Below are 72,089 nucleotides of genomic sequence, written 5' to 3'. Positions count from 1 at the left end.
TTTGCTACCAGACCACTTATCATAAGGTTGGTGTCATGTTACAGCACAGTTTCGCTGAATTCTGGGGACATTTTAAGGATTTTTTTTGCAATTTTCCGAAAATGTTGGTCAGCAGGTTCGAGTCATAAACCAATCCAAAAAACTAGTCCAATACCTCTTGCCTATGTTCCGAGTTCACGGATTAATATTCCGTTCACACATATCCAAAAATTTTCGGTATCGAGAAAAAATGTCCAGTAAATTGTCTAAGTACCGATTGTAAGATATTTGAGTACAACGGAACCGTCCAAAAATTTGGGTATTGAGAAAAATTACCGGAGGCTAGCTTGCGGGAAAGTTTCTAGCATATATCACATAGTATATAAATTTAAAGCACGAATGGAGAGTTTTAAAATTTTTGGGAACGTCTTACAGTTTTTAATTGGAGATTGGCGACACCGGTTTCGGGTTATCAAACCATCGGCCAGACGCAGAGAAGTTGTTCCATGATTGCTTCTATCACTTCCACAAAACGTCTGTAGCTGGCCTGCGCTTGACAACTCAATCGACACCTGAATTTCTCGGTAGGCCTCTCTGTCAGCTTTCGGCTAGCAGCACACTTTCGGTCAATTTCGCACTGCCTGATGAGTTTTTGTCTAAATGTGCAGTCTGACAACTTTCGCATTTTTTAGGCTAGCCGGACACTCTGTTAAAAATTTCGACGTTTTTTCGGCCAATCACACAATTCGGCCTCGTGATCACTCTGACGATTTCGTCCAATGGCACAGTTCGGCAAAATAAACACTTTCGCCTAATTCGGCCAATTCAACACTCGGCCAACTGGACAACCGTTACTCGAGCAACTCGAACAACTTCGGCCAGCCAACAGCACTCGTGGCGACTTTCGGTCAAATCGGCTCTAGTCTGAGTCCACTGAAGGGATAGTCTTGGACCCCTGCACTATTGTCGGTCTAATGCACGGATTTTCCTGTGCACTCTCACTTTCGGCTAAATGAGCGTGACGTCGTGAAAAGATTTCTGAATATCCTTTCGGTCCCCGAAAGTAGTCGTGAAGAAAAAGACCTCGGTCTCTTGTGGGGCGCCAAAATATGCTCGCTCAATCTCCGTGAATTGGTAGAAAACTATGAAGTCGAATGCTTTGAATTATAAAGAGTCTTTATCGGCAAAAACTCTCGGAAACTCAATAATTTATCATATTTTTGGTCAAGCATAACATCATATAACTTCAATTCTCAACTTGTTTTGGTACAATTCGGCGCAAGCTAGCCACAAGAAGCGGTCGGTATTGTCCTTGAGACAAATTGCTTTTTTTGGCGGTCAGCCTTAATCAAGGCTGAACCGAATTAGAACCAAAAAACAGTAAAAAACTGTTAAGTGGGGCTAGAGCCCCTCGTGTGTACATGTTTTAAGGTCTGCATATGGGGGGACTCGAAACCGGTTGACCGGCGTGAGAGACTTGTCTCTAGGCCGCTCGGCCAACTATGCTTGTTTTATATGCACTTATACTCGTGTTATATATGCATCTATACTCTACATTTGCGTTGCAACAAGGGGCAGAGCCAGTATTGTCTCGAGGGGGCGGACTTTCAAAAATTTTTCGAAAAATGGGTCAACATTTTTTCCAAGTTGATTCTCTGAGCGCTCCCTGAACATTATAAAAACCCAATTTTGACAAAAAAAGATTTGATGCCGCAAGCAATTTTCCAAAAAAGAAATTAGGGGGCCTACAAAATTAGAGGTTAAGCTGAAAAACAATCCGAAGCTAAATGAAGTTAGACAAAAATTATACTGAATTCAGACGATACGACTGACATTTGGAATAAAATTATGCATGTCAAAAATTTACTCTGCTATTTCGAATTATTGTCTGATAATATATATTTATGTTTTTATCTTTTTATCGGTTCTGTGACAATATACTCTATTTTTCGTGTAATTTCACTCTAAACAAGAAATTTTGTAATTGCCATTCCAAAGGTCAGTCGTACCGTCTGATTTTAGTAATATTTTTGTCGAAGTTTATTTATATTTAGTTTGGGTTTATTTTGGGTTCATTTTTTGGGTTTAAGTTTATAGGCCATCGGATTTGTGTCTAGGAAAGTTTTTTGTTGATAGCTAATAATAACAATTTTCACGCATGATAACTGCTCATTCTTATCTAGATTCTCAATTTTTTAGTCGATCGCTTATTTTCGAATGCGAATCTGTGCGAATCGTTTATACTCTTTTTTTATCAACATCTTCTATTTCGTTTGTGTCTCTCCCTCAAAAATATAGATCTTGTTTGGGCTAATCGGGGTGGAGAAAGAATCGAAGTTCAAAATTGCAGCTTATCAGAATAAGGTTTGCCAAAGTGTTTTTTGAGTGTTACACACAAATCTTGAAGCATTTGTGATTTTAGTTTTTCCCATTTCAACATCCAAAAGAAATTTACTTGAGTTCAACCTCGATAATTTTTTTCGGATTTTGACCCATTGATGACAATTAGACGCAATCTTTTTGCACCATTTGAACGAAAACTAATTTTAAAAACAAAAAGTAGAAAAATTCACCCACAAGTTTTGTGACAGTTGTTTAATTGTGGTGAAGGACAAGGAGATGGGTTTGATCTAGTGATATAGGGACCAGTTTTGAGTTTATGTAAGTGCTATCAATTCTTCTAGATAGACACCAGTTTGAGTTTATGTAAGTGCTATCAATTCTTCTTTCTGTCTGGGGACCTGCTGTCTTGACCTTGCGATCTCTAATGTCCGATGGGATCTGAAATAAAAGAGTGCAGTAAGATTTTGATTTGATGCCTAACAGTTTGCCTATAATACAACTTATTAACAACCTTTTGAATTTCCAAACTTACGACTTTAACATGGCGCAGCCAGCAGAGAAAAAAGGAGGGGGAAAAATCCATTAAATATAGTAGCATTTTGGGAAACACGAACGCCGGAACCTCCAGTATATTGGGAGGAGTGGATAATTAAATTTCACTGGGGGATGATAGCAAAATACGACTTTGATCCCGATGATTTCTATTTTGCGAGTACTCTAAATGCGGCGGCTATCGCGGCGTTGCCTGAAGAAGTCAATGGAAAGAACCGTATCGATTCGGAAAAGAAGTTAAATTCTAACTTGTATCTTTGTATCGGAGATGAGGCGCAACGCATATTTAAAGCACGGAAACCGACGGTTAACATCAAAACGGAACGGTACCCACGGGTCCTGGATGAGATGCAAAATGTTTTCCAACGTGAGAGGAATGTAACTCATGAGCGGGGACTATTCTACGGACGAAAACAACGTGAGAACGAAACTTTCGAAAAATTTCATGCGGAGCTAAGTGCCCTAGCAGGAAGATGTGATTTTGCAAACGCGGCCGAAAATGTTCGTGATATTTTCATTATGAATATGCGGGAATCGGACTGCCAACGAGAATTGTCACGATCAACTAAGTTACCGGAGGAAGTTTACCGGATCGCCTTATCATATGAACGTGGTGAGCGCGTATACAAATCATATACGGGAAAACCAGCTTCATCAGCTCCGGCAATTTCAATAAAACAGGAACCAGTAAATAATATAAGAAGGGGACAAGGATTTTTTCGAGGCCGAGGACGTGCGGGACGTGAAGGATATACCCAAGGATCAATTAGTAGTGGGGGAAGCGGAAATAACCGTAGGTGCTACAATTGCGACGCGCCAAACTTTACCCTGGACCACATCGCGAGCTGTCCTGCAAAAGGAGCAACATGTAACTCATGCCGAAAACTGGGACATTTTGAACGAACATGCCGAGGAATTAGAAGGGGTACTAACCAATGGAGAGGACGTGGACGAGTTGGATTGGTCAGGGAGGAAAATGAGCATCATCAAAGTACGCAGAACGTAAACGAATTGAATGCAGACCCAGTATCGTGGGTGAATCAGCAGGGGTGTGGGGAAAACGAGTCCATGACATCGGGATCGGATGACTACATGGTAATGTCGATAAAAAGGAAGGAAAATGAGACTGAATTAAAGATCCCTGGGGCCCGCGTTCAAGTGGAGGTGTCAGGTAAGAAGATGTGATTGTGGATAGATAGTGGATCTCCAGTGACTATCTTCAGCATAAACGACCTAAAAACAACGTTAGGAAAAGCAAATATTCAACTACAACCGTCAAAGGAGGAATTTCTGGATTACAACAACAACCGAATAAACATACTAGGGAAGGTAACAGTGATGATGTCGCTAAATGGCTGGGCAGCACCAGCGCGGGAGTCAGTAATATCCGGAAATCATCAATCAATCCTTGGGCGCGACCTGATGGGCACCCTGGGTCTCGAGCTAGTTCAAAGGAAGAAAGTGATGGGAATCACAGGGGAAGGGACCAGTCAAGAGGAGGAGGAATACGACGAATTGCAAACATACTTCTGTAATTTGTACCCAAATTTATTTACTAGGATAGGGAAGATCCGGAATGCGAAAGTAAGAGCTGAATTTTTTGAAATTTTGAAGCCCATACAACAAAAAGGGCGTAGGGTGCCAATCAGTCTACAAGAAAAGGTGGATAAAGAGATTCATCGGCTGATAAATGAAGGACATATCATAAAATTACAAGAGTGCTCAGATAAGTATTTCGTCTCTCCTATCGGCATTACAGTAAAAAAGGACGGAAGCATAAAATTAGCACTAGAATCAAGAGAATTGAATAAACAGGTACACAAAAATAAGTACCAGATGCCGAATATTGACGAATTAATTGACGGAGTAAGTCAGATTATTGCGGAGAAAAAATCGGGGAATGTATACTTTACAACATTGGATTTCACATATGCGTACGGACAAGTCGCGTTAGAACAAAAAACAAGCGAGCAATGCAATTTCTCATTAGTCGGCAGAAAATCCACGGGGAGTTATCGTTTTAAAAACGGATTTTACGGACTTACTTCAATGCCGGCGGAATTCCAGAAGGTAATAGATAATTTACTGAAGGAGTTCCCCCAGGCTAACGCGTTTATTGATTATATCTTAATTGCCTCAAAAGGAACTAAAATCGAACACATTGCGTTAGTGGAAAAGATATTGAAAAAGCTGGACGTCTCCAATGTCGCGTTAAAATTGCGAAAATGCGAATTTGCGAAAACTGAGTGCGAATGGCTTGGATTTCGAATTGGGGAAAGTGGTATAACGCCGTTAGTAAGAAAAACACAAGCTATAGAAGACTTCAAAAACCCCAAAATCTCGAAAGCAGTTGAAATCCTTGATGGGTTCGTTACATAGCTTACACAAATTTTTACCCAAACTTGCCGAGTTAAGCGCACCGTTAAGGCCACTACTGAGCCAAAATAATGATTTTGTCTGTACACCCGTGTGCGAAAATGCGTTCCAACAATTAAAATCGCTTGTGAAAAATATCGTCGAATTACGACATTTCGACATTCACCGTGAAACTAGAATCATTTGTGACGCTAGCCACGATGGCCTAGGGGCCGTTTTAGAACAGTATGGCGCATCCGGATGGCATCAGATTTCGTTTGCATCTCGTTACCTTAATCCGGCTGAGAAAAAATACTCCACAGACGAATTGGAATTACTCGCGGTAGTGTGGGCCACGGAACATTTTCGGAATTATATATACGGTCGGTATTTCACAGTGATATCTGATCATAAAGCGCTAATTACATTGTTGAATTCGTCATCAAAAGGAAATAAAACATTTTTCAGTCGCTTAACTCGTTGGTATGATCGTCTGGTGCCATACGACTTTAAGGTTGAACATCGACAAGGGTCAAAAATGGGGATGGCTGACTATCTGTCTCGGTTTCCGTCCGCAGAGGCACCCGAGAGGAGCCATTACGATGAAAATTTCACAGTAGCAAAGATAAGAATGATAAACGCGGCGTTGAAGCCCAAGGATAAAATGAAGCCTAGGGGTCAAGAAGTGAACAACATTCAGCGAAAACCGACGGTAGGGGGCGTAAAGTCATGTTTCGACACAACGAAAGCAGTTTCATCCAATGAGAATGTAAGAAAAGACGATTATGCGAATATTCACCGTGAGCACAAACGCTCAATAGGGGGCGTGTTTACATGCAACCGACGGTTAACCAATCAGCGTCGAGATATTTGCATACCGGCGGAAATATGCAAATACCGAAGAACGAGATTCAAACTTTGTTCTCATTGCTTAAATTACAGTTGCCAACACAAAAAAAGTGATTCAATACCCTCGAAACCCTTCCATTTCAACAAATTACAAGTACAATCCTTCGGTGTCAAAAAATTATAAGTGCGAACCATCCATCTTACAAGATTGCAGTGAAAAGCCACCTACTTTGAAAATTTACACTAGTAAAGATTATAGTGAAAAGCCAGTTACTTTGAAAAAATACAGTAGCAAATCCGAGAGAAATAACATGAGTAAATCGCCAGAAAAGAATGATCCTCCAACTTCGGCAATAGTCAACACATCAACTAATTTGGGAAATGTTAATCTAAATGTTGTGTTAAACCGCCTAAGTCAACCTACCAGCGTTAGCTTGGATTCCGATATTGAAATGATACCACCTGAAAAACTTGATACCAAACAAACTAATTCTAAAAAACTGAATACAATTATATCTTTTCCACATCAGTTCCCCGGTTTATCGTACCCACTTGTACAAAATGAAAAATGGATCTATTCCATAGTGCCGTCGGATAGTAAAATCGTGAAGAAAATTGAACACCCGGAAGTTTTGAATATAAAATTAATCGAAGCAAACATTGAAAAAGACCCAATTATGAAGACCATCCGAGACAACATCAGAGACAGGAACCCACGAGCAAAGGAGATTATTACAAGATTAGGACAATACTACGCCCAACATTACAACGATTTCGCAGTAAGGGAGAAATGCCTGTGGATGGACGGCCGGTTAGCGATACCGAAGGACCTATCATCAGCAATTCTAAATCGTCTCCATTATAACCATCATGGGAGGGATAAGATGTTCGCGGCGGCAAAGGACGTGTGGATTCCCCTTATGCACCGAAATATCGCGGCCACAGCCAAATACTGCAAAAGTTGTTTAGAAGCAGGTAAAAACCTTAAACCAGACATTCCCAAAAATGACATGGGGGAAACGTATAATCCTAAGGAACCAAATGATTTGGTCCAATTAGACTTCTGGGGTCCAGTAAACTAAGTTAGGGGTCGAAAAAAATATGTACTTGTAGTAGTAGATACTTTCTCGCATTGGCCGTCGGCGTATGTTTGTTCAAGCAACAAATCCAAAAGTGTATTGAAATTCCTAAGGAAGTACATAAATACTCATGGACACCCAAGGAAATTGCACATGGACCAAGCCACGGGGTTTTTCTCTAACGAAATTCAAAATTTCTGTAACTATGAAGGTATTGAACTTATTAAATCTCCGGTTAGGGACCATCGCGCAACAGGAATGGTTGAACGGACTATTGGGTCGATAAAAAATTACGTGTTGACTTCAGGAAAATTTAATGTGTTGACTCCTTACTTTAATTACTCCAGGAAAATAAAAACTACAAGTTTGGGGAGATGATCTCCCGTGCGCTTAGTGCATTACGTTTCGTGCCACACTCTAAAACTAAACTAACGCCGTTCGAAGCATACCATGGTCGAGAAGCTAATACGGCACTGCGAAACTTAACGAAAAAGCCGTCATTAAAAAACCTAAATTGGAACAATGTCGTTAATCAAAAGTTATCTTGTTTAGACAAGGCGGGAAACCTCCCAGAAGTTGAACTTACCCTAGATTGGGAGAAGAGAAGTGACTTAGTGTTCGCCCCTCAAAATAGGAAAGCTCCAATCATGTTGGACGATGACGAGGTAGCGGATCCTAAGGCTCCGGAAGTTGTGGACCCCAAGGAACTAGGCCCACCCAAGACCCCAACATGGCCGAAAAGGCATAAAACAAGTTCAACGACGGTGTATCAGAGGACCGGGAAGACGGATCCAAAGGACCCAAGGAGGTATAAACGTTTGCCATTAAAAATTGACAAAATGACTAAACATACGGTGCAAATGAAAAAAGGGTCGTTACTAAGGCGGAGTGGTGTGTCTTTTAGATCGGCGGCTGAAGAAAGCCTAATTGGGAATAAAAGCGAGGAGTGCACCCCTGGACCGAGTAGAAACGTGACCAGTACACCGGCCTCAAGCGATTCGAACAAATATAAACGAAAAGCGGAGAAGGACCGAGCCGCAATGGAAAATGCAAGAAAACCAACAAAACAGCGAATAGTGGAATACTCGGCGGACGGGAGCGAAGACGACGACGACGAATACGATAGTGAGTGGGAAATCGGACGAAGGGAACCAACCCTAGGTGCGCCAAACGAAGGACAGGATGTACCGTCGGTTAGTGTGAAATCACCACGACCCGTCGGTGGAAAACGCAATAAAAATCAGCACGAAACGGCGACGCGAAAATCAACACGGCAGAGACGCGGAGTTGACAAAATGGGGGGGGGTTATGATCCACCGCATAGAACATAAATGATGGAATCGACAAGACGAGAAAAGGAGAAAAGTAACCTTAAGAGAGATTTGGCGGGTGAGAAAACTCAACAAAACTAAAAACTTAACTAGTACATTTATACAATACAATACAGAAACATAAAGTTGATAAATTTTATCTACGCTAAAATTTATTTGTGGTTGCCCGAATGATTTAGGGACCAGTTTTGAGTTTATGTAAGTGCTATCAATTCTTCTAGATAGACACCAGTTTGAGTTTATGTAAGTGCTATCAATTCTTCTTTCTGTCTGGGGACCTGCTGTCTTGACCTTGCGATCTCTAATGTCCGATGGGATCTGAAATAAAAGAGTGCAGTAAGATTTCGATTTGATGCCTAACAGTTTGCCTATAATAAAACTTATTAACAACCTTTTGAATTTCCAAACTTACGACTTTAACACTAGACAGTGAACTTAATCAAAAGTTATGAGAGACAGAAAGGCAAACAAAGCAATAGAAAGCCACCCAATTCGAAAAAATCATTGGCCAAATTTTAAATTACAGTTTGTTATAGCAGTAAGTCTTATTTTTGCTCGATTTGTGGGTATGCAATTTGTGAAACAGTTTTTTATTTGCCGCCAAAAAACCTTCATTTTGTTGATTTAGCTCGTTATTAAGTTCAATGTCTGGAACAGACCCGTCTCTTCGCCATTCACCTATAACTACTTGAAGCTTCAAAATTGATCAATTAAGCCGATTTATACGCAGTGTATTTTCAAGTTGCGTGGATGGCGCGCTTACTTTGACTAATGAGAATTTAAAATCAATTTAATTTAGACAAGCCAGCAACATTTACAAATAATTTTGCAACATTTTATTTTACCTAACATAATGAGTATATTTAAAAAAAAACGAAAAAAGTTTTTTTTTAATATTTCAAAATCAACACAACTTCAAATAATAAATCGAAAATAAATTTCTGCTTGATTTTTTCAATGGGACTCCTAAAATAATTTTTGTGGCTATTATATAGTAACGTAAAAACCCAGTGTATCATACCTCTTAAAACATTTTTGTGTTCAAATTGTTATATGTTTTTATACAACAACTGCGTTTGGAGACATATTGGCAAAAGCGCTTGACGGCTACCATCAAAAAAGTTGGGCAACTATGCTGCGTAAGCTGGTCTCAATGCAATAACACAATCAACCAAAGCTCTACTTTCAATACGGAACGAAATGTCTGTTCGATAAAACAGGTTAGCGAAAGGCATATCGTACTTTTCTTTCTGTAAGGCTGTAACTGTCTACCCACATATCCACTCTTTTTACGTTCACTAGCTCTTCATCCGTGGCTTGTATTTCTCCTTTCTTGGGGATTGGTGGTTCACTGGTAGACACCGAAATTACCGCCGAGCTCTTGAAGAAATCCATTTCTTCTGGTGGTTGCCCTCTGCAGCTTCATCCCCTATTATGACTCTCCTGCTTTTGTTTCGGCCAGAAAACTGATATTCCACATACTTTGCATTTTCCATATAGGTTGGATCCTTGATCTCGAAAATTAGTTTCAAGCCGGTAAGTCAAAGGTTCCATCTGGCCTGGTTCCAATAAAAGTGAACAGAAGGCGTTTATTTTTCCGCGTTATTAACGAATGCTTCAATAGCTTAACCAATGTTGAGCGAAAACTAGGTCAAAATTGAACCTCCTTGTTGGCAAGGTAATAGTAACTCCTAACTTGGGTACCGTATCGTACTAGTACATGTACTAGCACCAATTGTACTAGTACCGCTACCATGCCAACTCTATTTTTTGGAAATGGCAAAATTAGAACCCTAAAAATTACTTCTAAATCTTATATCGCTGTTTTGCCGGCTCAACAAAGAAACCACGGGAACCTTTATGGGAAAGATGGAAGCCACGGAAGCCAAGGAAGCAACAAAATTGCAGGAAACAAGTTTTGTATACCAGGAAAAATTCTTTTTCTCCTGCCTACAACACCGCATCATTTGTTTTGAAAATTGACTCAAGACCAAAAATGCAGAAACTCAAATGAAAAAACAAACAAGGCCTTGCCGTAGAGTACCGAGAAAGAGGCTTGCTGCAGCTCTTTCTTAGACAGAAAAAAAATCTAGAACCACCGCCCTCTAAAATTCAACAAAAAAATTCTACGTCTGTGAAATGCTGTGAAACTATCTGCTAATGACTAATGGATAAAATTATCTTAAAATTTTGAATTAGAATTAGTTACGAATGATTAGTTGCATTGAATAAAAGTTTAGAACTGTAATCTGTCAACAGTAACAAAAAGAGTTGTCTTTTTAGTTACTTCATGAATGGTGGTTGGCGGGAGACCTGTCCCGACCTTGACCTTTAGTGATATCAATTATACATACAATGGACGGCTCAATATGACCTTGACTGCTGTACCACATTTCCCCCTTCTAAAATTTGTAATACTTCGGTATGACAGACTAATTAATAGCACTAGTGGTATATTTAACAAAATAGTTTCAGGGTTCCAGTTTTTAGTTTCCTCAACCGTTTCTCGACTACTCTTTTTTTACGGATCTTTTAAAAACTCTCATAATCCTTTTCAGTTTTGGTGGAGAAGATGAAAGTTCCCCCCGCCCCCAGATATGTTTTCTACGTTGGGTGTAGTTTTGGGCGATGGGTCGATTGCTTGGTCCTGAGAGATCTCCTTCACCGCGTGTCTGACCGGGCTTCCATAAAACCGTGTTTGTTTCTTCGATCTTCCTGACAATCTCGAGGAATTTGAATTTGAATCGTCATCTACATCGTCTGTATCTGGGGAAGGTGTCTTTTTCTGATTTTTCTGTTTAGAAATTCTCATTTTACCGTGTTGAGGCTGAGGCTGTTGGTTAATTTGAGGGCTCTGGTCGTCACCCTCCGACAAAATCGGGATCCATTCTTGAGCATTTGGAAAAATCTGTTTCGGCTTTGAACGCGAAGGTTGCTTCTGCGGGTGATTTCGGCGTCAGGTTTTGCTTTTGCGGGACGGTTTCCCTCCCAATCTTTTTGGGCTGAGTTGTACTGGATCTTTTACCTCTTCTAAAATAAGTCGAGTTCCCGTCGTGGGTTGAATTTCTGTCGTAGGTTGATGAATTTTAGTCCCAACACCGGCTGTACCATCAGTGGTGTGGCGGTGGATAACATGGCGATTGGGGGTAAAGTTACCCTTCCCGAACTTGATGACGACAGGGTTAGGTCCACAATCGGATTAATCGGCTTCGGCTCTGCTCCTGAAAAGGTGGGTTGCTCTGTTGTGAATCTCCCCTCGGTCAAATTTGGGGCAATTTTCTTTAATCTGGCTTGCTGTTTTGAGGGTTGCTGTATAACAGATGTCTTTGCGGCCAGCGTTTTCGCTTAAGGTGACAGTGGGGCTAGATCACCCTCTGAGGTAGTTGTTGTGCTGTCCTGTATTGTGGGTCTCTTGGACCTATTTTGTCCGGCTTGTTTTGTTGAAATTTGTTTGCCTGAAAGATAACCATTTTTCAACCTAAAAGCTATATGATTTTTCCAGATAACTTCGCCCGATGCTGTCGTATAAGTGTTTTCCGAAAACTTTATAATGTGTTTATCGAAAAGTCTAAAAGCTCCTTGCCGGATCTCCTGTCCAGAATTTTACAAAATATCTCTACTTTAGACGGATCCAAAAGTAATAAATTATGAAGACTACTCTGCGATTTCGAATTTCTCAGTTTCGGAATGTCGGCTCTGAACCTCAACTTTCCCGATGTGAGATTTCTCCTGAGTGATGCGACCAATATATGATTCCTGTCCGTCAACGTCTTCAAGGCTTCTGCTCCCTGTTTTTGCGGCAATGATCTCCTCAGCGTCATCCATTCACATGCTGACTTAGCTGACTTTTCCAGTGCTTGATAATAAGGTGTCTCTGAGATTGACGTGGTGGGGCCTCCAAATCTAGGTGTGACATCTGGGCTACTAGACGCTTTCTTCACGATCTTCACAGTTCTCCCTTCTTTGTTCCGCGGTTAGCACGTCCCTTTCTAAGTTCCTGGAGTCTAAATTTAATTTGGATTTTTTTATTTTTTGGACATTAATGACCATTCGGAAGTAAGTTTTCTTCGGAACTGTACGACTGCTTTTTGCAAGCAGGAGGGGATGGCGATGCGGTCGTCAATGATGATGCAGCCGTCGACGATTGCTGCTGAATTCAAGAACGAATTGTTGTATGGGTCTGTTTTTGAAAATCCCTCATAGTCTCTGCTAAGTATCGCTTGTTTCATGAGGCGATAAGTTGGGTCCTCATCGACCAGCTCTGATAGAATGTCCGCGTCGGGAATGCCCGTTAAACCTGGGAGTGAATTCCTGTCGTCAGCCACAATCTTCTTTGGTTGAGCGGCATTTATCTTGTTCGTTTAATAGGTGTTCGAAGCTGTCGTTCGTTTGGACTTCTTTTGGTACATTAGACCACATATCTCAAAAAAGGATGAATTGGTTAGAACTCGGTCGGATCGATTTGATTGGCTGGTTTTTATTTGCTGTTGACGATGGCAGAGAATTGCCAGAAATGACGTGAGTTTTGGACGAGAATTTTGCTGAGTTAAAACTAGCTTTTTATTGGTCGAGAGAAATAGCGGGAAAAACGCATGTAATGTCGCCCAGTAGCGGTTGTGCATAAATTACATTGGAGTGATTTGATTGGTTGATAGAGTGATTATCCTCTAGTATTTGCATATTTACGTCTATTTTGTCGGTAAAGTACGTACATGGTCGGTTGCCTTTTACCGTTCGTGTATAAATTAATTTAGGGCAATCTGATTGGTTGATCAGGTCTAGCGAAATTTTGTCGCCCTCTTGTATTGTATTGGCAGTATTTTCAATGAGTTTGATAACCCAATCCTTCTTGATTTCTAAATCTATGGTTTTGTGGGTGAATAAGTCCTTATCTTCCTGGTTTATGTTGACAACTGGTCCAGCTTGTGGTTACCATAACGTTGGAGATGGTGAAGTACGCCCATATAGGATCTTAGTTGCTTAAAATTTCTTGGAGGTTTCAGTTCTTGAATGGCTTGGACCTTAGAGTGTTTAGGTCCATAGCCTAGGTGATCGATGTCGAAACCCCGCCAAGAGATTTTTTCACTGTAAACTCAAATTTTTGATAGCTTCAAGGCGAAACCTGCTTCATATAGTCTTTCAAATACGTTATTAGATTTTGGTCGGAAACTGACCCTTTTTTAACAATTAAGATATCGTCTAAAAAGCAAATGACACTGGGAATATTGCTGAGAGTATTGTCCATTGCCTTTTGAAACCCTTTAGGCATGTCTGAAAGCCCTAAAAAACCAGTCTTGAAGCGGTAACTCCATATACAACGTGACAATTACAGTAGTTAGTGATCAAATCACTTAGTTGGAGCTGACTAAAAGCATATTAAAGATCTAAAGAACAGAAAAAAGAACTTCACCCGGTAAGTTGAAAATGATTGTTTGGGCCGCTGCGTCCAGTTGTTCTAAAACATTTGGCATTTTATATTGGTTTTCAAAAATCTGAGCATTCATGGGTTTTGCTTCCATTGCTATTTTCTCTGAACCATCCTTCTTTGCCGTAATAACCACAAGTGCTACAAAAAAATCGCTAGTACACTTGTTCAAAGTGAGTTTATGGCCTTCTCTGATGAGATGTTTGATTTCTTCTCCAACTTTCTCATGAATGTGAATCGGGACTCTCCGATACTTTTCTTCAATTGGAGTTAGAGGTTGCTTAAAGACTGTGTGTACCCGGTGATTTTTTGATCTGCCAAGTCTTGTGAAGATGTCTTTGTATTTGTTTCAGTAAAAACTGTTCCGTTGGGTGGGTGTTTCCGCCATGTCATTTTCTTCGACCTCTAAATTTTCCTGAGGGCGTGATTGGGTTGTTTTGACCCCTGTCGCACCTTGCAATTCTGGGCCTAGTAGACATTTTGTCCTGTTTTCGGATCTAAGGAGTTTGGCTGATTTGACTTTCCAGCCTAATGATGATATGTCTGTTACTAGGTTTCCAAATAATTCGATCGGCTTGTGGTTATAATCCACATAAGATATGTCAATAGGCAATGATGATTTAGGGTACATTTTTACATTTTTACCTGTCCTTAATAGGAGGTCCGCTGTATTCTTATTTACAGACGAGACTGGACTGCCCGTATATACAGTGGCTTTGAAGAAGGAGTTATTTACCCTTAAAGTAACTTGGAGAGTTTTGATTTTTCCCGAAGGTCATTTCATTACATACATTTTTTTGATTGAGATTAATTTTGGAGCTGAAATAATGTGTTTCGCGATAGGTGAAACTTTTGAGATAGGGAGCTGGTGACTAATTTCTGAAATTTTCAGAACACCAAACTCTGATTCGCCGCCCGACGTAATGAAGTTGATATCTTCTTCTACGGTAGAATCTGACTCATTATCTACGTTATTTGCATTTTTGTTGGAATTACAACATCTGGCGATGTGTCCCCTTTTGTTGCATGATTTGAAGATTACGCCCCTAGCTGGGTATGATGATTTATGATCAGGAGAATAATCCTTGCCGCAGAAATAACATGCTTTCTGACTATTGGTTGGTTTCTTTGCTTTACCGAATGTGGAGTACTGATTTTTGGCACGGTTTAGTGTTTTGCAGGTTCTTTTTCTGAACTGATAGTGTAGGTTCCTGTTTGACCCTGAATTGGTTATTTGAGTTCTGGATTGTGTAATTTGAATTGGAGTTGTTTCACATTTGTTTTTGTAGAGTAACAGCTGTTGCGTAGCCTGTTTATTGTTGCAATGCGGATCTAGGCGTTTCCTCTGGGGAATTTACCGGGTGGATATAAAGTTATCTCTGGATATCTTTGAACTTCATCTTTGCAATAAATATATCTCGAACTAGCTTTTTCTCGATTGCGACTGACCACCCGCATAAAGCTTGTTGACCTGACTCAAGAATGATTCAAGACTTTCCCTGTCAGCTTGATTGGTGTAGTAGAGGTGCTTACATTCTACTTTGAAATTTGTCTCCTTTTAATTAAACCTTCACATTGGGCAAAAAATTCCTTGAAGTTAATATCGGAAATGGATAGTGTGAGGGAAGCTTTGAAGAAATTGTTTCTTCCCTTCATTTCCTAGTGCAAAAATAGGCGTGATTTGACTCGCTGATCAGCTTCGTGATAAAATATTGTTTTGTCCTTATTTGGAACCTTTCTTCCTCCTTTCGATATTTTTTTGGTTCACTTTTCTGATTTCCGCTTGGTCTCTTGCGACCCTGTTGTTTCTTTCTGTTTCTTTTTCCGACTCTGGAATTCTTTCCGGTCTAGGAGGGGTCGTCAAATACCTCGGCGGGATCGGCTAAAAGTTCTTAGGGATCACAATGTTCTCGAAGGTTGATTGCTAAAAAGAATTGACCAATCCAGATTTCCCATGAAAACGGTGGGTTTGGGGATGGCTTGGGACAAAATAAAGGTACCCCTAATAGTTCAGTCCGCTCCTCGTGGGTCAAAACTGCTGGCTGCGCCATGGGAAATGCCAAAGTATCTGCTAATGACTAATGGCTAAAACTATCTTAAAAGTTTGAGTTAGAATTAGTTACGAATGATTAGTTGCATTGAATAAAAGTTGAGAAATATTATCTGTCAACATTATCAAAAAGAGTCGTCGTTTTAGTTACTACATAAATGGTGGTTGGCGGGAGACTTGTCCAGACCTTAAACTTTAGTGATATCAAACATGCATATAATGGACGCCTCAATATGACCTTGACTTCCGTACCACATTTCTCCGCTTCTAAAATTTGTAATACTTCAGCATGACAGACTAACTAATAGCACTACTGGTTTGATCACAGTTTCAGTTTTTAGTTTTCTCAACCGTTTCATGACTACTCCTTTTTTACGAATCTTTTAAAAAGTCTCATAATCCTATTCGGTGTTGGTGGAGAAGATGAAAGTCCCCCCAGATATGTTTTCTACGTTAGGTGGAGTTTTGGGCGATGGGTCGATTGCTTGGTCCTAAAAGTTTTCCTTCACCGCGTGTCTGACCGGGCTTCCATAAAACCGTGTTTGTTTCTTCGGTCTTCCTGATAATCTCGAGGAATTTGAATTTGAATCTTCATCTACATCGTCTGTTTTCTGTTTGGAAGTTCTCATTTTACTGTGTTGAGGTTGAGGCTGTTGGTTTATTTGAGGGCTTTGGTCGTCACCCTCCGACAAAATCGGGATCGATTCTTGAGCATTTGGAAAAATCCGTTTCGGCTTTGAGCTCGAATGTGCTTCTGCGGGTGATTTCGGCGCCAGGTTTTGCTTTTGCGGGACGGTTGTTCCTCCCGATCTTTTTGGGCTGTGTTGTACTGGATCTTTTACTTCTTCTATAATAGGTCGAGTTCCAGTCGTGGGTTGAATTTTTGTCGTAGGTTGATGAATTTTAGTCCCAACACGGGCTGGTTGTCCCATCAGTGGTGTGGCGGGTGATAACATGGCGATTGGGGGTATAGTTACCCCTCCCGAACTCGATGACGACAGGATTAGGTCCACGATCGGGTTAATCGGCTTTGAGAAAAACTAAATTTTCAAGGCTTGTATTAAGCATAAATTAGCTAATGTAAGCCTGCTCACTTTAAATTTTTTCAATATAGAAAAACTCAAAAAGGTTCTTTATGACTGTCTTACCAATTTTCTTAACCAATTTTATAGATCAACATTCAAGGCTACGTCCTAAAACCAGATAGCACGTCGAGGAGTTCAGATAGCACGTCGTGGAAATCATTGTGTTACGTTGTTGTCAATTGTCGATTTCGAAAAGAAAAATTTCCATCGCAGATGGATTCGTCTGTAAGCACATGATTTGTATTATATATGATGGCAGCAAACTAGCCAGTAGTAAGTGAAAAATCAACATCAAAACCGACACCAATTATCAAAATTGATTATAACTTTTTTCTTGAATGTCGAATTATATACAAAAATTATTTCAATGTTGTACAATTTTTCCACAGTTTGTTCAATTTTCACATCAAGATAGTTCCAGCCCTTCTGATGAGGTATCAAGAGCAAACCAACTCAGAGTTTGATATCACTGGAAACGATACAATACTTAGGATTTTTTCTACAGCGCAGTTATTTAAAGCTTTACGGATAAATCAAAGCATTCAAACACATTCAGAATGGTACTAAATGAAGCCTCCGATACTGTGCCCAAATATAATTCGGAGAGGTTGAAAAGTTCTAATTATTTGAAAACTTAATGTTCGTGATTCCTATTCCAAAAAATAATTACCACAGAGGCGAAGCGGGGATTCGTACCACTTACGACACTATCTGAAACGAAAAAAAAAATTTAAATATCAAAACAAACATATCTACATTATTTATAACTTTTTCTCTAAATAATTTTCAAAATAGAAGGAACACGTCCAGCAACACAACCCCCAGCCTAAAAAAGTAATTGGAAACATTTATTAAGCAGCATTTCAGCCAAAAAATGGATAAACGCTTGTTAGGCCAAAAGCGAACAAAATGTTGCCATCAAAAGTTACAGAAATCCGAATTTCTAAATTTCGACTGTTTTTTTTTCTAAACTGTTTTTTTTAAACCGTTTTTTTTTGCTTTTTTCTTCCAAAACACGCAAAATTAGGCATCTATACCAATAAAAACATAAATGAAAACTGTTTAGGTAGTGTGGTACCGTGTAGTACTGTTGCCACAGTAACCTTGGATAAAGTGTTATTAATATTCTGTTATGTATTGTTAGTATTATTCAAGGCCATCCATGCAGGCCGAACGTAACAGTCATTTGGACTGTTGCGATCTTAGAAGACACATGAACGTGATCTCTAACAAAACCAAGTAAATCAAAGGTCTAAATTAAATTGTTTCAATTATTCTCTTTTGTTCTTACCTACTCATAGCATAGCAATTTCACATGGCGCAGCCAGCAGGATTTCTGTCCCAGGACAAAAGAACAGATATGGGGATCCCTGTATTTTGGACAACCGCGAATTCCGACCCTCCTTGGAATTTCAAGATATGGCTAGACCAATTTTTTTTTGGCAGTTACAGTAAAGGAGAGCGTGAATCCGGAACTATTGTTAGAAGAACCGAAAGAAGTTCTATTGGAACCGCTACCAAGACCAGAGACCCCACGAGAACATGAAAACGCTCAGGCGATTACAGAAAGGGAGGCTCGAGACCAACTAGCCCGGGACAAGGTCCTTCTGGAAAATGAAGAAAGAAAAACTAGAGGACCAAAGGTTGGACACAACGTATATTACAACGAGGTACAGAAAAGGGTAGCCTCTAGATTATTCCTGGCGTTGGGAACAGAAGGAAAGAAGAATTTTGTACAAAAGAACCCGCATGTAGAAATTTCAAAGTTAGAATTCCGACAGATGGTTGCCTTGGCTAAGACTTCATTTGACAAATCACAGAGTGTTACGTATGAACGCTACAAACTGTTTAATCGTTCACAGAAAACAGGGGAATCACTCGAGGCATTTCATGCCGCATTAACTGCTCAAGCAGCCAGAGCAGAATTAGGGACACTGGAGGACGAACTAGTGCGTGACCTATTCATATCGAAAATGAAAAATGTGTTACTACAAGACACATTAACATTTGAAACATTCTCACCAGAGGAAGTATTGAAAAGGGCGTTGAAATTTGAACAAAGTAAACAGACAACTCAGGCATTTCAGAAAACTAATGCAACGACTGCAAGTACAGCTCAGGCAAATGGAACAATGAAGATAAAACAAGAACCAATCATGAGTATTGGCAATAAAAATGCTAATGGAAGGAGACAACCGAACAACATGTACAAAAAGAAATCATCAGACAGAAAGGAGGGGAGAAACTTTACAGACCCGAAAACGTGTACTCGATGTGGTCGACTATTTTGGGGAAGGACATCTGAAGAAATGTCCGGCCATGGGCAAAACATGTAAAAATTGTTCTAAACCAAATCACTTTGCAAAAATGTGTAAGTCACAGCAAGTAAATGAGATTGCGGAAAAATCATCCAGCTCAGATGAAGAGTGCAATTTAATTCAGTCATTTGAATCGTGTGAGGAGTTAAAAATTATGGCTATTGAATCAGAATTGTCTTCGATGGAAGAAATAGATGGGTATATAAAACAGCAATCAAATAGAAACCAAGATATCAAGAAGAGTAGCAAGGACATACAGAAGGTTGATATTCGCAGAAATACCCGATCGAAACAAATAAGGTCATTAAAATCTTTGGTGAGAATAGATCAACAAATCATAAACATGACTATTGATACGGGTAGTCCAGTATCATTTTTGAACTGGGCGACTGCAAAGCAAATTCTAGAGTCTTCGAAAAATACGAGGTTCATTCCACGGGAGAATCTAAACTTGACTACAAAATTTGTAGACTTTAACAAACAGCCGATTAATATACTGGGTGCAATCACCACGACCATCCGTTCAGCAGGGTGGGAGGTGGTGGGAGCATCGTTCTTAATCACAGAACGACGCACGCGATGTATTTTGGGGCTGGACTTACAGAGCAAAGTCGGGATACACACAACACAGAAGTTGGCACCAAAAGAAAAAACGAGGTTTGACGTGTTACTGTGCGAACAGTCAGAAATGTGGAAAAACAAATTTTATAGTAAATTTAAAAACTTTTTTGATCGTCAAGGGTGTTCGAAAAATCCACGTTGTCAGCACAAAGTTCAAATACCCACTTTGTCCATTACAAGAAAAAGGGAGACGCATCCCAATACACATACAAGAGAATATGTATGATGAAATGAAAAAACTGTTAAAAGAGGGGCATATAAAACGTCTAGACAAATGTACTAGTGATTGTTTTATAGCACCTATTGTAATAACAGTAAAAAAAGATGATTCCATAAAATTGGCCTTAGATGCAAAACCCATAAATAGACAGTTGATCAAAAATAAATATCAAATGCCGAATGTGGATGAATTATTGGATGGGGTCAGCCAAATAAACACAGCAAATGACAGCGGTACACTGTATTTCTCAGTATTAGATCTGAAGTATGCCTAAAGTCAACTTAAGCTGACTGCAGAGACAGCTAAACAATGCAATTTTAACATCATAGGTGGGCAAGCTACTGGAACATACAGATTTTTGACCGGATTTTACGGTCTGGCAGATATGCCAGCGGAGTTTCAAAAAACTATGGACAGAACATTGAACCATGCGGAAAATACATTCTGTTTTCTTGACGACATACTAATTGTGTCTAAAGGCAATGAACAAGAACAGGAAATATTGATCATGAACGTGCTGGAAAAGTTAGACAAAGAAAACTTAGCACTAAAACTGTCGAAATGTGAATTCTTTTTAACAGGAGGTAAATTGGTTGGGACATAAGTTATCGTTGGAGGGTATTTCTCCAAAGATAACAAAAACGGAAGCGATTTTGAAGCTTAGTCCGCCAACCTCATTGAAACAACTTCAATCATTTCTGGGTAGTATAAATCATTTGGCCAAATTCATTCCAAACGCAGCTACCTTAACTAAAAAACTAAAAAGTGTGAAAATTCAAGTAAAAAAATTCGAATGGAAAGAAGAACAATCGGAGATATTCGAATCGATAAAAGCAGCGGTTGCGAATATAACAAAAATTCATTATTACGACCCTAAGTTGGCTACTAGGGTAAAATGTGACGCCAGCCATAGCGGGCTGGGGGCAACGTTGGAACAACAAAACGTGGAGGGGGAATGGATACCGATTGCATTCGCTTCGAGATATTTAAACACACAAGAAAAAAAATACTCCACAAATGAACTAGAACTGCTAGCAGTAGTATGGTCTGTTGACCAATTTTCACAATTCGGTTGACCTATTTGTTAGGAAAAGAATTCGTGATAGCCACAGATCATAAAGCACTGGTTTCTGCCTTGGATGAAAATAAGTCAAATAAAACCTACCAATCTAGGCTGACTAGATGGGTAGACAGGTTACTACCCTATCACTTTAAGGTTCTTCATTTACCAGGGAAAGATATGGGTATAGTAGATTACCTATCTAGAAACCCGAAGGGTGAACCATGGCCGGAGTCAGTATTGGATGAAAAATTTGTATTCACATCGATTGAAAGTTTTCATAAAGCTCTCGACTGTTAAAACAGTCGACTGAGTGATCACGATAGGCTCGACTGGAACGAAAACGTTCTAGAATATTCTAGAATTGATCAAAATGTATCAAATCAGAACACGTCATCTACCCGTTGCTATGGCAACCAAAACGGTTCAAAACGGACAAAGCACGACCGGAACGAAAGAAATGAAGATTCACGTTCGGTTCAACGAGAAAAGTTTGAAAACTCAAAAATCAGTTTATCTCAAAATCGTCTGCAAGTACAGTCGATCGAATCAGTTAGAAAAATCGGAAAGTTATCAAGTCGGGAATCAGAAAATATGCATTCAGGCGAAACAGCAAAAAGAGGAAAAGAAAAAAAGATGGTCAGAATTCAGGATTGAGGGAGGACACAGACACATTGAGGGAGGAAATAACAGAAACGACGTTCCAAAGAACCAGAATGATACAAAGGACCCCAAACAGATCAGAGTCAGACAGTTCGGACTTTGAACAAATACCACAGGCGAATTGGAACATGATGAACAGACAAATCAGAACAGACATGGGAAATAGCGGTCAGTCAACATCAACTACTACAACAGCCCAACCAATATTAGTTTCATTTTGGGAACTAATAGGATCAGAAAAAAGTAAAGAACCCCGATCAATGATGGAAATAGAAGCCGATTCGGTGATGCAGAGCCCGAAACCACCGGGACAAACCCAATCAGGAGATGAACCTGAGATTGGACAAATCATTGAAGTGGATTTAACGATGGACAGCATCGATGAACCGGACTACAGTTCAGGAACTGAGACTTGTATGGTCACACCGCAACAGACAACGAGAGGTGGACATAAATCGCGAAAAAGCAATTACCAACTGTCGGAGCAGTTAAATGAAACAAATGGCCCACTATCACTCGAGAAGTTATTCGACAAAAGTCTACTGGCGGAACTAGTATCAGAAGATACTTGGATGGATCGGCTCAGGCGAGTGGTGGAACGGAACGACAGACACGGATTTGAGCTAATGGGTCCATACACCAATCCTCTGTGGCACCATATGTCGGTAGTAGATGACTGCCTACTGGTGGACAATCGTTTAGCCGTACCAGAGAAGCTGAGACAAGCGGTGCTTCGACGACTTCATCAAGAACTTCATCAAGAAGCGATGTTGGAGGTTTCCAACTACTTATGGAGGCCAATCATGCACAAAGACATAGTCAATATGGCCGCAGAGTGTAGGAGTTGCACTCGTTATGGTAAGAATGCTAATTATATAATTCCAAAAAGTTCGGCCAAACCACTTCCACTGTTGACACAGCCTGGTCAAGAATTGCAATTAGACTATGCGGGTCTACTCGAAGACCATAAGGGGAAGAAGATATATTTGTTAGTTGCTATTGATAGATACTCAAAATTTCCGTCAGTTAAAGTAACGAAATTTACAGGGGGAAAATCAACAATACAGTTTCTACGTACCTACATTGACACACATGGAATACCAAAATCGATCCAAACGGATCGGTTTTCCGGGTTTAAAGGAAAATCAAGGAAAAAATTTTGCACCGAAAATAATATTACTCAAAAATTCTGTCCAGTCGGTGATCATCGAGGATGTGGACTAGTCGAACGAACGATACAAAGTATTAAACGAAGATTGGGAGTAATGCTACTCGAAGAAAAAATACAATCTATTAAACTGTGCTTGAGCACAATAATTAGGGACCTAAGATGGAATAAACAGAAAACAATAAAGTTGTCTCCGTTTGAAGCACATTTTGGTCGATTACTAAAAACTGAGTTTAAAGTTGTAAGGGATGAATTCCTGAAGGAATCTGATCGTTTAGATAAAGAACATTTGGAGAGATCGGCGTTAACAGCATCGCAGTTGAAAAGACGCATCGATCAATCCAGGGACAATGTAAAAATCATACGAAAAGGTCAGAATAGCCGGGACGTCAGCCCACTGTTTCTACGCAACACTGCGGCGGCAAAAGAAAGAGCTAGGGCAAAGGAACTAAAGCAGCTACTAGAGGCCAATGCGAGATGGAATGTCACCAGACGGGATATCTCAGATAGCGAGCTACAGCAAATTGTGGACAAAACGAGCACAATAAATCCCGAACTGAGAAAGGAACTCCTATACTCATGGGAAAGAGGATTTATCGAAGACAAACAGACTACATCGAATGATAGCTGGCCAGGAAGTTTCCTCCGCAAACATGAGCAAAGGACAAGTGGAAAGGCCCTAACAATACCGCTGAAAGGCAAAATAGTGGCAGAGACACCATCAACAGTCAAAACGGCTGCTGGTGCAGTATATCGAAAGAGTGATATAGCGAGATCAAAACTGCAAACACAGCCCAAAGCACAGAGTTCGGAGAAAAAGAGGAGCCCAACGGGGGAAGAATCTAGGAGCAAACAACAGAAGACAGTATCACATCATGAGGACGTAGACAGTGAGTCGGCTGAAGAACATGATGCGAAAGACCAGGGGCCAATCGATCAGGAAATAGAAGACGTAGTTACGTCGAAAGAAACAAAGACGGGCGGGGGTCTAAATCTAGGAAGAAAAAGGCTTAAGCCAAATAGAGCAGGACCACTAGTCCAAAGTGCAAGAGCTGCAAAGGCCAAGACGCAAGAGCCACGTACAACGAAAGCTGTCAAAACAGCAAAAGAATCAAAGAAGCGGGATACGAGCAATGAAGCCGTTTACATAGAGTCGTCTGCACCGAAAGAAGCCCCAGTGAGTAAAAGGATCACACGGCAAACTACCGAGAAGGAAATTCTGGACACATTCCAGAATAACAATATGACATCAAAAGAATGGGAAGAAATCACAAACCAGGTTTTGAACCGAGGGGTACAAAACGAAGCAGAAAAACTACTGACTCAACAAGCGGAATCAGTCGACAATAGCCCGGCAGTATTTGCGGACGAGTCGGATAAAGAAGAGGATAAAACGACAGTCAGACGAAGCAGTCGACAAACAAAGAACCAGGGACCAAAGAGATACGGCAGCCCCGTATCACACTCTGTAAAGTTGATTAGTTGTGAGGACGATATGACAGAGCTAAATTTGGCAGCACTTGAGGCCTACAGATTGAGATTGGCGAAGTTAAACATCAATAACAAAGAAACAACTTTGGAGAACAACACGTTTGACCTACTAGAGAGACATCTGTTCAAAAGTAAATTCGGAGCTACATCGTTGGATGAGTCGGGATCATGGAACGCTGCAAGAAACAAAGCAGAAGTGATGAAGAAAACAACCAAAAAAACTAAGCTAAAATGAAAGAAATTCAGTAAACTGAGACTTATATACTATTTATAAAATTTTATAAGGTATTATGTAAAATTTTGTTGTCCTCAGGGGAATGTGGTACCGTGTAGTACTGTTGCCACAGTAACCTTGGATAAAGTGTTATTAATATTCTGTTATGTATTGTTAGTATTATTCAAGGCCATCCATGCAGGCCGAACGTAACAGTCATTTGGACTGTTGCGATCTTAGAAGACACATGAACGTGATCTCTAACAAAACCAAGTAAATCAAAGGTCTAAATTAAATTGTTTCAATTATTCTCTTTTGTTCTTACCTACTCATAGCATAGCAATATCACAGGTAGAATAAAGCTTCAAGCCAAAAAACAAACGCAAAAACTATGCAAAGTCAAAGCTATACTCGTACACTTACAGAAATAAACCAAAAACGCTTTGAACTACAATTTAAAATTGTTTTCTGCCCAGGAAAATATACAATGGCCAACTAAGTCAGCAAATTATAAGTCAATTGAGATAATTAAAATTTAAAAAACGGGTCCTGGCCGGATATGAACCTCGGCTCTTAGCCATACCAGGCATAGTAGTTACCTCTAAGTCAAGAGCCCCGAGAAGTTAATAAATTTGAAATGTTCATAAATCAAGCTTTCAAATGATTCTAGTTATTTTGATGAAGGAGTTGTTAACAAAAAAATCTCCGATTTTATAACGTTTGCTAATTGCAAGCGTAAAATACGTCAATTTCCAGAAAAATTGGTAAGAAAACTTGGTATTCCAACTGAGGTTGACGAAATTTAATCAGAATTTGACCGCCCGACGTTTTACTTGTACTACAAACTCAATGTTATTTTAGCTATAATTATTTTTCAATTTTTAAGCTTTACTTATCCACTCTTAATTTAAAAAAAATTCATAGCCAAAAAAAGGAAGAAGAAAATTTTAGAACATTTTCACCACTTTTCAATTCTTTTCTAATCTTTTGATATTTTGTAGTGTGAACATTCCATACCTTTTGCACAGTAAGGGGTTCTTTTCGCTAAATATATTTTATGATTGCTGATAATGATAACTTATCCGTAAAATTTAAGATAAACATTACAAAAATATAGTGAGTTTTCTACTGCTCGAAGTTGCTAAGGTGGCACCTTTTCAAAAATCAAGTTGGCGAACGAAAACTTTTAACTTTTTAAACTAAATTTTCATTTCTTGGACTTTATTCACTTAATAAAAAACAATCTTGCAGCGTCGGATCTACTATTTTCTAGTAGATCGGATTTAGGAGGAGTGTGATATTGAAAAATTACATATTTTTCGGTTTGATTTCAAAAAAGTTTCCAAATGGTACCCCGTTGGGTACTATTTTAGAATAACCATTTTTGATCGACCCAATCTAAAACTTTTCTGAAGGCACCTTTTCTAATGATGACTATAACATCTTATTAAAGCAGGCTTTTGACCCTTCTTTAATCCGCCACTGGAGAGCGATGACTTGGCCGATCCAAAATTCGCCAATTCATCTTTATTGTATTTTGAAGATTAAGGATTCATTGACCGTTGAGCAGTTAAAAATTCATCGGCCTCCACTGTAGTAACAGCGTTAAACAACTTTCTTCATTTTTTCAGACAAACATGAATGTCAAAACTTTACCAAATTCCGTGTTTTTAGTTTTGGGTCATGAAAGTGGCGAAAAATTGAGTAAGAAGTTTATTGCTTTTCCCACATGTTGCGTAGTTTCAACTTTCTGTTCAATTTCGGCTTCTGGTCTTAAAGGTTGAACTGTCTCCCACTCGACTTTCTACTTGTCAAGATGAACTCTATTCGGTCTGAATAATAATGTTCGTTATTATCAACCCATGAATGCACCTTGCAATCTGATTTCGCCTAAAAGCAGCAGTTTGCTTTTTGATCCATGCTGTTTTCATTTCCGGTTGGATGGTTTACCCACCGAGTTGTTTATGTAGTTATATTACTAAAGCTGTATTTTATGACAAAAAATCAATTTTAGTCGAAATACATTGAAGTTAGCTCATATTTATTAATTTTATAACTGAAAGTCAAAAGTTGAACCAGATCAGGTATTTCTTAAATTAATAACCAAATTACAATTTTCAAGAAAAGGTTTCGTATTTTAGCTCGATAGCTGCATGACCAAAAGTTGAGAAATACAATCAATTGATTTAAAACTTCAGCAACTTTCGTAAACATTTTTCAAAATCATAGTTTTAAATTTAAGGTTCCGTAAAAAGTTGAAATCTAATCTATTTTGGACGTATTCAATTAATTCTTCAAAAGGTTACCATTATGATAAAAAATTCAAACCCCTAAAATGGGCACAAAAATGCAACAACAAAGTACTTCTTTATTTCTAGTTCGAAATTAAAAAAAAAACAGGGAAACATGCTTTTTCAAAAAATTTGAAGTACTGATATGAGAGAAGAATGAATATGTTCCAAAATTTTTGACCTTAGAATTATTTTTTTAAATTTTTTCTTTACGTAATCCATTTAGATGGTTTGTTCACAATGATTATCTTTTTTGTCTTTGTAGATAAGAGTTTTTCTTATTTAAGATTTTGAATGAAACTGAATTTCCTTCCTCGATCCCTTTCATTGCTAAGCTTTTAAATACACGTACTTTCAGACTAAAATGGCTTTTTCAAGTTCTGATCTTTAGCTTACAGCAAAAGATCTTTTAAAGTTTTCCATTGATAAGTTCTTCTAAATTGTATCTGAAAACTACTTATAAGGCACCGAATGTGCCACTACCTGACCTGATTCATTTGTCTGCTGCTGTTCGAGTAAACATCAACATTTAGATTGTAAGTAACCACATACATTTTATCGATATCTTCTGCTCTTTTAAGTAAGCATCAACGTTTCATCAAAAATTTAGCACACCTTACTGCCCGCATCGGAGCTCCATGATTAAAAATCGATTACATTCGAGTTTGATTGTCAATGTCTCTAGAAGTGAAAAAAAAGATATTATAATCAATCAATTTTTTTATATAAGGCAAAAAAATTATCCCAAGTCAATGATAACCCATCACTTTCACAGATAAGGACAATGAAACTCCATTAGAACCGATTAGTTTTCCGTTTTATTGAGATCCGTGTAACCATGCAAAATTCAACGCTCACAGAGTAATTTGCACGTTTCAAAACAGATTTGGTTACCTTCTGTTCAGTTTCAATTTTTCTCTGCCCAACTTTGATCTTGTTACTCATTTCATGCCACGCAATATTTTCGTATCAACTGTTTTCCTAATCCATTAAATAACTTTAGGGTGGTCGAAAACATGAGGTGCGTAACCAGTGGCGTGCGCGGAAGTTTTTCTGGGGGGGGGGGGGGGGGGGGTGTTTGTTTCGAAAAATTTTGAAATTTTTGTCGATCTTTTTTATTTTTAGGTCGACCAATTTGATTTTCCGAGCTCTCTTAAAATATTAAAAGGACCCTATTTTAGAAAAGCTTTCTGCGTAAATTTCCAAAATTCTGGCAAATTTTCAAAAAAACAGGGCCAAAAAACCCTCATTTTAAACCCTCATATATTTAGGAAAACAATTGCAGCTGGATTATTGATACTGAATTCACGGCATCAATTTAATTCAAGTAATAGTTCTCAAAACATTTGATCGAGTAAGATTTTGAAAGCAAATTATCGGGCAAAAATTTCTTAAAATAAATCAAACAAATCAAAAAAGAATAATTTGCTGTCTTCATAATAAAAAAAAGCTTCGTCTTCCCATCTTTCCGAATTTCAAAGTTTTCAAACAATCATGATTTTGCGAAAGACAAATGATATTTTGTGCTCAGCACATTAATATCTCTTCATTGGAAAATAAACTGAGGTCAAAATTGTTGAATGCGAAAATGTTTTGTCCGCTACAAAAGTGAATAATTGAGGACAAAAGTTCTCTTAGTTTCTTCAAAAATGAAAGCCAAAAAAACTTGGAATCAGACTGATAAGAAATCAAAACATCCAGAAAAAAATGTTGAATTTAATTACTGTAATGTTTATTATTACACTTAAATTGTTATGTTCAAATGTTACATTTAAACCATTACGAGGCCAAAATGGAGATTCTTTGCATTCTAAACGGATTCCGCAATAGGCCAAAATCAGATTTGTTGCGGAATCCGCAAGATTTGCTATTTTTTAAAAATCTTTTTTGCTCTTTTGGATTCCTCAAACAAATACCTTAAAGACTATACCACTCAAAATCGCTGCTAAAATAGGCGAATTTGCAGAATCCGCAATCGTATTTGCGGAATCCAGAACATATTGTGGAATGCACAAATGAGTATTAGGACATGTGTATATCCGCAGAATCCGCAACTCTAGGCGGAATCCGCACATTGTATATGGATTCCTCAAATTGTAAGTGGAACACTCATTTCGTTTGCGGATTCCGTTTACAAAAAGGTATATATGTAGTAGCGTTTACTGTCATATCTTTTGATTTTTGGGTGATCATCAGCAAGTTCAATCTCAATTACTAAATGTTCATCTACGTCTAATGTTCATCTGTTAGACTCAATTCTGTCAAACACGCAGCTTCTCAACTTCTGTCAAACACGCAGCTTCAGAAATCTAGGTTTGATGGAATCCCAATTACTGACCAGTATTTGGGATCGATAGAATCCCGAACACTGACCTATTTTGGCGATATCCCGCGCATTGTGTTTCTAAACACTCTCAACCAAATGACTCCAAATAATGAAATTATTCCATATTTTTTCCTTATCATTCCAATATTTAGGATTCCATCAAACCCAAATACCGACCAGTCTGTGGGATCGATAAAATCCCAAAAACTGACAAAAATTGGTGATATGTGCTGCGTTTGTGTTTCTAAACACACTCTCGACCCACTTACTCCCAATAATGAATTTATTCCACATTTATTCCAAAGTACTCCAGTTTATGGATTTCCATCAATCCCAAATACTGACCAATATTTGGGATCGATGGAATCTCAAATACTGACATAAATTGGCGATATGCTGTGCGTTGTGTTTCTAAATTTTCTCCCTCCATTGTCTCCAAATAATGAATTTATTCGGTGTTGTGTTTTCAAAAAAATGATCCCAAAAATTGTTTGCTGGGACATGTATCTCAACTGCTGAAAGATGAAATCCGCCAATTTAGTTAACCAATGTTTTAAGATTTGTTCGTGGTTTTCACTGAAAATCGTTAACTCCTTGCTTTTAAACTCATTGCTAAAGATAAGAATTCTAGCTCTAGCTTTTAACTGTTGATATGCAAGTTCAGTAATAAAAAAAGTTCGAAATCCACTTACAGTTGATGATTCCACTTTTATTTGCGGATTCCGCCTAGATTTTGCGGAATCCACTTAGTTGCGTTATCCAGAACTACTAATTATATTCGCTTGTTGCGGAACCGCAACACAACAAATGTGCCATCAAAATTTACGTTAGTTATTTGTACGCGGAATCCACGGAAATTTTGTTAGTGGAATCCACTTACAATTTGGAACCTATTTAAAGACTTGTCTCTGGAATCCAGGAAAATACAGAAGACACAAAGTTTTGCGCCTATCCGGTGCACAGTTTGGCCTCGTTCATTAAGTCCCAAGAAAAATTCTTTAAATCCTTCAAATTTCTTACTTATAACTGTTTGTTATATTTGTAAATTCAATGTTTTTTATGTTCCAACAAGTAAATATGGCAGTCACAACCATCAAAAGGTTCAGTTTTGTTCTCTTTTTGAGAAACTTTAAAGACAATTAACAATTTTTAGAAGTCAAGTGTGTACAAATGTAAGTCGGTTGTCTCCTATATTGTACAAGGTCTGGTAGCTTAAGAACTGTTTTGGTTTAGAGTAGCAATTTTTCCTATTTTTTCCTATCCAAAATCCAGTCAAACGTTTCGTAATAAAGCCGAGGTAAAGCCAGAACTCAACTTGTTTTGCTTTAATGACGCTCCTTATATTTAAACAAGAAAATGATCACAACTATTTTTTTGAGCGAAAACTTCTCGTAGTCTTCTGAAACTATAAACGGAAACTGTGCATTCAGTGCGTGGTCATAGTGAGGTGAAAAAGAGCCATGTCTGAGATTAGCTGAAGTTGGAACATTCAGACATCAGAACACCCAAACTTTTTGCCCCTGGAGCACTCAAAAAGAATTATTTAACTTTGCTTCAAACTATTTCGTACTGAGGCACGCTATAATTTAAAATAACTTTTTCTAAGATGTTACAAAAGTAACAACTGCCCAAAAACCGCATTTGTGGCTTCGAGAAATGAAGGGCGAAAATAATAACTTTGGATCAAAAATGACATTTGTTTGACCAATTTCCAGTTTCAGGCGTTAAAAAATTGAACAAAATTTGATCTCAGTTCCAGTTTTACTAAATTCAGAAAGAATTATAATCAATTAAAATAGATTTTGTGCAAAAAAAAATATTTTAGAAATCGACATCAAAATAATCGATTATAATCGATTGTATTTGAATCAAAAACTAGATGGACTAAGTTGTACTAAAGTTGATTTTTTTTGTTTCCAGAAAGAGAGATTATAATGAATTATTAATTTTGATTATAATCGATTCAATTATAACCAACTATAATCAATTATTTTGATCTCAGTTTCTAATTTATTTGTTATGCACAAAAAAAAATTATTATTGATAATCTGAAATGATAATAACAGAGTACAATGGCTTCTGTTTGCCCTTTTTGTCTTCGAGCTAAATTGCTTATATTTTCTGCTTTTTATAGACGTTGGCTTATGTGAAAAACGAGAAAATTGTTCTGAGATGTTTTTGAATCAATTCAAATTCATTTTGTTTTTGTTTTTTAGTTCTTCTCGATTAGATTTGTTTCATGATGCGTATTTAAACTTCTTTTACCGAGCAAAAAATCAGCATTTGTTTTAGTTTTATTACTTTTTGAAAGAAAAAATTTTTCAAATTTTTACAAGGCCCCCATTTTTGTTTGCTAATGGCGGAAAAATAAAGAACGATATAAAAACAGATATACTTTACGTGTGACAAATTCTTAGTAAAAAACAATTTCACAATTGATTATAATCGATTACAATCATTTTAATGAGTTTATCTGTATGAACTAAAATCAATAATAATTGATAATAAAAGATCAAAATATGTTGGAAAACATCACGATTATAATTGATTAAAAATCCTCGAAACATCTATTTTTGGGCATTAGAATCAACTATAATGGTCAAAAAACAGCGTAATAATCAGTGATAATCCAATATTTAAGCCTAAGGAGGTTGAATGCAAGAAATTTCATAGATAGAAAAAAAATGCCGGAGTTTACTATGCCAGCTCAGCTCAATTAAAATCGGAAAAGATGCAAAACTTTGATTTTAAAAGAACTGATTTGACAAAAAGTATTCACAAAAATTAAGTAAAATAGTTTTTTTTTACCGCCGATTTCAAATAATAGCTTAATCTTCTATCAGTTCCAAACAAAAGTTTAAGCTGATGGAAATTGAATAAGACTCTACAATTTATGCAATTTCGCTAAAATTCGTTAGCTCAGATAGCTAAAATTTTGTGTAACCATGGGGCTGAGGCAAGTTATTGTTTCAAATAAATTTTGAAACATTAAAAAAAGAACAAGAAAAACGTAGATCCAAGCAGTCTTGCATATTTACAGAATTTTTAAACCACACAATTTAATTTGACCCTTTTCAAACCCTTATATTTTAAGGTAAAAAATGGTTGAATTTTTGATTTTGAGCTGAGGGTATCAATTATTTCCAATAGTACAAAACGTTCTGTACTGTTACAGATGTGACAACTTGCATGGAGAAAAATTCACATTGAGCAAAACTATTTATACTTTACAAGAGAAAAAAAAAGAAGAGAAAAGAAGACGAAAAAAGTATCATCAAAAATAAGAAAGAGTTTCAACTTGCTATCAGGGAAAATAGATGCAAACTGAACATAAGGACAAAATTCATATCATATCTCAGATGTGTTACAACCTGCACCTAATTATCATCATAAAGTTTGCTTGATTGGTTCGCTTCATCTTCCTTTTTATCAGGAATTTTTCATCAACTTCTGCTTTTTTCCTAGATTAACAAATAAAACATCAATTGTTTTTTATTGACGCGGAACTTTGTAATGGTGGCGTTTTAACCCAATTAACCCCATTCTTTAGCATGTATTGAGTTTTGTTCGATTTTTTGCCAGTTGTTCTGTAATCCATTAAGCCAAAAAAACTTGTCTTGAAAGGCTAGATATTACCGGCACTAATGATTGTTTTTTGTCAAAACATTTGACTTGAACACAAAATCCTAGTCTTTCCAATTGTTATAGCCAGGTTAAATGGAGTGTTTCAGGATTTTTATGAACTATGGCGTTTCTTTTCTAAGAATAGTTTCTCTCTGTTTTTTTTTGATTGTCTATGGTGAGCAATTTTTTGGCAGCTTGTCTTTTTGTACTTACGTTCAATTTAGATTCCGCTGTTTTGTTTTTTTTTGTTTTCTCGAGAACCTCTCTAGGATGACTGCTTGATGGTCGCAATCCCACTCCATTGGAGAGATTTTTGTTACCCTGCAGTTCTTTTATGGTAAGAATTTGGTGTTTGCACTCATGTCTAAAAGGTCATAAAAAAACTGTTTCATTGTGCCTTACTTGCCATTGTTAAGTATAATTTTGTGATCATACCAAGTTCAAAAAAATCATGGTATTTAGTTAATTATACAAAAATAAGAAAAAAAAAGAAATCTCGAATCGTATTCGGATATGAACGTTGATTTTTTGTCATGAGGCGACCTTCAGTACCTCGCTTATAACTTGTCCTTTTGCAGCCATGCTGCGGATTATTATCTCTGCTTTATTCAAGGTCACAGATATGGCCTACACCGAGTCCCAGGCTGTGCGCGGTCACTCTGTTGTTTTGTTACATCGTTAGTTAGATGTCTACTTATCTCTTCCTCAATCTCTAATTTCTCTTGGTCAAAGTTTGACGAACATATACTAAATTGGAACTAAGTATCTAACGCTAACTTTTGCAACTAACTAAGCAACTAATCTATCAATTTACTTCTACTGAACAACTAAGTTTTGACTCGTTAATTTTCGGCAAATGTCATGGCGCAGCCAGCAGTTCCTGTGAATGAAGACAGGACTGACCTGTTAGTTATTCCTCCTTTTTGGGCAAAACCATCTGTTAATCTGCCGTTCCTGTGGGAATCTCGGATAGGTCAATTCTTCCTAGCAGTGGGTCTAAAGGACAATATCAACCTTCAGGACCTTTTAGTAGAGCCAACGGAAATCATCGATGAACCCCCTAAACCAGAGGCTGTTGGTCCTGGCGAAGATGCTGGGGAGGCGAATGCTCGAGTCCTCCGAGATCAAGCGGCGGTTCGTAGAGTAAGTGAGTTGAATGTTGAGCGCAGAAGAAAAGGTTCTCGAATCAGCCAAAACTGGTTTTATCACGAAGCTGAAGCGTGGTTGAAGTCACGTTTGTTCTTCGCTTTGGGTAACGAAGGAAAGAGACGTTTCGCGGACTCTTTTCCCCACACGGATTTTAGCGTTACACTTTTTCGAAAATTTCACAATGGATGTGAGGTTTTGTTCAAGTTGGAACGGTATTATACTGTAGAACGTATTAAGCTTTATAACCTTGTATTCATGCTGGGCAACGATGCTTTCTCTTCATTCTACGCTCAACTTAGCGCTCAAATTGCCCTGTGTAATTGGCCCAACGCTAAAGAAAGGAAAACTTTGAAAGACTTTTTTATCTGACGAATTCGTGACGTTGATGTACAGCAACAACTAATTAAGGCGAAGACGGATTTGGATTGTACCTTTAAACTCGCGCTGGAGTGTGAAAAAGGGGCTAGTACGTCCGCTCAGTTCCAAAAACGACTTCCACGCAATCAGTTTTCCAATAATTTAAAGGTTAAACAAGAACCCACGTTCTCAATTCAGTCGTCTCGAGGAAAACGGAATTTTCCTCAAAATCAAACTAATCGAAAAAATAGGGAACAAATCGTGTTACTTCTGTGGTAGTCACTTTAGTCCGGATCACAGAAAATCTTGCCCAGCTCGCGAAGTTACGTATAATCTCTCAATGAAACGTGGTCACTTTGCAAAGTGTTGAAATTCATCAAAACGACGAGTGAATTTGGTTCACAAAACGAGGAGGCATCGGGTTCTTCGATCGACTGCAATTTTATAGATGCTGAATACGATAGCAAGCCAGTATTCGGCATTCTGCAATTAGACAGTGCGGTCAGAATGAATAGTATCGAACTTCTCGAGTCAAACAGGGGGAAACCTAGAAGCCTTAGTATTCAGTTGCGTTCAAGTCATAGTTTCTTTTACTCAACCGTTGACACGGGAAGTCCGGTCTCGTTCCTCAATAAGAGCACTTGTGCTTTATTACTGCAACTTAACCCGTCTATCAAATTTCGTGACATCACACGATACTCTATAGATACTTTGTATGTCGATTACAATAAAAAATCCATTCATCTTCTTGGGTCAATTTGCATTCCGATCTCTTCTAGCGGCTGGAAAGTAGAGGAGGCTCATTTCCTCGTCTCGGAAAAAAAAACTTGAAATCTTTTGGGTCTAGACTTGCAGGATCAATTAGGCGTGATAACTACGCAATTGAGGGCAAAGTCTGTTCATCTGCTTGAGGATCAATCTCCGGACCTGATATCCGAATATTGAGGTTCGTTCTTTGGCAGTAAATATGCACACGTTTTTAGTCGATTAGGTAGATACAAGCATCACAAAGTCTATACAAACTTTAAAAACCCTCTTGTACCGCGTCAAGTCAAAGGAGGTAAAATTCCAATTCTTATCCAGGATAGAGTTGCTAACGAAATCAGGATGTTAGTGGAACAAAGTCATATAAAAAAACTGGATAAATGTATGACTGATTTTTTCATAGCGCCCATTGTGTTGACAGCAAAGAAGGACGGCTCAATCAAACTTGCTCTTAAAGCCCAGCAAATGAATGCCCAGATCTGGAAAAACAAGTACCATATGCCAAACTTTCATCAACTCATCGATTCAGTGGCTCAGATTATCACTAAGGATGTACCTGGCAAGGTTTGGTTCGGTTCACATCATTGGAGTTGAAGTACGCTTTCAGTCAGTTGCCGTTATCTTCTCTTACAGTAGTCATTGCAATTTCAACATCTTGTGCGGGGACGCTATGGGAAAGTACAGATTCAAAAATGGGTTTTACGGCTTAACAGATATGCCAACCGAGTTCCAGAAGGCAATGGACTGTACTTTACAAAGACTAGAGGGTGTTGTTGTTTGGACGATATTTTAGTAGTCACAAAGGGTGATATTCAAGAACATAACAATTTGGTAGAGAAGGTGATGCAGAGACTCGATACGGAAGGCTGGGCACTGAAACTTAGCAAGTGTGAATTTTCCGTTAACCAATTAACTTGGTTAGGATATGACCTTAATGAGGACGGTTATTCTCCTAAATTTTCAAAAGTTGATGCCATCCAACCACTCAAGCCTCTCAGAACTTTGAAACAGCTCCGTTCATTTATGAGAACGTTAAATCATTTACAACGGTTTATACCCGATTTGCTCTTTCAAACAGTTCATTTTCGGCAATCTTTAAAGACATGTAATAAACAGTCGTTTCTGTGGGGAAAGGAACAGAATAATGCCTTCAAAAGTATAATCAATCTGGTACCTAAAACTCCTAGTCTATTTCATTACGATTCTTCAAAAAATTCCCGGGTAAAATGTGACGCTAGTCATAATGGGCTAGGAGCTTGACTCGAACAGGAAATGGAACAGGGAGTTTGGGACTCAACTGCGTTTGCATCGCGTTTTCTTAATAATACAGAGGCGAAGTATAGTACAAATCAATTGGAATTGTTGGCGATTGTTTGGGCTTGTGAACATTTTCGAACTTATTTGTTGGGTAATCGTTTTCAACTTTTGACGGATCATAAAGCCTTTATTTCGGCATTGAGTGAAAATTATATTAATAAGTCGTATCAATCTCGTCTTTCTAGATGAGCAGATCGTTTATTACCCTTTGATTTCGAGGTTATTATTGTCCCTGGGGTTACTTTGCGTATTGTGGATTATTTATCTCGCTACATCATCTTTTCGGCTCCTGCTCCTTCTAATTACGATGAACTTTTTTGTTAAGTCCATTAAGGCTTTTAATAAAGCCCTAACATTCATCAATTCATAGAGCCCCCATAATTCGAGGGATTGGTTTAATTTAATGGGATGGGTTTAATGGCAAGAAAGCGTTAAATTTTTTCACATCGGTTTTCTTTCTCGCCTTCTTCCAAGCATTCTCCGGTAAGGGGCGACAGAAAATTAACTCGGTCTGCTAACCAATTAAATCACGTTTTGCAAATTTGTCCTTCAAATTTCTCACCGATAGTGGGCGTCGAGTTATGCTCACAGAATTTAAGCCAATCAAAAACGAGTATGCTAATTGAAAATTGTAGACCGGTTTCTCTCACTCGAAAATATTGTCTCCGACTTGAAACTTTCCGAAACAGTCAATCATCTATTCTCTCTCAATCTAAATTTTCTTTTTGTATACTAAAATCGATCATGAATATACCGAACTGGAATCTACCACCTGATACTACTCAACTGCTCACTGAAAACGATCTAAACTCTACTTTAACTCACCCTATCGACTCTCAGACAAAGCTAAATCCGACGGCAGAGCAAACTGACCACCTCACTTTTGGGGAAAACTTTCCATTGAATTCTCCGAATTTTGGGTCGAATCTGTCGCATGGATCAAATCCGACAACTTAATCGAACCCGTGAACGAGCTGCCAAAACTCGTTTTGTTGCCGCGAGTACTAGTTCAAGAAAAGAGGGTCATAATCAGCTGTTGGAGGCTATGAGACGGTGCCGTCTAACTCGACCTGGGAAAGCCAACACAGCCGCCAAGATCGGGGTCTTTGCTGTTATTGGGGGCAAGCCGATCCTCTCGAAGTCCAAGAAGGGCATTTTGGGACTGCCAGGCCTGTTTGATGCTGATCTCTTAGCTGAACTCACGGAGGAGGACCACTTTCTGGGGCCTATGAAGCGTGCCATTGTCAATAAAGATGTCACTACCTTCAATAAGCTCGGGGCAAATATGGCTCAATTCTGGCCCAATGCAGCGGTGGTCAATAACTGCGTGATCATTGACAATAAATTGGCAATTCCCGAACCTCTCAGACAAGCTGTTCTTGCTCGCCCTCATCGCTCTCACCCAGGACAAGAGACTATGATGTCAGCCTCCGTGTACATCTGGTGGCCGTTCCTCAACCAAAAGATTGTTGATACTTGTGAGAAGCACCGCGAATGCACGTTGTATGGTAAGAATCTTAAGCGCGCTAAGAATTTTCATACCGCACAAACATTACCTACTCTCTCTGGGCTAAATCAGGAGTTACAATTAGGTTTCGCCGGTCCTATATTAGATGATAAGGGTCCGAAGATTTTCCTCTTTGTAGCTATAGATCGTTTCTCTAAATTTCCTTCAGTTCTTATTACTAAAACTGCTGGGGCTAAGAAGGTTACAAAATTCCTCGCATCTTATATTCGTATTAATAGTATTCCTCAATCTATCAGGAGTGATCAAGGCTCTGGGTTTAAAAATGATGTAGTGCAACATTTTTGTTCTAGTAAGGGTATTAAACCTATTCTTTCACCGGTTGGTGATCATAGAGGGAGTTGCTTAGTCGAACGTTCAATTCAGATTGTAAAGCGATAACTGCGCACTGCTAGACTTCATCCTAATTTTGGAAATTTTAAGGAAACGCTTCATCAGATCGTCGAGAACATTCGCAAGAATAATCAGTCTGTGATTAAAAAATCGCCTTTCGAGTTACGTTTTGGTTGTAAGCCAAATACTGAATGGTCTCAAGCTTATCATAATGTTGTTCACTCTGATACTTCAGCCCAAAGACTTGATTGCCAGTCAGGACTACAGCAGGGAACGCGCTAAGGTGGTGCCCAGAGGAAGTGCCAGCCCTCCGATTGCTCCCCGATTCAGACCGATGTTTTCCCTGGAGAGTAATGTGGCTGAGAGTGAACCTTACAAGGCACTGGCCGAACTCGCTCGGGCGGCAAATAAGTGGAGGCAGTACAAACGAAACCTCCAGCCGGATGGGGGAAAGCGGGTCCTGAAAGAGTTGTCAAGCCGTCATTCGGACCTTGTCCATTCTCTAAAGACAGGTCTTACTGGGAACACGCTTTGTTTTTCGGTGTGTGGGTCTGGTTCTACGCCCCCAGGGGCCAGACTAGTTCCCGTAGGTTACCAGCTCTACAACCTTGTCGTCCGACTGAGTTAAGTAAATTGGAAAACCTTCTCTTATCCGATCCTAGTCGCGTTAGAGTCTTTAGGAAAATTATAGATCGTCAGTCCGGAAAACCTCTTTATAAGATTGCTAAATTCAAGATTACTCAGATTACCGATCACCCTTATGATACTGATAAAGAGAAAATTTATCGAAAGAATCATGTTTATCTAAAGCCTTAATTTCGTTATAACTTTTCAGTTGGCCAAAACACGTTAGGTGATCGTCTCCAAGCCTCAGGATCGACTTCTCGCAGTGCGGGCAAAAAGTCAGCTTCTCGCTCTCAGCCCACGATATTGGAGAAACGGCCTGACGACCCCAGTGTGTCTAAACCGATGTTGGTGGACCTTACTGCTGATTCGTCTAGCGAGGGCTCGTTGGGTTACAACCCTTTGCAAGTGGTTGGGGAATCTACCCGGTGGAGTTACGACCCAAATTACAGGATGATTTGCCGCCTGTTACGTTTGCAAACACTATAATTACTTCCCAGCAGCCTAACATGGACAATGTTACTCTCTCGCCACTGGCTACCCAGCTTACTAGTTCTGGCCTCGCAGATCATCAGGCAGAGTTCCCATCTTCGGTTGGTGAGTCTCCGGAGGGCTTCGCTCCACCCTCACAAAACGCGCTTTCAGAACTGCATTCTTTGTACCCTTCGTTATCCCTTCCCGCTCAGCCGGTCGCGGACGATTCGGAGGCGGTCAGGACCTCCTTGCGTAGTAAGAAGCCTACGAAGTTTTTTGGCGACACTTTACGTCATTCTATCAAAACTAGTTGAGGCGGAGTTTAAAGAGTCACCCTCTGGAAACGTCTTGCCGTTCTCGCCTTCGCCACGTAAACCCCTTATTCGTGACCGACCTCAGTTAGACCTCAAGGGGGCGTCCTCTTCCTCCTCTGCCAAAATCAATAAAACTCTACAGGGCGGTTGACTAGTATTTGCATATCAAACTCTATAAAAACTATCTAAAATTATCTATGCTATGTATTCTGTTTCAGCAATAAGGGTGCTATCAATCTTATGTTCACCTGGTTGCAGTTTATTTTTCTTTTACAAAATTTTGGATAGATTTCCAAAAAATTTTACTCCCGCGGGGAATGTCATGAGGCGACCTTCGGTACCTCGCTTAAAACTTGTCCCTTTGCAGCCATGCTGCAGATTATTATCTCTGCTTGTTTCAAGGTCACAGATATGGCATATACGAGTGCCACGCTGTGCGTGGTCACTCTGTTGTTTTGTTATATCGTTTGTTAGATGTCTATTTATCTCTTCCTCAATCTCTAATTTCTCTTGGTCAAAGTTTGACTAATATATACTAAATTGGAATTAAGTATCTAACACTAACTTTTGCAACTAACTAATCAACTAATCTATCAATTTACTTCTACTGAACAACTAAGTTTTGACTCGTTATTTCTCGGCAATTATCATTTATAGAAAGAGAAGAGAAAAAAATGAAAATTGGTCATTAGTTAGGTTGAACCACTGGCAGATCAAGGATAACTTTATAGGAAAAATTTCGCTGAGGATATTGTATTACACAAGCCATTTCATAAATATAAAGGGTAACAAATTTTTGAAGTATCTCGAAATCTTTGTGCCTTTTTAATCGTAGCGAAATAAAATTTAACAGAAATTAAAAGAAAACAAAGAGGTGAATAGGATTTTCGAAGGTCTCAACGACTCATCAGTTTTGATAAGGGAGAAGTTTGACTGAAATTTGAAAATTTGACTGAATACAGTGAAAGAAAAACAAATGAGTTCGCTTACATGGTGTGGCAAAAGATAAAAATCACATATTTTTTGCTAAGTAGCTCAAGTTTAAAAAAATACAAAAACTGAGTGTAATGCCAAAAAGTGACCACTTTTCTGAAGTGAATCGGAGGCATGATTTGCATCGAATTACTTTCGAGTGAGTTTCCATTATTTGATAAGAATTTTGTGAAAGATTTCATTTTTTTTTGTTAACACATCTGACAGCGGAAAACTGGGATATCGATAGGGCATAAGCAGGAGTTTGGCACAAAGAACACAAATCTTTTGTGTATTGGGGGAAAACTAAATATAACACTGCTAATTGCAGCAGACGCAGATAAAATGGAGAAAACAATAAAGTTGTTTTGCAGAAGATGAAATTGAGATGATAACAAGGTCATGTGTTGTTTTCTGAGATCGGTTTTTTCTTAGTAACCGTTAGAGCATTTTTGAGTTGATTATAAATTTTGCGCCTGGTGAGAATAAGGCAATGGTAAGTTTTTCAAAGTTTTTTCGATTTGTAAAAATAACCAAGATTTATATGTTTTGGGAGAGAAAGTAAAATTAGGAAATCAATTTTTTGTCAACAGGAAAAAAGGACATTCGCAAGAGTAATCTTTCTGCTTAAAAAATCGCCTTTCGAGTTACATTTTGGTCGTAAGCCAAATAATGAATGGTCTCAGGCTTATCATAATGTTGTCCAAAGACTTGAACGAAACCTTCTAACGCCGGACCAGGTTGCCAGTCAGGACTATAGCAGGGATCGCCCTAACGTGGTGCCCAGAGAAAGTGCCAATCCTCCGATTGCTCCCCGATTCAAACCGATGTTTTCCCTGGAGGGTAATGTGGCTGAGAGTGAACCTTACAAGGCACTGGCCGATCTTGCTCGGGCGGCAAACAAGTGGACGCAGTACAAACGAAACCTCCAGCCGGATGGGGGAAAGCGGGTCCTGAAAGAGTTGTCAAGCCGTCATTCGGACCTTGCCCATTCTCTAAAGACGGGTCTTACTCGGAACACGCTTCGTTTTTTGGAGTGTGCGTCTGGTTCTACACCCCTAGGCGCCCAGACTAGTTCCCGTAGGTTACCAGCTCTGCAACCTCGTCGTCCGACTAAAACAAGTAAATTGGAAAACTTTCTCTTATCCGATCCTAGTCGCGTTAGAGTCTTTAGGAAAATCATAGATTGACAGTCCGGAGAACCTCTTTATAAAATTGCTAAATTCAAGATTACCGATCACGCTTATTGTTTTGACAAAGGGAAAGTTTTTTGTAAGAACCATGTTTGTCATAGGCCTAACTTTCGTTATAACACTTTAGTTGGCCAAAACACGTTAAGTGATCGTCTCCAAGCCTCAGGATCGACTTCTCGCAGTGCGGGCAAAAGGTCAGCTACTCGCTCTCAGCCCACGAAATTGGAGAAACGGCTTGACGAGACCCCAGTGTGTGTAACCCGATGGTGGTGGACCTTACTGCTGATTCGTCTTGCGAGGGTTCGTCGGGTTCCAACCATTTGCAAGTGGTTGGGGAATCTACCCCGGTGGAGACAAGACCCAAATTACAGGATGATTTGCCGCCTGTTACGTTTGCGAATACTACAATTACTTCCCAGCAGCCTAACATGGATAGTGCTACTCTCTCGCCACCGGCTACCCAGCTTACTAGTTCTGGCCTCGCAGATCCTCGGACTGAGTTCCCATCTTCGGTTGGTGTGTCCGGAGGACTTCGCTCCACCCTCACAAAACGCGCTCTCAGAGCCGAATTCTTCGTACTCTTTGTTGTAATCTATCAATTTACTTCTACTGAACAACTAAGTTTTGACTCGTTATTTTTGGGCAAATGTCATTTATAGAAAGATAAGAAAATAAAAAATGAAAATTGATCATTAGTTAGTTTGAACCACTGGCAGACCAAGGATAACTTTAAAGGAAAATTTTGGCGGAGGATTGTGTATTACACAAGCCATTTCAAACATATAAAAGGTAACAAATTTTTGAAGTATCTCGAAATCTTTGTGCTTTTTTAATTGTAGCGAAAAAAAAATAAACTCAAGTGAATTGGGTAAATCGGAGGCATGGTTTGCATCGAATTACTTTCGGGTGAGTTTCCATTATTTGATAAGAATTTTGTGAAAGATTTTTTTTTCTTTTGTTAACACATCTGACAGGGGGAAAACTGGGATATCGATAGGGCATAAGCAGGAGTTTGGCACAAAGAACACAAATCTTTTGTGTATTGGGGGAAAACTTAATATAACACTGCTCATTGCAGCAGACGCAGATAAAATGGAGAAAACAATAAAGTTGCTGTGCAGAAGATGAAATTGAGATGATAACAAGGTCATATGTTGTTTTCTGAAATCGGTTTTTTCTTAGTAACCGTTAGAGCAATTTTGAGTTGATTATAAATTTTGCGCCTGGTGAGAATGAGGCAATGGTAAAATTTTTTTATTTTAAAAAAAAAAACCAAGATTTATATATTTTGGGAGAGAAAGTAAAAATAGGGAAATCAATTTTTTGTCAACAGGAAAATGAAAGTTTATCTAATTTTCCGAGGATTAAAGATGGTGAATGATTTATTTTTGATGGTGAGTTTTTGCTCTGCCTGAAAACCAGAAGCATAACGTTGGCGAAAGATTTCGAGCTTTGTCTGATCAGAGTGGATGTGTAAGCGCCCTTTGGTTTGTTAATTGATGTAAAAAGTGTTGTTTCAAAATAAATGACCTCAAAAGTTTCAAAATAAATTACCAAAATTGGCACAAACTTGAAAATGTTAGCCATCATAAAAGAACGTTTAAAACCCGTACCTTGTCTTTGTGTAAAATTGAAAAATAAAGAATTTTCAATAGAGAAATACATCTGCAAATAAGATGTTTGTTGGATAGCATGGAGGTTGATCTCTTTTAAATAAAAACCAATAAATATATTAAATTCAGGTAAAGGCATAGTTCTTCAAATGAAAAGAAATGGATATGTTTTACCTTTAACTTAACATATAAACTTGTAGTTGTGGTTGCATTTTAGGGTTTTTTTTAATCAATGACCATGGCCGGTTGATTATCTTAATTGAAAATCGTTTTATATGGTTTGCAAAATTTCAACTGCACATTTTTGTTTCTTGCAAGTTTTTGTATTTGTTGTTCAAATTCATGTCAAAACATCGAACAAAAACGAATCTTGTTGTGTCCTACACACCATTGCAGAATTTTAACTTGTGTTCTTAACCAAATCCACCACGGTGAAAAAAAAGAAGAAAGTAAATCATGGTATTCAGTTAATCAAACAATTATCAGAAAACCATATTGAAATTCCGAGTCGCATCCGGCATGAATAACAAGTTGTAATAAGAAAGAAAAAAATCAAAATTAAGCCCTAAACTTAGTTAGATGTCCACCTGGAGTCATGCACAGGCTCAGTAACCTTTTACGACATCCTTTTGTAAGGGAAAGGGATGAGACAAAACCGGCGGGGAGTGTTTTTCACCGAACCCGAAAATAACGTAATTATACTAATAAAAATAAAGTGCTGCAGAATTGCTGTGCTTACTCTACATGTTTTGTAGAAAAAAAAACTGATAACAAAATTAAAAAATACATATGTGAACACTTTTTATGATGCCCTATCTGGTTTTTCTTACCTATATCTGTTCACTGCGGAGCGAATTGTAAGAATAGGGGCAAACAGAGGAAAAGAATTGAAGTACGTAAATTTTTTAATTGTGTAGATTTTGCTGAAATTACAAAGCATTAGTAGGCAGTCCATGGGTGAAAAACGGCAGGGAAATGGAGTTTTCTTATGTAGAAGGGAGGCATGCAGTGCAATATTTTATATTTGGATGACCACTCAGTAAGTGGTGGTTACTAGTTAAGGAATAACTTTTTTCATGTGTTCAGTTATAATAATTGGGTAAATTACCTGAGGAGAGTAGTACACCAATTGTTAGTAAGGGTAGTTTTAAGGGTTGAGTCAAAGGAGTTCCATGCAGTTGGGCATCAGTTGAGTAAGTACATGAAAAATAATACAATAGTAAATCAGGGATAAAACTAAGGTAAATATAATATCATAAATAGGGATATTATATTACATGGTACGGGGAATACTAAAAGGCGAACGTTAGAAAAAGGGGAACTGTTAATAAGGGGGTTATTCAGAAAAGTTGATATTAATCCCGAGTTTTCGTATAAATTGAAACATTATTTTACCTGAAAGTTTGTCATTTCCTTGTAAGTCATGCTGTTTTTGAAAAGTTGAGAGAAACGAGTGAGTCAGCTTGGCTGTAATGTCAAAAGTCAAGTTGAGAGAAAGGTGACCTTAATTGTTTACAATTAACATCAGTTGAATAAAGATTGGGTAAAAGTGGGTGTTTGGCATGAAAAACACAGAATTCTGGCGTATTGGCGAAAATTTAATATCGTATTTGCGCATTGCAGTCGAAGCAATTGATATGAGGAGGAGGATAAGGTTCATTTCTGTATTGTTTTGCTTGATAATTTTAGGAGCATTCTTGTATTGTTGGTTAAAAAATTGGCATCTGGCTAGAGTAAAAAGGACAAGATGTTTTTTAACGTAATTTTCGCTCTTCTCTTTTGTTTTTTTTGTAATAGTCAACGCAATTTAAGTGTGGCGGTTGAGTTGGTTAGTTTATGGAAGAATTTTAACCAGGCATACCTAAGAATTTGTTAGATTTTTAGTCATGTGTAAAATTAACTGCGAGTATCTCTTATTCGAATTGATAATAGATGTGTAAGTTGTTCGAATTTCTGATATTTCAAAACAAAATGACAAAAACTGGTATAAATTTAGTGTGCTCAGCCATTTAAAATGAGATGTGAAATCCAGTAATTGAAAATATTGAAACTTTGTAAAACAAACTCATTTTAACCTAGACTCAAAGCAGCATATTCAAGTTTTGTAGGACAGGATGAAGAATAGTTCATTGTAAATAAAAATAGCCATGATATGGATTTTAAGTAAACGCACAATTGTTCACATGACTTGGACTGGAAATATTCTACCAGAATTGCCTTAGAAACCTGTAGTGGGGTGTATTTCAACTGTTTTTGTTTTTATCAAGGACCCTGACAGGTTCAATATTTAAAGTGAATACAGTTAGTTCAGTATTCCAAAAGAAGAGGATTTAGAGAAATTGAGCATTAACATCAAACGCCAAAAATAACAGAATTCAATAAATATGGAAGAAATTTTTATATGGTAATAAGGTTCAATAAATTGGAGTTGCTCTTGTCTACATGTAAGACAACGACCGTGTCAGAGTAATTTTCGACTCCAATTTTTCATAGATAAACATTAAGACCGCTCGAAAAAGGTTACGACCTAATGAAGTAATCATCAAATTTGAAATAGCTTATAAACTTTTGTGAAATGAGATGAAAAAAAATTGATAAAATTAGGAAAAATTCTAACAATATTTTCTGATAAAACTAATATTACTTCTAATTAACAAAAAAGTTGCTTAGATTTCTAAAACTGTTGGACGATAGAGGCTTAAAAGATTTCCATCTTCTTATAAGATGGATGAGTGTGGTCGGGTGAGTGTGGTGAGTGCGGTCGGGTTTGCGCTGCACCTGAATAAGTGACCCGTTGTGTGGGTTTTTGAGTTGCACAGTGGGCATGCTTTTGAGAGGTTGTTTCGTCTAGTCTGTGGAGATAACTTTGTAGGAATGGAGAGTAACCGCCAACTGGGCAAGGGTCCGTCTGGTACTTCTCGATAGTCGTAATTCGTCCTTGCTGAGTTTAGGGGATGGTTCGTCTAGCACTTTGTTGTTGTCCCGGTTGTCTAGGGCGTCTTGGACCTCGTTTGTATGCACTTTTTTGAGGAGCCCTCTGTTTTCTCCTTCGGTTTTGTGTGTTGATGGCCCTATGTCATCGTCGTCGTCTGCTTCTTCCGAATCAGATGTTTCCAGGAGTAGAGTGACGTACCTCCCGTACCTACTGAAGAGCGTTTCCTTCATGTCTCTGGGCGGTTCCGGTCGGTCTAGCAGCCTGTTGCCAGGGTGTCCTTCGAGATGATGAGCCAACTGGTGCTGGGCTGCTTTCATACGGATGTGCCGCCTGATGGGTAGGGTTTTTGTCTCGTCGTGTAGGTGCTTTCTGCAGCGTTTCTACGTTTCTACGTGGGTCTGTGCAGCGATAGGAGTCCAGACTGGTGATGCGTACTCTAAGACGGGCTTGATGAAGGCTTGGCAGGCTACTATGAGGGTTTCCTTGCTCTGTCTCCATGTGGCTCCAGCCAGAGCTTTCAAGATATTCACTCTGCTCCTTCCTCTAGCTGCGGCTAGTCTGCAGTATGGGCCGAATTTCAGGGCTGTGACGAAGGTAACTCCCAGGATTTTCGATGTTTTCGCCAGAATGAGAGCATTATCGTCGATCTTCACGTCTGGTGTGACTTTGCGCTCTTTGGTGCTAGGCATGAAGAGCGTGACGGAACATTTCGGTGTTGATACTTCCAAGCCTCGAGAAACCAGAAATTTGCAGAGCGTCGTCAGGTAGCTGTTGATGTCTTTGCTTAATGTCTCTACGTCGGTCCCAAAGGCAAAAACTATGAAGTCGTCGGCATAGGATACTAAGAAAAATGTCCGTGGGGGCGATGGAGCATCTGCCACATAGAAATTGAACAGCGTAGGAGCCACAACCGATCCTTGTGGAACTCCAAATCTGACCAAACGGCTGCTTGACAGCGTCTCCCTGAACAATGTGTAGGCCTGTCTACCGTGCAGGTACGTGGCTAACCAGCGTGCAAGGGCTCCTGGAAGCGTGTACTCGTTAAATCAGCTTCAGGAGGGTAACGTGGCACACAGAATTGAAAGTTTTCGAGAGGTCTAATGCAACGAGAACAGTACGGGCCGCGGGTTTTTGTTGATTGAAGCCGTCTGCGATTGCAGTTGATAGTTCGTTGAGCGCTGTGACTGTAGAGTGTCGCGGTCTGAAGCCGTATTGATGTTTTGCCGTCTTGAGGTGTTCCTGGAGTATCGGGAGAAGGCACTTCTCGAGTATCTTGACTGCGGGGCAAAAAAGTGATATCGGCCGGTACGACGCACTCTTGTTGGTGGGTTTTACTGGCTTCAGTAGTGGAATGATGATGGAAGTCTTCCAGATGGCGGGTATTTGACTTCTTGAAAGTGACAGGTTGAACGTGCTCGTCACATGTTCGTTGGCTTTGGGTCCCAAGTGTTTGAGATGGATCATTGTGATGCCATCTGGGCCTGTGGCTTTCGAGTTTCTGACCTTCTTCAATGCCTTGATCACCTGGGCTGTGGTGAGCGTTGGGTGATCTGCAAGGGATCTGTTTTGGATGCTCTTGGTGATGGTCCTGTAGGCTTGTGATGTCCTGTGGGCCCTCGGAATGGTGAACTGCTTGTTAAATCTGTGTGCCAGGTCCTTCGCGGAGGTAAACGTCTTCTTCATTTTTTCCCTTTGAATTTGTTAGGCTGGTTTCTCCGCTGTTTGCTTGTCTTGTTGCCTATTGCTTTTACTGTTCTCCAAAGTTTTGCTGTGTCAGTACGGTGGTCGAAACTGCTGAAGATCTCTTTCCATTTGGCTGTTTTGTTCTGCCGGATGGCTATCTGGATGCGGTTGTTAAGAGTCTCGACCTCCGGTGAAGTCGGGTTATGAGAACGGATGTTGTCTCGTTCGATGATCCATCTGGAAGCTGACTCCAGAAGTAGGGGTATAACATCCTTGCGGCGGCCTGAGGGGATGTGATGCTTTAATGCTGTATAGATGGCGTCTCTCAGTAGGTGTTCGCCAGAGTACACATCGGGATCTGGCGATCTCCCAATCCCAACCCAAACCTTCTGGCAGCGTGTACAAGGGTCTTACTTCGGCTGAGAAAACTTCCCAGTCGGCCTTGGCGAGATTGATGTAGATTTTCTTGACTGATCTGACTGGTGTCGTCGCGGAGCTCATTGCCAGTTTGATGGTGATTGGCAGGTGGTCAGAGCTGAGGGATGTCTCAATGCTCCATTCTGTTGAGGTTAGCAGAGACATTGAGGCTAAAGAAATGTCCAGTGAGGTCGGCTGGTTGTTAGATGGGAGTCTAGTGGGAGTATTTTTTATTGAGAACTCCGTAATCAGAAAACTCGATTTCCCCTGCTAGCTTGTTGCCTCGAGTGTCTACTAAAGGCAAGTGCCAAAGGGGGTCGTGTGCTTTGGCATCTCCTAGTGCGAGGGTATTGTCAGTTTTCAGAAGCGGGCGCTGTACCCTTCGGGGCATGAGTTGGTTGGGGGGGGATGTGGTAATGTATGACCCTGAACGAGGTGTTATTGTTGTCTACTTTGATACCCATGCACTCCATAGTACCATCTTGTGGTAGTTGCAATGGGGTGTACACAATGTCTTCATGGACGAGGAAGGCCAAGCCAACTCGTTTTCTGTTGGCTGGTCTGTCTTGACGAAGTAACGTGTACGAACCAAAGTTGGGGTCTCTGCTTTAAGCAAATAGTTTGAATTCCTGTATAGCAGCGAGTTCAATATCGATTGCGTTGAGGTATGCTGCAATTTCAGGTGTTTTCCCCCCAATGCCGTTGCAGTTCAGTTGTAGGATGTTTAGGGCAGGGGGTGTCGTTGTTGTCACGTGGGTGTTGGCATTCACCGGAGGTGCATGAGGTTCTGATGTGCAGGGGATGCATGTCCAGTTGAATACCACATCGGAACTCTCTGCGCGTGCTTCCGACAAGATAAGCATTTGACGCTTCCTTTCTTGTTGAGGGGCTTGGCGCAGTTGCATCACTTTTATCTTTTAGGCGGTCCCGGGTTGCTTTCAATGCCAGCTCGGGTGAGAAAAATGCGGAGCAGGGTTGCTGGCCTGTTCTGCTCCGTCCACAAAAACACGGACTAGGGATGGGCCTCTCTTCGTGCACGTAGGAGGTTTTTTTGTCCCGCGGGTTTTGAAGTCCGCTGAACGGCCATTTGTACCAACTGACAGCTGGTGTTGGTTTCACCACGGAAATAGTTTTCGAAATTGAAGCAAATTACTACTGGCTTGTTTTTGTTGAATTCTAAAAAGCAAAAGATAAAAGTTGTAATATGAAGTTGTGATGGTTATGGCATCAAAGACACTAAATTGAGTCTAGTTCAGGGCAACTAGCAAAAATAAAAATCCTTCAAAATTGTTTTGTATGACCGCTAATTCTTCGTTTTGATTCAAAAGGTAAAAGTATTTGTATTTCGAAGTAGAGCGCTCAACTACTATTTTGTACAAAACTTTTTGAGAGTAGAAAAAACAAATTCAACTGCATGCAATTATTTGCCTCTTTGTCTACAGTTAGAATTCTTGTAAGTTAGCTGTTTTGCTAAGCGGCAAATTGAAAAAAAAGTAGAAAATCAGTAAGGCTTGTTTTGTCCCTTTTTCTAAAAAAAAAGTAAAACACGGGAGTCATAGTTTAACTCAATTTGGTTCGTTTTATTTCAAGGTGTATTTCAATACTTTCGTCGGCAACTGTTTGTTCCTTTGACTTGATCAGTCAGAATTGGGAAAAGTCCAGAATTAATTGTTATTTTCTGTTGGAGTCAAGGTGCTGTAAGAGGAAGGCATTCCATCAGCTTTATTGTCAGACTACCGTTTTGAAAAGATGATTGCGCGACTTTGTTGAAAATGACTTGAATGTTTTTGTTTTGGTCAGCTTGGTGGAGACTTTTCCTGCTTATAATTTTTACAGAGTGAAGTAAAGACAGATAGAACAGAAAATTATCACGTGTATCTAATTTAATTTTTCAAAACTTACAAGATGATATGTCAAATAAATTGCTTTTAATGTTTTTAACAGTATTTAGCATTTCGATTAACAATTTTGTAAAAAAAAAGCACGCAAAAAATAAAATCCCACTTTCTAAAAAAGAGCGACCCGATGAAACTGTTTACTAAAATCTGGTGACAGCAAAGACTCTAAGTATTGTATATATTTTTTTTTGATTTCAACCCATGACAATTGTTAGGGCCTCAGAAGTCAAATAATCTATAATTCCACTTTGAAGAACAGTTCTTGTAACTTTCTTAGGCTGATGTTGATGCGGTATTTAAAAAGAAAAAAATCAGCTGTTATGGATGGGGTATACATGCCTGAACATTGCAAATTGTATAATGGACACTAATTCTTGAAAAGAAAAGGCGCCTGCGTTAATCATCTGAAAGCTGTTTATCGTGAGATTTGTTTAGCGTTAGATTTGTTTAGGTTGATACAGGGCGCGAAATAATAATAATAATAATAATAAATTGTTTCCAAACAGTATCTAGTTACAAAGTTATTTATAAAAATTTATAAATACAAATTAGAATTGTTTGGGAGAACACCATTAAGCCAACAAGGCCCGTTTTCAGGTGTCTCATTAAGCAGAGAACAAAAAAAGTACTTAAATTCATTAATCCAATGCAATGGATTTTCTACCGGTAACCAATTTTTAAACGTAAAACCTCTTTATTCGCACCTTTAAACCATTCTCTATAAAAAAAATTAATTTAGTTTTCTCAGTTAGTCTTTTCTACCCATAACTCAGAAACCAACAGAAACAAGTTCTACTTATTGATCAATAAAAAGTCTCAAAGCATGCCCAGTAAAATCGTATTTCCTAGAATGTAATTATCCAAAAATTTATGATTAAAACTATTTAATTGAAACCGAGAAGCCCCTTTCAAGAAATTGACCCAGGTGGGGAAAAGTTTATTACGAAGTTGAACATTTTTCTAATTTTAGGTGTAATCGTCCCTCTGTTGAGTTTATTTCTGTTTATAGCTAACTTTTTATTTGTTTTTCGCTTGGAAAATATCACTTTCAATTCTGGTTCTGTAATAGAATATCTCAAGGTTTCAATTTGGCACTCTTTTCGAATAATTTTTCCGGTTAATTTCAGAACTTCGTAAGCAAAAAATTCTCTTACGGTATATATTTTATTATCATGCATTATTTCAGTGATTGAATCCATCATGTGTTTATAAAAAATTATTCTGATTAGCCTTCTGATTTTCATTTCCAGTTCTAACAGTTTGGTTTTGTCGGTATTTGCATTAACTAAAACTCCATATTGGATGATTGGTTCCACGTAACTTTTATACGCAAATATTAATTGCTGTCCAGTTAGAAACTTTCTCAATTGAAAAAACACTCCACAGAATTGCAAAATTTTGTTCTTTACCTTATCAATATGCTGATGAAATTTCAATTTACAGTCAAGGAGAATTCCAAGATATTTAAAACATTCAACATCTTCTATTTGGGTGTCATTTAAAAAATAATTTACTGGTCGTTCTTCAGTTTTCGTGCTCCGACAGTATCTCATGGTCTTGGTCTTTTTGACATTCAGTGTCAATTTGTTCTTGTCTAACCAATCATTTACTTCAAGCAAAGCTGATCCATGTGCAAAAGCAATATAGTCTTTGTTGTTTGTGGACTTCAGAACAGTGTCATCAGCATACAAAAGTACCCCTGTGTTTTTTGTGGCTATTTGTAGATCGTTTATGTATAATATGAACAAAAGTGGGCCAAGGATAGATCCTTGAGGTACACCAAAAGATACCAGTTTAAGTTCGGTCTTAAAAGAGTTAGTTTCAATGTACTGATAGCGATTGTCAAGGTAAGATTCCAATAGATTTAAGACAGGCCCTCTGAATCCCATTTGTTTCAATTTTATTAACAGATTAGAGTGATCAACTGTGTCAAAAGCCTTTGTTAGGTCTAAAAACGTATTCTGAACAGTTGGTTTTTTGCTCGATAGCGATGTTGAAACTTCTTCCAACAATGTAAGGATGGCGTCAACAGTGCTTCTATTTGATCTGAAGCCAAACTGAGTGTTTCGAATGATATTAAATTTGTCTACATATGATTGGGCTCGTTTAAAAATTATACGCTCAAAAATTTTGCCCTGAACTGGAAGAAGCGAAATTGGTCTATAGTCTGAGGGGTCATTGATGTCTCCCTCCTTGAAAATTGGAACAAGTTTTGCAATTTTTAAACAATTTGGATAGATTCCTGAGGTCGTCATTCAAAATTTCAGTCAAAGGGCCTGCTAGTATAGTTCTTAAATGCTTGACGAGAACAGTGTTGATACTATAGCAATCTGTACTATATTTATTTTCTAAACTTTCGATGACCTCAATGACTTCAATTAAATCAATTTTTTTTTCAAAAACAACGATTGCTGCTGACGTATAACATTATTTTCCATGCAGTTTGGTTTGCTCTGTGTAAGTCTGGCGCCAATATTTGCGAAGTATTCGTTAAAAGGCTCAGCGTCCCCGTTAGATAGATTTAAAGATTTAGAAATTTTCCTTTTACCACTCATTTCCTTGAAAGTTTCGAAAAAAGTTTTCGTTTTACAATTAGACTCAAGCATTAGTTTATTTTGATAGTATTTTCGTTTTTTACGTATGATTAGGTTTTTGACAATTTTATTTTGGGAACTATACTTATTCCGGGCATCCGTTGTTTTAATATTCAAAAACTCTTGTCGTAACCGTCGCTTTTTTGCTGCTGCATTTTTTACTTCATTGTCAATCTATGGATGTCTTTCTGATTGTACTAGTAAACGCTTTGGAAAAAAAGTATCAACTGCCTTCATAAGGATCGAATTTTTTTTCTAAAATCCTAGAAGACATTTTCGCCAGAATGAGAGTGTTATCGTCGATCTTCACGTCTGGTGTGACTTTGCGCTCTTTGGTGCTAGGCATGAAGAGCGTGACGGAACATTTCGGTGTTGATACTTCCAAGCCTCGAGAAACCAGAAATTTGCAGAGCGTCGTCAGGTAGCTGTTGATGTCTTTGCTTAATGTCTCTACGTCGGTCCCAAAGGCAAAAACTATGAAGTCGTCGGCATAGGATACTAAGAAAAATGTCCGTGGGGGCAATGGAGCATCTGCCACATAGAAATTGAACAGCGTAGGAGCCACAACCGATCCTTGTGGAACTCCAAATCTGACTAAACGGCTGCTTGACAGCGTCTCCCTGAACAATGTGTAGGCCTGTCTACCGTGCAGGTACGTGGCTAACCAGCGTGCAAGGGCTCCTGGAAGCGTGTACTCGTTAAATCAGCTTCAGGAGGGTAACGTGGCACACAGAATTGAAAGTTTTCGAGAGGTCTAATGCAACGAGAACAGTACGGGCCGCGGGTTTTTGTTGATTGAAGCCGTCTGCGATTGCAGTTGATAGTTCGTTGAGCGCTGTGACTGTAGAGTGTCGCGGTCTGAAGCCGTATTGATGTTTTGCCGTCTTGAGGTGTTCCTGGAGTATCGGGAGAAGGCACTTCTCGAGTATCTTGACTGCGGGGCAAAAAAGTGATATCGGCCGGTACGACGCACTCTCGTTGGTGGGTTTTACTGGCTTCAGTAGTGGAATGATGATGGAAGTCTTCCAGATGGCGGGTATTTGACTTCTTGAAAGTGACAGGTTGAACGTGCTCGTCACATGTTCGTTGGCTTTGGGTCCCAAGTTTTTGAGATGGATCATTGTGATGCCATCTGGGCCTGTGGCTTTCGAGTTTCTGACCTTCTTCAATGCCTTGATCACCTGGGCTGTGGTGAGCGTTGGGTGATCTGCAAGGGATCTGTTTTGGATGCTCTTGGTGATGGTCCTGTAGGCTTGTGATGTCCTGTGGGCCCTCGGAATGGTGAACTGCTTGTTAAATCTGTGTGCCAGGTCCTTCGCGGAGGTAAACGTCTTCTTCATTTTTTTCCCTTTGAATTTGTTAGGCTGGTTTCTCCGCTGTTTGCTTGTCTTGTTGCCTATTGCTTTTACTGTTCTCCAAAGTTTTGCTGTGTCAGTACGGTGGTCGAAACTGCTGAAGATATCTTTCCATTTGGCTGTTTTGTTCTGCCGGATGGCTATCTGGATGCGGTTGTTAAGAGTCTCGACCTCCGGTGAAGTCGGGTTATGAGAACGGATGTTGTCTCGTTCGATGATCCATCTGGAAGCTGGCTCCAGAAGTAGGGGTATCACATCCTTGCGGCGGCCTGAGGGGATGTGATGCTTTAATGCTGTATAGATGGCGTCTCTCAGTAGGTGTTCGCCAGAGTACACATCGGGATCTGGCGATCTCCCAATCCCAACCCAAACCTTCTGGCAGCGGGTTTTGCAGTCCGCTGAACGGCCATTTGCACCAACTGACAGCTGGTGTTGGTTCCACCAAGGAAATAGTTTTCGAAATTGAAGCAAATTACTACTGGCTTGTTTTTGTTGAATTCTAAAACGCAAAAGATAAAAGTTGTAATATGAAGTTGTAATGGTTATGGCATCAAAGACACTAAATTGAGTCTAGTTCAGGGCAACTAGCAAAAATAAAAACCCTTCAAAACTGTTTTTTATGACCGCTAATTCTTCGTTTTGATTCAAAAGGTAAAAGCATTTGTATTTCGAAGTAGAGCGCTCAACTACTATTTGGTACAAAACTTTTTGAGAGTAGAAAAAACAAATTCAACTGCATGTAATTATTTGCCTCTTTGTCTACTGCTAGAATTCTTGTAAGTTAGCTGTTTTGCTAAGCGGCAAATTGAAAAGAAAGTAGAAAATCAGTAAGACTTGTTTTGTCCCTTTTTCTAAAAAAAAGTAAAACACGGGAGTCATAGTTTAATTCAATTTGGTTCGTTTTATTTCAAGGTGTACTTCAAGACTTTCGTCTGCAACTGTTTGTTTCTTTGACTTGATCAGTCAGAATTGGGAAAAGTCCAGAATAAATTGTTATATTCTTGTTGGAGTCAAGGTGCTGTAAGAGGAAGTCATTCCATCAGGTTTATTGTCAGACTACCTTTTTGAAAAGATGATCGCGCGACTTTGTTGAAAATGAGTTAAATGTTTTTGTTTTGGTCAGCTTGGTGGAGACTTTTCCTGCATATAATTTTTACAGAGTGAAGTAAAGCCAGATAGAACAGAAAATTACCACGTGTATCTAACTTAATTTTTCAAAACTTATAGAATGATATTTCAAATAAATTGCTTTTAATGTTTTTAACAGTATTTAGAATTTCGATTAACAATTTTGTAAAAGAAAGCACGCAAAAAAATAAAATCCGATTTTCTAAAAAGAGCGACCCGATGAAACTGTTTACTAAAATCTGGTGACAGCAAAGACTCTAAGTATAGATATATTTTTTTGATTTCAACCCATGACAATTGTTAGGGCCTCAGAAGTCAAATAATCTTTAATTCAACTATGAAGAATAGTTCTTGTAACTTTCTTAATGTTGAAGCTGTATTTTGAAAAAAAAAACGTTCAGTTGTTATGGATGGGGTATACATGCCTGAACATTGCAAATTGTATAATGGACACTTATTCTTGAAAAGAAAAGAGGCCTGCAGTAATCATCTGAGAGCTGTTTATCGCGAGATTTATTTAGCGTTAGATTTGTTTACCGGTAGGTTGATACAGGGGACGCAGTACAACAGTGCCGAAGTCCAGCAGTGCTGAAAATGAAAACTTTGTTCAACAGTGCCGAAAATGAAAACTTTGTTCAACAAATATGAACAATATGAACAAATTTCCACATATTAAGTGCGGCAATCAAAAATTAAACGGCGACAAACGTTTACAATCTGAAGTGGCACTTAAAGATTTTGGGAGAGAAAATTTGCAATTTAGACGTTTTGGCGCCAAAATAATTGTTAAACTTGCAGTTGCAGACATTTTTGGCGCCGAAATTGGAGTGATTTTCTTTGATAATTAGCGTCAGTAATTTCTCGCTCTTTAGAAAATGCGTTGAAATTATTCTGAAATTTTCCTGCCTTTTTCGGCACTGTTGTACTTCGGCACTGTTGAACGCCCCCATACAGGGCGCAAAAGACAATCTGGTAGGTTTTTGTTTTACTCATTATAAGATGTTGAAAAAATGTGAATATTTTTGCACAATCAAGTGGATACTGCAAGGGTTTCATCCTATTTGGTTCTTTTCACTGGTTCTCAATAGATAAACAAAATAAAATCTTTCAAATTTTAAACTTAAAACCATTGAGACCCGAACCTTCTCTTAGCACATGATTTGGAAAAGATGTCAAACTTATCATTAGCGTACTTGACCATTGTCCAACAAATTTCTGACTACGCAATTTTTCGGCATGTCTTTTTTTGTGTTTGCATTAGGTTCTATCGATCTTTAATCATAACCGCTTACGAGTGAAGTGCATCAGGGTTCTTTAAAACCATCGAAAGTTTAGGTTTGCTTGGTGTTCAGGCTAAACTTAATTTTTACCTTTTGCGTGTGTGGTTCAAGGAAGTAGTGTTGAGTCTTTCCTTTTTTTTCACTCAATTGGACAGTCGCTATCTAATTTTGTTCCTTCATTCATGTCTTGCAGAATACTCTCATAAAAATTGTATGACTAGCATTTTTGGTCAACCTGGGATTGCACAATATATTCGTGCTTTTAACGCTTAAGCGTAGATTTAACCCGTCTTAGAAATCGTATCAAATTGAATTGCGATATGCTATTTGGTCGATTTAACACTTTAGCATTTTGCTAAATGCTAAAACTATAATTTTGTTCTTAACATAGCGTGTGGGGATAATTTTCAAAAGTAAAATCTTAGAAAAAAAATTTGAAGTTTTAATTTTTTTAAATATGATGATCAATTCATTAAAGCGAGCACTACTCCATAAACTTTAAAAGGCAGTCGGAACATTCAGGACTTTGCCCTTATACGAGCAGTTTTTTTTCCGCTTTTGAATACCAATATCATTTTTGAAAAACTGAAATAGTGATTTTTGTTTAGGTTAGCAGCTCTGCATCGCATATCTATTTCAACGTCAGCGATGCAATACAACTACACAACGAGCAAAACGATGGTTAAGCTTTGCTTACTATTGTCAATATATGAATCTCTGGGATTATATCCGAACCCAGCTTTCCAACCGCGTCATTTCGAAAGGAATTACCTCAATCAAGATTGGGAGAAATACATAATTATGTTTGAACCGCTGAATGTGCTTCGCAAACAGAAACACTTTTCGCAAATATCCAATGAGAGGGACGCAATCAACAGCCATTATCTATATGTGAAGTACAACCCAAAACTAAACTCCATGAAAAAAAGGCCATCAGCTTTCAACTGGGGTTAGAAGATCACAAGACAGGAGTATCGGATCCTTTTCTCTCAAAAAGTTGAATCATTTTAGAAGAGAACAAAGGTTTAAGCATCCGCAAAATCAGATACAGTGGCCGGTTTTTAGCGTGTGTGTCGATTAGCATGCCCATGGAAAATGTGCCATTGATTCATTCGCTGCTTCAAGGTTATATACTCAAAAAACTGCCATTTTGAATTGCGCGCACTTCACTGAGTAATTGATCTTTCTCTAACAAATCAAATGATTTTCATATTTACTTGGCAAGGTAGGATAATTGTTTTTTTTTGTTTTAATGAACACATCATTGAAGCAATTATCGCATGCTAATAGGCACACATGTTCTTATCGCTACGCTCCGATCACATACAGCAATTTCATCGACATCAGCCATGCAGCGACAAATTCTACTTGTGATGAAAGTAATTATCTTCATGTTGCTTTTGAAAAGAGATATTGAGTTGATGTTTTTCTACATAATTGCATGCTTTCAGTTTAGCGAATTATCAAAGAATCCAAAAGAGCAACGAAAATAGCATTTGTTCGATCTACTAAGATAGTTATCATAGATCCACTTATTGAACAAATAGGCCTAGGAACCCTTTTGGCGATTCGTTCATGTCAGAAAGACCAAATGCCTATCTACTATATTTTAGCAGTTAACTGAGATCTGGTCACTGTAAAACCTTGATTTTCTGCTACAGACCACGAAAATTGTACAACTGGCGTTTCTTTTTCCGAAAATAATAATTGCTTCTACAGCCACAAAAAGGTTTGATGTTGAATATTAGTACTTTCACAGTTGAGACACAATATGTAATGGTATGAAAACTGTTTTTGTATGTCCACACCTTCTAGTTACCTTGAAAAAAAACCTGAAACAGGAGCGGATTTTTTCTCTTCGCCCTCAAATGATTCATCAATTTTTCTCGTTTGACGACATCCATTTTTGCTTACCCAACACAAGTGTTTCTGAAAAGAGTCCGGTACCAGTGTGCACTAAAACTGACAAAGAGCGGACGGGTGCGCGCATAAAAAACATGATTTTCTTGATAGACAATTTTTTCAGAAAAGTTTTTCTGCAACCTAGTCTTTAAAGTGGTTTCAGAATTCAAGTTTTTATTAATCATCAATCCGTGGCAAAACTTGTGTTTAACAACTGGTTGAAACCATATTTTACTTCATCAATTTTTGCTCAAACAATACCCTAATATCTCCTAAAGAGCCTTCGGTATCAGTATGTACTGAAACTGACGGAGAGCAGACAGGTGCGCGCTAAGAAAATGATTTTTTGGTTGACTTGTTACCTAGAGTTTTTTTCGATAAAGGGTCGTCAAAGTGTTTTCGGAAATCAAGTTTTTAAGAATCTGATTTTCTTGTCATCAAATTTTTCTTGTTTAGTTATTGGTTCCAACCCTCAAAAGAATTGAAACACTCCCGGTCATCGGTCGAAAGAATAACAAGAGTGCCTTGATCAATAAGTAACTTTCAAGATTTCGGTATGGTTTTAAATTCAATTCAAAAGTTTTACATAAACAACCGAGGCGTTTTTGAAATCTGATATACAAGATACACTTAAAAAACTAAAGTTTTTAGGCATGTGCAGGACTGGTTTCTGTATGTCCAGACCTTTTAGGGCCTATCAAAAGCAAATCTGAAGCAAGAGCTGGTTAATTCCCCTCTCCATCAAAAAACGCATCCCTACTTTCTCATTTTGCGACATCCATTTTTGCTTAGCCAAAACCTAATTTTTTCTTTTAAAAATTTTCGGTACCAGTATGCCTTAAATCTGATGGCGAAAGGACAAGACGGGTGCACGCTGAAAAAAACATGATTTCTAAGACTATTTTTCCACAAACCTCTTTCTGCAACAGAGTCTGAATTTTTTGTTTAATATTTGGCTAAAACCATATTTTACGTTCTCAATTTTTGCTCAGTCAACACCCTAATAGTTCGTAAAGAGCCTTCGGTACCAGTATGCATCAAAGTTGTCCGCAAACAGACTGGTGCCCGCTAAAAAATGTGATTTTTTGATCGACTAACTTTCCAGAAAACTTTTTTTTGATACAGGTTCTTCAAAGTTTTTTCGGAAATCAAGTATCTACAAATCTGATTTTTCTGTCACCAAAACCCTTGTATTTGGCTATTAGTGGCAACCGTCAAAAAAATTGAAGCACACCCGAAAACAAAGTTCATCCCATTTTCAGTGGTCGGAACAATAACAAGAGTACCTTTATCAATGGGTAGTTTCGAAGATAATGATATGTATTCGCATTCAATTCAAAAGTGTCGCATGAACCATTAAGGCGTTTTGGAAATCTGATGTACAAGAGGAAGTGAAGAAATTTAATAATATATTCAAACAAACACTCCAGTAGACAGAGCCTAAGCGGAGCTGCGCAAAACTTGTCGTACAACAATAGCTTTGCATGGCAAGCTACTGGACAAAAATTCGACAAAAAAATCAAAAAAGGTAATGCGTTTTTCCTCGATTCAATTAAAACAAAAGTTTTCAACTCATTAACCTTCCGTCTCAATTTTTTCATTAAATTTGATGATTCAACACAAAAGTAACTGATTACTATTTTTTAATCAGTAATTAAAATGATTTCGTCGGTTACACAATATAGGGAAACAAATGGAAACAATTTATGTTTGCCGTTGAGGCCCTTTCATACCCTAAAGTTCAAAAAAGTTTAAGCTAGATCTATATTAAATAGATGTTAAACAAAAAAAGTGTCGACAAAAAATTGTTGGTGACATTGCAAGCGTAGTGAAAAGTTCATTTTAAAGCTTGAAGAACCCCGATTATTGCCACCATAATTAAAATCAGATTTTGGACTATTTACCCGATTTTTTTCTTCATAATTCAACAGCAGAAATTTCTCCTTCAACGAGCAAGAGAGAAAATGAAGCTTCCTCTCAGAAATACAAAGTTACAAATTAGACCCTATCGATTTCGAGTAAACTTACTTTTAATAAAATTCCAAGAGCTTTTAGGTATGCGCAGGACCTGTTTTTGTATTTTCTGGGTGCCTAGAATTTCTGGGTGCTTAGAATCTAACAAAAGTGTGAAAATTTTGGAAACACTGTTTCAAAAAAATAAGAGTTTTTTACTTAAAGAGAATTTAGACTGACTTGCGCAGGACCGGATTTTGTACGCCCAGACAAGTGCAAAACTCGGACCTGAAAAAAGAACGGATAATATTCCCCCACCCCCAAAAAAAAAGATTCACTCCTTGTTATCATATTTTAAGACATCAATTTTTGCTCAACCAACACCCCAATAGTTCCTAAAGGGCCTTCGGTACCAGTATGCTTTAAAAAGGATGGCGAGCAGACGGGTGTCCGCTAAAAAAGTGATTTTTTGGGTGATTAACTTTCAATAAAGCTTTTTTCGATTCAGGGTCTTCAAGGTGTTTTCGGCAATTAGGTCTTTAAAAAGAAAAGCTTTTATTATCATCAAAACTTTCGTGTTTAAGTATTGGTGGAAAAAGAATTGAAACACTCCCTAATACGACATTTCTCCCCCGGTCGGAACCATAACAAGAATGCCTTTATCCGTGAGTAATATTCAAGATTACTGTAAATTTACAAAAACAACTAATAAAGCTTGCAAAAAATATTGAAACGGTTTTGAAATCTGATATGCAAAAGAAAACAAGGAAAGCCTTATAAACAGATTGAAACACAAAATTTAGCAGACAGAGTCAAAACGGCACAAAGTTTTCGATACAACATTAGCAAAGCATGGCAAGCAATTGGATAAAATAGACAAAAGAATCGGAAAAAAGTAGTGCGTTTTTTTTCTGATTCACTGAAACCGAATGTTATTAATTCATAACTTTTTGACTAATATTTTTCTCATTTGCTGCTTTTGTTCTAATTTATTTTTCAACAAAAAAGTAATTGAATCATCAATTTTCTATCAATAGTTAATTTTTTTATTTAAAAAAGGGGAAGGAGTGGAAACAGTTTATGTTTGCTTTTGCGGCCCTTTCAGGCCCTATAGTTGAAATCACATATATAGAGATAAATTAAAAAGCAAAAAAAATTGCCGACAGAAAGTTGTTCACTTTAAGACTTGAACAACCCTTATCCCCACCATAGTTCAAAATCAGCCATTTTATTCAATTTTGGACTATTTAGGCGACATCCATTGTTCAATATTTTAAGAAGCAAACATTTCTCCTAAAACTAGTAATAGATATAAAATAACATCGTTTCTGGTAAATAATGTTACAAATTATATCCAATTAATTTTGCGTAAGCTTTGTTTTAGTCATGCGCAGGACCAGTTTTTCTACGCTCAGACATTGTGGGTACCTAGAAACTGTCAAAAGGGTTACCAGTTTTGAAATGATTGGCTAAAAAAATTTGAAAAGTTTTAAGAAACCTAAAGAGTATTTTGCATGTGCAGGAGGACCGGTTTTTGTTCGTCCAGACTTTTTAAGTACCTAAAAAAATCAAACTTGAAAAAAGAATGGATTAATACCTCTTTCCAGTAATTATTTTTTGATTAGAAATGAGAGGGGAAGGCCTGGGAACAGCTTATATTTGCGTTTCAGGCCCTTCCAGGCGATATAGTTTGAAACAATTTAAGCTAGAATAGATTGAAAATTTGGATAGATTGAAACAAATTGTCGACAAAAACTTGTTTGTGAAAACGCAAGCGTAAGGAATTGTTCAATTTAAAACTTGGATAAATCTAATTAATACCACCATAGGTCAAAATCAGCCATTTCAAAGCAAAGTTTTTGTCCATTTTGTATTATTTAGACAATACCCATTTTTCTATAGTCTAAGAAGCAGACTATTTTCGCTAAACGATTAATAGAGATATTAAAGCTTCTTTTCTGGTCTACAATGTTACAAAATAGACCGGAGTATTTTTGTATACATTTTGTTTTTGTATTAAAAAAGACAACCTTTAAATTTGGACTTGTGTTTCGCTATTACAGAAGTGGTGTTGCGAATCTCAGAAGAGCTATCATTTTTTGTGACTCCAGGCCGTTTTTCCTCTAGAATTTTTGCGTGGTACCACTATTGAAGTCGAGGCTGTGGTAGAATTGAATTGAAACTAGAGGTCAAGTAAGAGCTCGTCCTTGCACTTTGTGTTTGCCATGGATAGAGATCTCGAACTAAATAACTAGAAAAAAATATCAAAAAGATTTAAAATAAGTACCAAAAATTTCGAATTTTTTGACAACAAGAAATTTCAAACATCTATTGATATAATTTTTGTCAAAATCTGCATTAGTTGAAACGCGTTACCAATTCATTCAGAACAAATCAGAATAAAAATATGATCGGCAAATAGACAAAAAATTTAAAAACAAGGAATTTTAATCGGTTTGAAGGAAAAATTAATTTTACTGCTGAGGCTGTTCAAGCAATTAAACTGTTCAAGCGATGAAACTGCTAAGCGATCAAGCTTTTAAATTATTTCTTAGCATGAATCAGTTCCCAGAAACTTGCAGTTTTTCTATTTCTTTAGCAAACTAATTTAGCCAAAACTTCAAAGACCATTTCATTTTATACTATAGCTCTAGGTAAATTTATTTGCTCAGAAAATTACCTTTAGTTAACAAAAAGTGTCCAATTGATGTGATTTTGAAAAAAAATTATAACGTGAATTGGAAGACAAAAAAAAAACATTTTTACATTGGCATTTCAAGGAGCAAAAGCAAAAAAACCTAGCTTGTTCATAAATGCAAAATTAATTCATAGCGTGTAACGGCTGGCCAAAACATTAAGTTTTCAAGCAAAACGGTCAAGCGATGGAGCTTTGAAAACTTCCAGCTTCTTATCATAACTTGAATCGTTTATAGAAACGCTTTTTTTCCTACAAAAACTATTCAAGCATGAAAATTTATTTCAATTTGATTAGTAGCGTGAATTTGAATCGGTTGGCAAAGAATTAACAAACAAACTAATCAGGCGATGAAACTTTGAAACTTAGAATGATTTTTTTTCACACCGTGAGTTAGCTGTTATTGAACAGCGTGAATGCAAAAATACGCAGAAGTGAAAAACAAAACTCTTAAAAAATTTTATGCGGACTAATGAAGCGACAAAAGACTGAAAATGTTAAGTTCGGATGCGTGGCTTCCAAAATTGTTTTTCAATTGTTTCAATTGTTTTGCAGAAATAAAATTTTCAGGAAAACTGTTCACGCAATGACACTTCAAAAGATTTCAATTTGTTTTCATAGCTGAAATTGACTTCACAGAAAAACGTTGTTTTAAGCTATTTATGTTGCAAAATTTGAATTTTATGAAGTTAGTTTACAGTGTGAAAAAATTACTAACTATAATTTTCTATGCAGGCTGTTCAAAGAACAAAATAGTGTTGAAATTTAAGTTATTTGGTAAAAAGAAAAACTTTTAAAGCATTTATCAGATTACAACTTTTTCACGCAAACTGTTCCTGCAAAAAAAAAGGTTTTCGTACCATTTCAATTAGTTTGCATAGTTTGAATTAGCTACAGAACGTTTATGAATTTTATAGCAAACTGTTCAAGCGTTGAAAGTTCAAAATAACCATTTGGTTTTATAGCGTGAATCAATTTTATAAAAGTCCAATATCTCCTATACTTGAAAAAGTGTTTCACCTCTTTACTAGTGGAAATCAATAAAAAGTAGTTTGGAAAACTTAGCCGAAAATAAAAAGAAATAGTGAGCCTCTAACTAGATCAGGGAGTGTTTTCGAATAAAACAAGGGCAAAGCCGAGCAGAACGAGTTAGGAGAACTTATAACAGATTGAACGATTTCGTGACAAAATTGGTATTTGTTTTACATTTTGTGAGCAATCGCAATCAACTGACCAACAATTATATAGTTTGCAAAAAGCTCACTTGAAAAATTAATTTACGCAAAATCATGTTCAAAAATTCTGCAAACTAATTAGGAAATCAATTTTCTATATCATAAGATCTAAGCCTATGCTATGCTCAGTGGCCTCTCTACAATTGCGCAACATTTTTAGATCAAAATTTTGATTAAATCAGAACAATCAGAACTTACTAAAAATAAAATATGGCAAAACAAAATTATGTTTGTTTGCATATGCTCTTTGGAAATAAACACAGAGATAACCTCAATTCAAATGCACCATTTGTATGCTAGGTACTTCAGGGTATAGAAAAAAAAGCCGACATAACTTGAAGCCAAAATCCAAACTTTATTACTCTTTCAAAAACTTCAAAATTATCATTTTTTTGTATATTCGGCATTAGCAAACCAAATAAAACCATTAAAACATTTTCTTAAGCAAGATATAATTTGTTTTCGAATACTCGTTCAGTTTTTCAACTGTTTTAAACAAGTCGGTGGAAAAAATATCTCAGCCAACTCCAAGATTGCACCAATAAGCTATTTGTTCTAGAAAATTTTTCACACGATATTTTTTAACGGGTCGTTTTTCAGTGATTGATAAAGTCTGGCAAGAACCATAAGTTTAAAAAATTCTTTCGAAGCGAAAATTTTCACTTATCATAAAAACTTAATGAAAAACATTCAGCAAAAATGATCCCTCCCTCCCCCCACATCAACTAAGTGAGCTTTCGCCTCCCCAATCAAATAAAAGACGAGTTTTTTATTAGCAGTTTTTGATTGACTTTTTTTAGATCACTCGAAAAATATTGTTATTCAGAGCACAAAGTTGAAAAGATATTTTACCTGTGACTATTTTGGGTTAAATTACGGCTTTAGCCAATTTAAAAAATTTAACACGCAAGGTATTTCGCGCTACACAGTGATTTAATGCGCGCGCAAGCGCAAAATAATTGCGTCAAGATTTTCTCAAATTGCGTCAAGATTTCACTAAATTGCGTCAAGCTTAGACAAAATATGAAGAGAACAAAAATTGCCTCGAATTTACGAGAACTTATATAGTGTAGGTTGTTTTTCGAAATCTGTAGCTAACATTTTCCCTCACAAACTAGTCATTTTGGCCTTTTTTTAGTTAATAAAGAATTAGGCTGAAACTACCGAGTTAATTGATAAAAAAATCAAGAGAAAAAGATGAAAAAAATTTAAAAATGAGAAAGTTATAGCAAAAACAACCTTTCACAATAGCCCAACAAAATTTTAGAAAAAAAAACTTCCGAAAAAAATGCGCAAAATGTTTGACATCTGTTTTTAAGCAAAATCTTTGATTTTTCCGTAGTACTTCAAAACGACAGTTTTTGGCTATTAATCAAAAATATATTCTTTTTTAGAGATTTTTGATTGTTTTTTACTTCTAGAACTGTTTCGGGCTGTGCAGCAGGTTTCTGTTGATATAACTTGTTCAACAATTAACTCGTTTTTCTCAGCATGAGCTTTGATTAACTAAAAAAAGCTAAGATGACGATGACGCAGTTGTAATAGAAAATTTTGGCTGCACAATTCAAATAAAAATTGCGCCAAAATTAATTCTGGTGACTTTCCAATCAACTTTTGTTCACTTCTTTTTTTGTCAAATCTTGACCCAATTTGGGAAAAAGCCTTCAAAATTTCAAATATTGTTTGTTGTGTCCTGTTATTTAAGCCAACACTGTATAGGCAGTCAAAAAATTACTCAGCTTAATATTTCTTTGGTTTTTTTGCTTTTTCACAACTTTTTGAGAGACTTTTCAACCAAGTGAATTTCAACCCCCCTGAATCAACTTAAGGGGGATTGATCGCATTTTTTTCGAAATCTTCCAAAGATGTGGCAAAACTAAATCAACAATGTCAATCAAAAAGCTTAGGTTTTTGTGAAAAATTCATTTTTTGGCTAATATACTTTGCAAAAAGATGCACCGTAAAAAATATAGATGCACTTCTTTCTCTTCAATTTCTATCTTATGGAAATCCAGGTTCAGAAAAAAACAGCACTAAAACTTTTTTTAATTTTTTTTTGTCTAGACAGTTTGAACCAGCATATCATTCATGTTTCTAGCAATTTTTCTTTATCTTTTTTCAACTCAACTGTCACATCGCATTTAAAAAATTTGAGACAACTGCAACGTACATTTTTTTGGATCAAATGCATGGCATCTAAATTCGATAATCAACGAACATGGTATACATAGCCAAAACTGAAACTATTTGAGCATTAAATCACTTAAGCGGCTCCTTAAAATTTTGTACTCCCGTTTTTTTTCAAAAGAAGATTGCAAAAAATAACCATTTTTTGAATTTGAGTTCAAGTTTTCGGCCTTTTCCAAGTAAAAATTATTTCAACACCACTTGCAGTACCACAATAAACCAAGCTAGCGGATACGAAATGAAAAGCGAACACTTCAAAAAATTTAAAAAAAAAAATCACATCTAAAAAAAATCTGCAACTTCGAAATGTTGTCTGGAATTATGTTAAATTTGCTTAAAATACCTCCAGAGACAAAATCGGCGGCGTTAACTAAAATTCAAAAAAAATTATCGAGCAGCAATTGAGCTGCCAAAAACTGCATCACTTCGCGCAGAACCGCAAAAAAATTGATGTCATCTAAATCTTTTAACTCTGTTTTGTCCAGATTTGAGCAAAAAAAATTATTTCTGCTGAATTGAGCACAGATCAAATTTCCGCCGAATTGAGCCACAAATCAAAAAAAAATAAAAAAAGATCAAATATACGAAGTTTAGAATAGTAAAGTTACAAATCGTTAGAAAGTTTAGTGTAATCATAAACTAGATTTTCCCTACGTAAATAACTTAGCTATTAAACTGTGAGCAAAAAAATTTAGTAGCTAAATTTACACGGAAGGTGGATCTAGTTTATGATTGCACTAAACTTGCTCTCGCAAATACAAGTATGAAATGGCAGCTGTTTTTTGAAATTCTGACCAGAAACTGTAAAGTTGGCTCCTTTTTCAGAACAAAAGCTTACGAAACAAATTCAGTCGTTGAAGCCAGCTATTGAATTACAGCGGTCAGACGTGCAAGTTGGGTATAAATGGAGATAAATTTGGAAGTAACCACAAATTTCAATCATCCTGTAGACAAAGTTGCTTAGGGGATAAAGAGTTTAGTACCTGATTGTAATACCCTTGCTCGATTGAACCCGTCATATTTGATAGGATAACTTGTAGAAAAAGCCATAAGGTTTTTGAAACCGGTCGCAAAACCTTGACTTTTTGAAGGCCATAATATCTTTCTCAAAATACGGCGTAACCAAAGGAAAATGTAGGTTTTTAACAACCTGCTCTTTCGGTTAAGCCCTTGAAATCAGATTTGGCAGGATAGTTGTTGAGAAAACTCAAAAATTTCCAGAAAACGGTCAACAAATAAGTTTTGATTTTTTCGGTTATTCAGAAAAAATAATCAAGTTATTTTTGGTATTCAGGAAGTTATTCAAGAAACCGGTTTTTTCAATTCAACTGAAAAACTCAGATTTCGGAGGTTAGTCCTCGAGAAAGTTTCGAAAAACGAGGGACTTTGCCGAGAAGGAAGCATAACTTTTTGTGTAAAAAAACTAACGTAGTCGCCTAAGTAAATAATTTTCGTGCAAACCATTCTTCGAATAGAACTAAAAACTAATATTTGGAAGGATAGTTTCGAGAAAAAAAGACAAAACCTCAAAAGACGGTAGAACTCAAAAAATTAACAATTCCGAAAGCTTTTATTTTCTGGGTTAAACTGTTTGTGACTGAACTCTTACGTAGGAAAGCTTCCAACTACTGATTGTTTCCATTGATCCTAAAATATTAAATTTGGGAGCAATTTTGAGAAAATGAAAACTTGCAAAATATGGTTCAAGTTTTCCCCCAGCAGACTGTTTGAAAGCTGTAGACAGTGGGGTCGACTGGGGAATTATGCAAGCACACAGGGGAAAAATTTTCCTTCCCTTGATTTCCGTTTTTCGAAAACCTAAATATCAATTGCAATTACCTTGATACTTGTTTAGAGCTTAAGAAAAATTTGTTAAATGGCACCTATGACAACAGCAGCTTTTGAGAAAAACGCAAACAAATTTAAAAAAATTCTAAAGCGTTTCAAGATGAATAAAATACAAACCCAATCACATACTTTCAATATACCCATTTTTATCAATCAGGAATACTAGGCAAGACATTTGAGTTTTAAGTTAGAACGGAGCGAAACTTATGAAGCGAAAACAAAGCCGACTATCTTTGAACAGACACTAGCTGACCCGAAAAAAAAACAATTGATTGTTTGATAATTATTACAGTTGCAAGTCCCCCTGAAACTACAGTTAATATCAATAGCAATTACCTTGATACTTGTTTAGAGCCCAAAAAAATTTGTGACGTGGCACCTATGACAACAAAGCTTGAACAGACAGACGAAAGTGACAATTCGATTTTTATCGAAAAAAAAACTTTTCAAATATTACAAAGAAGGTACTGCAATAGAAATTAAGGAAAGCCTTATAAACAGATTGAAACACAAAATTTAGCAGACAGAGGCAAAACGGCACAAAATTTTTGATACAACATTAGCAAAGCAGGGCAAGCAATTGGGAAAAATAGACAAAAGAATCGGAAAAAAGTACTGCGTTTTTTTTTCTAATTCACTGAAACCGAATGTTATTAATTCATAACTTTTTGACTAATATTTTTCTCATTTGCTGCTTTTGTTCTAATTTATTTTTCAACAAAAAAGTAATTAAATCATCAATTTTCTATCAATAGTTAATTTTTTTATTTAAAAAAGGGGAAGGAGTGGAAACAGTTTATGTTTGCTTTTGCGGCCCTTTCAGGCCCTATAGTTGAAATCACATATATAGAGATAAATTAAAAAGCAAAAAAAATTGCCGACAGAAAGTTGTTCACTTTAAGACTTGAACAACCCTTATCCCCACCATAGTTCAAAATCAGCCATTTTATTCAATTTTGGACTATTTAGGCGACATCCATTGTTCAATATTTTAAGAAGCAAACATTTCTCCTAAAACTAGTAATAGATATAAAATAACATCGTTTCTGGTAAATAATGTTACAAATTATATCCAATTAATTTTGCGTAAGCTTTGTTTTAGTCATGCGCAGGACCAGTTTTTCTACGCTCAGACATTGTGGGTACCTAGAAACTGTCAAAAGGGTGACCCATTTTGAAATGATTGGCTAAAAAATTTGAAAAGTTCTAAGAAACCTAAAGAGTATTTTGCATGTGCAGGACCGGTTTTTGTTCGTCCAGACTTTTTAAGTACCTAGAAAAATCAAACTTGAAAAAGAATGGATTGATACCTCTTTCCAGTACTTATTTTTTGATTAGAAATGAGAGGGGAAGGCCTGGGAACTGCTTATATTTGCGTTTCAGGCCCTTCCAGCCGATATAATTTGAAACAATTTAAGCTAGAATAGATTGAAAATTTGGATAGGTTGAAACAAATTGTCGCCAAAAAGTTGCTTGCAAAATCTCAAGCGTAAGGAATTGTTCAATTTAAAACTTGGATAAACCTAATCAATACCACCAAAATCAGCCATTTCAAAACAAAATTTTGTCCATTTTGTTTTATTTAGGCAATAACCATTTTTCCATAGTCTAAGAAGCAGACTTTTTTCCCTAAACGATTAATAGGAATATTAAAACTTCTTTTCTGGTCTACAATTTTACAAATTAGACCGGATGATTTTTGTATACTTTTTGTTTTTGTATTAAAAATGACAACCTTAAAGTTTGGACTTGTGTTTGGCTATTACAGAAGTGATGTTGCGAGTCTCAGAAGAGCTATCATTTTTTGTGACTCCAGGCCGTTTTTCCTCTAGAACTTTTGCGTGGTACCACTATTGAAGTCGAGGCTGTGGTAGAATTGAATTGAAACTAGAGGTCAAGTAAGAGCTCGTCCTTGCACTTTGTGTTTGCCATGGATAGAGATCTCGAACTAAATAACTAGAACAAATTATCAAAAAGATTTTAAACAAGTACCAAAAATTTCAAATTCTTTGACAACAAGAAATTTCAAACTTCTATTGATATAATTTTTGTCAATATCTGCATTAGTTGAAACGCGTTACCAATTCATTCAGAACAAATCAGAATAAAAATATGATCGGCAAATAGACAAAAAATTTAAAAACAAGGAACTTAAATCGGTTTGAAGGAAAAATTAATTTTACTGCTGAGGCTGTTCAAGCAATTAAACTGTTCAAGCGATGAAACTGCTAAGCGATCAAGCTTTTAAATTATTTCTTAGCATGAATCAGTTCCCAGAAACTTGCAGTTTTTCTATTTCTTTAGCAAACTAATTTAGCCAAAACTTCAAAAACCATTTCATTTTATACTATAGCTCTAGGTAAATTTATTTGCTCAGAAAATTACCTTTACTTAACAAAAAGTGTCCAATTGATGCTATTTTGAAAAAAAATTATAACGTGAATCGGAAGACAGAAAAAACATTGTTACATTCGCATTTCAAGGAGCAAAAGCAAAAAAATCTAGCTTGTTCATAAATGCAAAATTATTTCATAGCGAGTAACGGCTGACCAAAACATTAAGTTTTCAAGCAAAATGTTCAAACGATGGAACTTTGAAACTTTCCAGCTTCTTATCATAACTTGAATAGTTTATAGGAACGCTTTTTTTTCTACAAAAACTATTCAAGCATGAAAATTTATTTCAATTTGATTAGTAGCATGATTCGGTTGGCAAATAATTAATAAATAAACTAATCAGGCGATGAAACTTTGAAATTTAGAATGATTTTTTTTGTTATTGAACAGCGTGAATGCAAAAATACGCAGAAGTGAAAACAAAACTCTTAAAAAAATTTTATGCGGACTAATGAAGCGACAAAAGATTGAAAATGTTAAGCTCGGATGCGTGGCTTCCAAAAATGTTTTTCAATTGTTTCAATTGTTTTGCAGAAATAAAAATTTTCAGGCAAACTGTTCACGCAATGACACTTCAAAAGATTTCAATTTGTTTTCATAGCTCAGATTGGCTTCACAGAAAAACGTTGTTTTAAGCTATTCATGCTGCAAACTTTGAATTCTATGAAGTTATTTTACAGTGTGAAAAAATTATTAACTATAATTTTCTATGCAGGCTGTTTAAAGAACAAAATGGTGTAGAAATTTAAGTTATTTCGTAAAAAAAAACTTTTAAAGCATTTATCAAATTACAATTTTTTCACGCAAACTGTTCCTGCAAAAAAAACCATTTCAATTAGTTCGCATAGTTTGAATTAGCTACAGAATGCTTATTAAATTTATAGCTAACTGTTTAAGCGTTGA

General features: G+C 37.5%; 1 long non-coding RNA gene across 1 annotated transcript; it reads left to right on the top strand.

Moving 5' to 3' along the window:
* The first annotated feature begins 27,456 nt into the window (after positions 1 to 27,456).
* On the top strand, positions 27,457 to 58,418 carry LOC134856919 (uncharacterized). Its single transcript, XR_010164863.1, has 3 exons — positions 27,457 to 27,630; positions 57,579 to 58,038; positions 58,261 to 58,418. It is a non-coding gene; the product is annotated as an uncharacterized LOC134856919 (long non-coding RNA).
* Positions 58,419 to 72,089: the final 13,671 nt, after the last annotated feature.

This window comes from Symsagittifera roscoffensis, chromosome 1, assembly GCF_963678635.1.
Source record: "Symsagittifera roscoffensis chromosome 1, txSymRosc1.1, whole genome shotgun sequence".
Lineage (NCBI taxonomy): Eukaryota > Metazoa > Xenacoelomorpha > Acoela > Convolutidae > Symsagittifera > Symsagittifera roscoffensis.
This window is presented reverse-complemented; position numbering and strand designations above follow the sequence as displayed.